Below are 71,407 nucleotides of genomic sequence, written 5' to 3'. Positions count from 1 at the left end.
TGTCATGTCCCCTTTTCAAATAATTAAAAAATAATAATCTTTGCTAAGGCAGGCTAGGCCCAAGAAACTGAAGTTTCGGAAAAAGGGAGTTAATCTTTGGAAACCGTTGGACTAATAAATGAAAATTATTATTAAAATATGTTTCATTAACCTCTCTTGGACGTGAGTTACATTTATGCCCTCTTTTAAGGGGGTTTGGAGGCATTTTGGGCACATTCCAGAACTTGATTTTCGCTCATTCTTTGTTATTCTTCAGAGGCTGCCAAACTTGTGGAGAAGGAGACCCAAGAACGGGAGTTTGCAGGTTTCCAAGGAGACCCAAGAATGGGAGTTTGCAGGTTTCCAGGAAGGCTAAGGACGGGAGTTTGAAGCCATTCCATGTGCATGCTCATACAGAGTTTGCCTTTGTGCTGAACAGTGTAGATTTGGGGGTTTTTGGGTGTGTTTTTTGCATGAGTTTGGTGTTTTCAGTTGAGCATTTCATATCAGTTTTGGTTGCTGCTGTATTTCAGACTTTAAGCTGTTAAAATAGAGCTGAATATATGTATTGGGACGTGATTAAACTTCTGAGATAGTTTATTAGTGTTTTTGTGGTGTTTCCGGGCATTTTTGTGTTAATTTCGGGAGCCCGATGAGCATAGTTTTTGTCTTACATTTTTGAGCTGTTGTGTAAAGGCTATACGGATCTGGAAATGTCAATTTGTAGGCTGTTATGCTGCTGAAAGTTCTGTAAAAATTTTCATTTTCAGATTTATTAATAATTTGTGAAGTTGTGAAGCTTTTAGCACTATTTTCAGCATACCCGATTTGGGGTTTCATTGAGAAATTGGTGGATCTTTGTGATATTAGTTGTTTGATCTTAAAGATCTGATTAAAGATTGGAAATATCATAAAAAATCAGAAAAGGGACATTTCAACTTCATATCCACTTATAGTTGGATAGAATGCAAGTCCCATATTACAACACTAGACATCCAATGTGAAAAATCAACAATGCTCGCACCTTTAGACTGAGGATTTAATACAAGTAGTATAATCATTGTTTACAGTTGTGCAGGAACTGATTGGTGTTTTTCAATTGTCTCGACTGCTGGAAGAACTGTGAAGATGAGATTGTAACTCAATTATATCACATGAAAAATAATGTGTGTAGGATTGACTATTTAGAATCTATTTACACAATTAGAACAATGCATTCAAATTCAGCATATTATAAATAACATGCAGCCTACTAAACAGTTATAAATAACATGCAGCCTACTAAACAGCTCACTTAAGTTGCAGAAGATAACCTCAAGTACCCACTAATTAAATAGAATTCATGGACATTTATAGAAGATGAAAATGCTCCACAACACAATTTTTGTATAGTGAAATTGGCATAATGCTATTAAAAAATATAAAATACAACTTGTAAATATATCACATCGACAAATAAAATATGAAAGAAGGGACTTTCTGTGATGCAAAAACTACAACTATCTCTAGAGTCAGACCTCAGAAAATCACAAAATAGTTTTTGATAGACATTAGTGTGAACCCTTGAACCATCTCATACAATTCACATATATGCTACTCCACTAGAAATGTTAGGAAAATGGTGTCTCAACCTTACATTTACATAAGACTGGTATTAATTATAAGTTTATATTTGAGTATGGATTGGTCTGAAATTTTCTCCAAAGCTTTGGATGGGTGAGATAAGCTTGTTGGTAATTTTATATTTCAAGATCATGTTTAAACTTGAAAATGTTGTGAATGAAAGGTTCAAACTCACTTTTGAAGACCTTAGAGGCTTTGAAACTGTCCAATACTTCGATAGCCAGTTATAGTTTGATAGAGCATGTCTGATGCTTCAAAAGGTTCATCAGTCAGACTCTTGGTTTGAAAGATATGGTCTTTGAAAGTTGGATCTCCCAAAATAAGAAATATAAAAGCATGCTGGACACACAGATAATTTGTAAAAGGGAGTTACATCTATTGGTGTGTAATTCATATAAAGCTTTATAGAGTTACAACTGAATAATGCAGGGGCATCACATGAAACAATAAGTCTTCCGTATCATAAGATGAAGTCTCATTCTTGGATTACTAACGCAGCAGTGACAAGAAGTAAGATTAGCGATCTTTATCATTTTTGGAGCTACAAAATAGGCAGATTTGTGATCGATTGTCAATCACAACTACAGACAATGGCAGGAAGTCAGCCAGACCATGGGTAGTTTAAACAATCATCAACAGTTATAAGTGGATGTTGGAGGTCGAATGGACTCATCTTCTGTCTGGGGATATAAAGATAAGGTTTGTTGATTTAAATGTTTATTGGTTTGCTATATAATATTGGGCATGGTTAATGATATTATTCACATAGATGGGACAGATACACATCTATCTTTCTGTTTAAATTTGTTCAATTTAGTTAATTAATTTTATTATTTAATGTGTTCAATGGGTTTCAGGCACAAGCAATTGATTTAGAAGGAAGAAATAAAACTTTCAAAGATAGACCGTCAAATAAATTAATAGTGAAGAAGATACCATTGAGTGAATAGTGATATCTACCAAGAGACTTGCAGGCTTGAAGGAGATAATACCAGACCACATCATTGAAGCGAAGTCTAGTTGAAGAAACACCAAAATCTACAGGTACAGATTCAAACAAAGATTAGAAACTTTAATATGCAAAACTTTTCTATGGTTGTTTATTTAACCAGTTTTTTCTTTAGAACATGAAGATAAAGCATTGAAACAGTGATTGAATGTGTTTAAAAGAGAGATTTGGATAAAGTTAAAGCAGTAGTTTCAGATTTGAAGAGTAGCAGACAGATCTACAATATTATTATGTAGAATAGAGAGGTTACTACTATAGATTCTCCTTTGACTAAATTTGGAATGTTTTTAGTGTATTGCTTATTTAATGGAAAAAAATCATGCCATTAAGTGCATAGGATGCACATTGTCATGTTAACTGCTAAGTTAAAAAGCATCCATTATACAAGGGGTGAGCAACCATCTATTACAAGAATATTAAAGAAGATCAAAATAGTACAAACTCAGGAGGAACAAAATAGAAACCCACGAATTCTTAATCTAAAGAATGGTACTGAGAGGAAGGACCTTTGTAATACTATGCCTTCGTTGCAGGAAGTGGGTGTGCATCATTTTCTTGAACCAAAAATAACAGAAGTGGAAATCATACAGTTAAGAGACATTGTAAATGGGTCTAAATTATATTCCTCACATGGAAATAAATTTTTAAAATTTCAAATACCCTCTAATTTATGAAGATTGACACTGATTACATGGTTTTTAAATTCCAGCTCCATCGTTCTTCTTTAGTTTGCATTAGAATTAATTACGGAGATCTTTATCAATGTGTAGTTAGAAGTCTATTCCAATAAAGAATGCATAGTTTAGTCATAATTCAGTTAATAAAGTCTTCCTCCACCGTAAGTTTCATAGGGGTGTGCATACAATAAAGAAACAATTTTGCATTATTTAAAACTGCTGCAAGAAGCAATTATGTATTTTTTGATTGCCATCATAGATTTTGAGGAGGATATCTTTCTTATTTATGTATTTTTCCAATAGTGGAAAAAATGTGTAACCCTTTTATCAATATATTATATATGCTACAAGAAAATTGATTTTCTCTGCTGAAAACAGAGCATACTCTGTTATTGAACAGAGTTCATTTTGCCTTCTATGTCTCTTTGGTATTTCTTGTTTTTTTTTCTTTGCATTATTGTTGTTCAGGTTTTACATAATTGTGCACCACAGAGGCAGGAGCAGGCGGGAAAAAATCCAATTTCTATATCATGACATCACTCCAATGCTGAAAGCACATGCGTGGAAATACATATTTGATTTCCACTCATGAATGTTGTTCTTCATTAAATTTTACAGTATACTATATCAAATATTCATTTTGTCATGTCCCCAATTTTTTGGTGACAGTTCGATTTAATTAATTTAATTAATCTGGTTGTCCAAGGACGACTAATTAATTATTTTAATTAAATAAATAAATATTAAAAGATAACTTTATATTTAATAAAGTGACTTGGATTATAAAAATATTTAATAAAGTCACTTGAGGGATAAGATCAAAAATGTTCTAGAAGTCTCTGGAGAGGATGGAGAGAAAAGAATAAATAGGCACCCCGGGGCTCCATTCGAATCAGGCAGTTGATTATCTCTCTTTGATTTTCAGATTGTGATTTAATCACAAGTGCATTGTGGAACCTAGGGTTTTCGCAATTGTCACAGTTGGCCATTGAGAACGATAACTCTCAATTGGTACGCAATTTTGAGGGTGTGAAATATCATCTGAATTATTGCAGATTGGAGGTGACAATCAGTCATTTCATCAGGGCAGAATCTGTGGCTCAAGACCAACAATTTCGGGGGATCTTTCTGAGGGTTGATATTCGAAGATATAATCTAGGATTTACAGGATCAGTTGCAGTATTGAATAGATCTAGGAAAGAAGGCGAGTCTCCAAGTCAATCTTCCAGCGGCACTGCCACAAATCGTTAAAGCAGAACCTGGACGAAAGGCAAATGTCACTTACGAATAAGCACTTATTGACTAGGGACATTTGATTATCAGGGAACGAGTGTCTTATTCAGTTTGAAAGATAGTATTAGACCATTCCTGATCATAGGCAGGCATTTGTCATCTATGTGATCATCGCAACTCTTTAATTCTGCAACATATGAGTATCAACGGCGAGTCTGTAATCAGTACTGGCATCTTGAATAAGGGCACTCGATGCAATCTGGGCACAACGTCATAAGTCGCGATAGATCACCTACAGTTTGGAAGGGGACAAGTTAAGAAACAAGGTTTTGATCAATCCACCCAGGGTCACTGAGGGGCCGGTGAAACAATTACAAGTGCGGGTATCATCATCCAGCAGAAGAACGCAGAAAGGCACGCAGCAGAGATCCAGCGATAACAAGGGTAGTTGGAGCAGTGATCGAGGTGTTGGCAAAGATTACCATCAGAACGAATGTCTACATGTTCGTGGGTCCAGCCGAATGAAAAAGCACAGAGATCGGGATTTCTCTGGAGATAATTTGAATAGTGTTCAATTGATCCGGACTCATTATTAACATCCACGATATCAGTAGTTTGGCTTTCCAATCCAGAATTAATAAGGCAACGAATAAGGCATGGGAAATCATTCTGATTCATGCTTGGCAGCTGGATAAAGTGCCGACTTAGATTGTGGAAGTATTGACCCAAACTGTCAAACTATAATCAGGGAAAACATTTCTTGTTTGGCTGGACGTCCTTTCGATCTCCATAATGATTAATGCGTGGAAGAGTTGCATTGAAAACTCTCTAATGTAGGTACTGGACAAAGTCGCTTGGAGCTATGTCAGAAGCCAGAACCTTAGCATGTTATTATCCAGTTTTCAAATCTTACAATAAGCAATAAGTCAGGGCTATGGTTTGGAAATTGGATTATGGTCAAGCATAGTAACATTTGATTGAAATAAGACTTCCTCCCTGAACATTGAAGGTACGATTACATTTTGCATTTGATATGTCTTGGTGAATTATGTGAGAAATTACTCCATTCATGACCAATCTCATAGGGTATTAGTACAACTCTGATTACGAGAATAGAATTTGACATCAGTTTGTAACTAGTTCGTTAAACAACCTTGGTTGATAACTGTTTGACGAAATGCCTAACCATTGAAGTTTTAAGATTTTGGTGCTTAAAGAGTCAATAATCCTGTCGGGGATATTTCACATTTGAGTAGACAGGTTCTTTTTAATCTCACAATATTTACTTCTAATCATTGACCCTTGGAATGCTTTCAAGTCACAAGGTTTTCACTCAAAATTTTCTATTTCTTTATCAAATATTTTAATGAATTATGGACAATCACATCTTTGCATTCAATACTCTGTTCTTGTACTTATTTTTCCACAAATAACTAGTATTAACCTCTTATTGCTTGCAGGGTAGTACAAAGTTTAAACCTACTAATGGTAGTGAGCCTATTCAAGATTATGGACCTTCAAGATCAATGCACTACATGGAAAAGCTATAGCATGTACTTGTTGAGACTCCAGACCCTTCCATTTCTCTTCCATCGCTTTTACTAAAAACAATTTCATGCTACGTAGACAATAAAGTAGATTCACCTTTCGGTTGTTTGGGAAGTTTGACACAAACTCAGAATCAATTATCAACGTAGCCTCCTCTAATGTTTAAGGGGCTCTAGGTACTTTTGTACTGGACGACTTAACATCATACACTAAGCTTCATTCCAAGACTAAAGTGTTAAATAGTCAAAGTTGACTTATTTTTTCCAAACTTAATTTTCTCCATAGTATGTGATGTCTAAGGGTGGCCCTCCAATACACCTGATGTGTCAAAGTTAACATGCTTTGAAATTCAGTAATCAAATATTATCATACATATGCGTGTTTTAACCCAGCCCCATATTCCTCAGTCCTACAACTTTGTCTTCTGCAGTCATCTAATATCATATCAGGAACATTAAAACTAATTAAATTCTCTATTTTCAATATGAATTCTAAGAAGCGGATCATGTTCAATAATGGTCAACAGGGTCCTGAAGACACCAAGGATCCAAAAGTCATTCCTTTTTTCAGTAAGTTGATGTCTGCAGTGTGAAGATACATTTCAAGGAAGGGCAGCAAGACACAAGCTTGGGACTCCTTGCATTTCTAACATTTGCTTACAGCATTGGTAATGGTGTTCAATTGGAGGTAAACTATATGCATCTTCTTCAGATTCCTTTAACGGCAACAAGTATTGGTGGTCAATAGGCACTGACCTATGAAAACAACTTATCCCATAACATCAAAAATGTTAAGGCTTCGGCAAAGAAAGAAAAGTTGGCTTCTCAAAAATCTCAAATAGGAGAATCATTTGTAGGGTTGAATCAGTGCACTTTGGATGTTAGACAGAGGACAACAAATATTGAGAATTATCACATTTAAGTAGGAGGGAAGCACTAGAAAGGACAAGTAAAGCAATTTTGGTCACCAAATGATAAGGTCAAAAATGTAAAATCGATGAATGGGTTTGCTGAATTCCCATATGTTAGTAGTGTTGGAAGGCTTAGGCATTTGGTGGAGCCTGCAACATTGAAATCAAGTTGTATAACAATTTCATCATTTACTTTTGGTTCTAGTGATTTCATCTCCCAATGGTCTCACTGTACAACAATCTGAATAACCATTCAATGTTTCTATAGAGAGTATTAAAAGCTAATACGGGAGTACAATCCCACTCAACTCTTTTTTACTCTAATTGTTTTTAAGATATTTGAAAATGTAAGCCAATGATTTGATCTCTCTATAGCCTCACCATACAAAAATTTGAATAAGCACTCAATATTTCTGTAGGGAGTAATAAAAGCTAATAAAGTAGTAGAATCCTATTTACATATTGTTTACCAGCTTGCATTTTTCTAATTTGAAAATTCGAAAAATAAAAATGATATAGGATATCAACTACCGTGCATCAGAGGACAAATATGTACATACATTTGTTCTTAATTATACACTTGGATCATGGGAATTGTATTATCATAGCAGCAAAAATCTTGTGGGGGAAGCGGATTAGCATTACTTTTTCTCTATTTTGGCCTTTCAAGCATTCAATTTCATTATATACACGGAGATATAAGAGTTTCATTCTAAGTCTATTATAAACCCTTAAGGTATATAATGGGTGTTTAAAATGTAGAATCTTTTTGTTTGCACGTTGCTTGGAGATGAGAAAGTACATAATTTACTTGTTCCTAAAGTTGCAGGTCAACATGTAAGGATTGACACGTGAGTTGCACAAGAAGAAGTGACTGTTGTGAAATTTAATTATATGATTGTCCCAGAAAATACAGTCTTGGTGCAGAAGGTATTAGTTTTTTTCCACCATTGGATTCGTCTGAATTTCAGATATGGTGTTTATAGACAAGTTATCTACGATGTCACCGAAGCGATTTGAATAATACTAAATAGTTCAAAAGTTAATAGACAACTGAGTGCGGGTCTATGAAAGAAGCCAGCAAGGTCTTGTTTAATAGTTTGGATGATCACAGGTTTTATTAGATGATGTTTTCATATTGTTTGGTGGAAGTCATTGTTAGAAAAAGTAAAAAGGGAGTGTTCATTAATTCTTATGGTAGACAAGGTTCTAGAGTAAAAGAGTTGATCCAAGTTATAGATCTAGGGAAGGTGTATTAATGGTTGGGACAGTCACACAAGCTGTCGTTGTGTGGACAGACATTGTGTTTATTAAGAGGCACTAAAATGTGTTTGAAGGATTAGTGAAAGTGAAGAATGATCCTAATCAAGTTAGGAAAGGGTTTGCTATTGTAGGGTACAAGAGGGTTGAAGTAATCAAAGGTCATAGGAATGCCAAAAGAAATAGTGAATGTTTAAGATGTGATCAACACTTGGATGGTGATCTGAAGCTTAGTTTGTGAATGGTTAAAGGTTGGGAGTTGTGTTAAGGTTAGAAAGACCTAAATATATATGTCTAATCATGAGAGGTCACTTGGAAAAGTATCAAAATATGCTTAGTATCATAGTCCAGGATACTCTGCATCACACCCAAGGTCGCAGTAGGCAAAAAGAAAGGGAAAAAACCACCCAAATGAAAACAAGAGGATTATAGCCTCTTTGAATAAGAAACATGCCTATGTTAAACTTTTTATAGAAATAAAAATATTTACTTGCAGGGAACCCACCAAAAACTTACCATAGATTTACTTGCTTTGATAAGTCGAAAAAGCCTCCTATCCACTCCCAGTTGTCAACCAAAATGATTAGTTGTATGTTTAACCAATGTTGTATGCATAGATCTAATATAGCTTGGAGGTACCAAAGTGTATGGTATTAACTAAATATTGGGTACACAAGAACTGTTTGATGTTTGGTACACATGGGACTTGTCACTAGTAAGCACAACTACTGATGTTGGTGAGGTCTCTTGTGTTTTCTAAGAACACATTGAACTTGGAAAACAATTCTCCATATAATGTGGCACAAAAGACCCTTTTCCCTTGACCATAAGATATGGTAGGATAACTACACTATTTTCATATTTTGCAAAAACGGTAAATTGAAAAGCAAAATACAAACACTTTAGAGCCACATATTTCTGAGAGGTAAACAATAAATGGTTTCATGGACACTATTGGCACTTCTATAATGCCAGAGTAACTCACAAATGATAAATAAATGATAAATACAATAGCAACAAAATAAGAATATAGCTTCTGCAATCCGCTTTCCATGGTTAGAGGTTAGAATACAATTAAGAAGAGTTATCTGCAATACATTCATAACATACCATATAATAATGTCAAACAAAATGTTCTCTAATTAAATATCAAAAACCAGAAAAAACACATAAATAATTAAAGAAGAATGTTATTGCAATATATAAAATTGCAATGTCTCTGCTAGCAAAGCTAATTAAAAATGGGTTATCAATGGAATCATAGCTCTAAATATTTGAATTATTCTCTATAGTTTGTATGCCAACCCAAATAGGTATATGAATATTGAATCATTCTCTGCAATTTATATCCACATTACATAGTAATATTTTAGAAATGATTTCAAATATGATAGCAATATGTAGTGACAAAGAGTGGCTTTAGAGAAACATTATACAGGAGAAAGAATGAGAATGGGAAGTGTTGAGCTGTTTGCCCAAATTTTATAGTGAGAAAAGAAAAATCCCCATAAGACCTCATTACTCTAGCACTAGATAAACTATTAGGAGGCCAAATAGTGCATGGGATACAAATCAATCTATCTTGTCAATAACTAGATAAATTAATGCTCTAGATAAATTGCCTAATCTCAATTGTTCATAATATGTGACAAGTGGATTTTCTTATTGAAAATCTTGTTTTCTTGCCTCAATGACATTTTCCTAATTGGTTATGGTGGGTAATTATTGCATTAACTATGAAGATGACATTATACATTTAGTTATTTAGAAAGATTTCTTGAAAGAAGCTTATTGTTTGTTCAAAAAAATGAGAAGAGATACGTCATGAATCCACAATTTCAGGGAAACTAAATAAATCTACCATGAAGATTCTAATTCATAAGATACAATTTGAATCTAGAGTCAAACAATATTCATAACAAAGAAAAGATTTCCATATCAAGTCTAGAACCACACACTATTTGAACAACAAAAAAAAGAAATTGAAGACATGTAAGTACTGTTGGATACACAATGTATATTAACACTTCATTCAAGAATGTCACGCTAGAAATGGTTTACCTACATGAGTGAAAACACTTTCTTTTGATGGCATAACCAAATCATGAATGGTAGTATTTTCAAAAATTACCTAATCTTTGAAATCAAATCTAGAATACCTTTTCCCAGTCTCCAAAGTGAGAAAATTGATAACAAGTTTACTTCATTGTTGGTAATGGTAGTTAGAAGAACCTAATTTCTTTGGGGAGATAGCTTAAAGTTTGAATCTAGAAATGATAAATTTGAATAAAATATGTATAATCTTAAAAAAAATCCACACCTTTTACCCTTTCATGCATGCTCTTTGACCTATTATGAAATCACTGTAATTGATTCACAAAAAATAGAATAAACCCAATTTCCAAAACTTATGTGGCATCTTTTATGAATGCTGAAATTCGTGATTGGACAATGTAGATAGAATTTTTTGAAAACTACTTAAACCTTCCATAGATTGGAGATCAACCACCCAAAATTCAAATTTCTTGATCCATTATTTACGAGAAGAAATAAAAGTTTAATCAGGCATAGTGTCATGTCGATCCCCATCCTGCGTTGTTTCTTTTTCTTGCTCCCAATCCAACCTATTATGTTAAATGGATGAAATTTTGGGGTCATATATTTCCCGCAAAATATCAAGCTACGTATTTCAAGTTTTGTATGAAGTTTACTTCACACTACCATATCATTTTATTTTATTTTAATTAATTGATGTTGTATTTTAATGTTATCTCTTTATTATTATATAGATTATATTATTTAGAATTTAGCATTTTAAATTTATAAAAGAACAAATAATGTGTGTTTAATTTTTTTGATATGTTATTTATGATCATAGATTATAATATTATTATATTTTCAAATAGTTAACATAAATATTGAAAGAAAACATTTTTGTTGTTTACTAAAAGAAATCATAATTATTTAAATTTCATGCTATTAAGATAGTTGAGTATATTAGCAAGTGAAGATAGAAGTGAAGCAATATTCATTTTTAGGGGAACATGTTCAACAAAAAAAGATTCATTTTTGGTATACTTGGCTATCGCATTTTTACAATCAATTTTGTAAATTAATCTGATTTCTTAGATATAAATAACTATTTCAATAATATAAACTATGATTGAATTTTCTTTGATGGAAACTATTCCTTGTGGTTCTATCTTTAAATTTTGTTATCAATAAAATGTGTAATCACTTGAAAGCCAAGTTTATGGCATGAGATATACATGTAGATGTATTTTTCATGCAATAATTCTATTGACAAACATTAACATAATCTAATGTTGTCATTATTATTATAATCTAATTCTTCATTATAAATAGTAAATTTTTAATTAATTTTTTATTTTAGTTATCAATTTAAAAAAAGAGAGATCATGGTCCAATAAATATCTCTTTATATATAAGCTTATAATGTGGTTATTTACATTAATTTTACTTATCTCTTTCAATTTGTTAAAAAATATTGTACCTTTGGTTCATCATTGCACATACAAAAGTGTCAATTCTAAAGCAACTTGTAAAGTAGCTTTACCATAAAGAAGAGCATCATCAACAAATAAAGTAATGTTTGATGTTTAAGGGAGTACCTGGTATCAAAATTCCTTGCCACAGTCCTAGTTGGCATTTGTAAGATATACATCAACTAAGAACATCTACCATTATGATTAAAAAAATATGAAATAGTGGAACTCCTTGAATATGCACTCATTGCATAGCATTGAAAAACTCATTTGGGGTACCATTAGTGAGAATGGAAAAATAAGCCCCAAATAGACAAGAAAGGATTCTCTTACACAATTTATCTAAATAGATAATTTTTTTTTCCTTATACAATTTATCTAAATAGATAAGAAATAACAATTGGACTCTATTGTAAGCCTTTATTTAATAGCTCCAATGACTAGTTATTAGTGACTAATTATTTAGTAGTTTATTTGATCATTTATTTAGTATATTTTGTTTGGGTAACTAAATATTAGTGACTAAAAATTATTTAATAGTTTATTTGATCATTTATTTAGTGACTCAACCTTGTGATTTTACTAGGTGATCAATTTAGTCACTTATTTAGTCACCTATAGTTATAAATTATAAAGAAATAGTTAAATGTGATCAGTTTTAGTCACTTAAGTAAACATTTTAGTGACATGACTAAAAGCTTTAGTCACATAGTCACATATTTGCCAAAATGTACTAGTGTACTAGTCTAGGATAAATCTTTTGGATTAAGGTTGACTTAATAGTCATTTGTAAATCCTTTAACCGGGCGACATTCCAAGTGAATGATCTAAAGTCCTCTAACAAGGATCACTCCTAACAGGGCGATTGAAATCCTTTAACCAGGTCACATTTAACAGTGTGCATTGTAATCTTTAACAGGGTTGGCTTTTCACAGGGCATCACTTTAGAAGAGTGAGAATGAGTAGCATATTACTGGTGGTTTTTCCCAAATTGGGTTTCCATGTTAAATCACAGTGTCAAATGTGTCATTGAATCTATTACGTTTCATGCTTACATTTCTACAAAGTTGATTTGACAATAACCTACTAGTTTAAGTGATTGTATTATCTAATGCATGCATGCATATTGAAAATGATTTACGGATGTGGGTTCACTAAGTTGTGAAAAGTTTTAATTGTACATCTAGACCTTGGATAATTGATTCACCCACCCCCCTAGTTATTGTAAAGAATACCAACAACTTCCTCCATCCAACCTTCTTATAAAGAACTCAAGAAACATATCCATAGATTTGTTTATAAATTAATAACCAAAAAACATTTCATATAATAATTAATTAATTAAAAAAGGTAGGAGCCTACAACAATAAACTATGTCTGTTATTTGAAAATTCAAGTTAGAATCTATTTGAATTTAATAAAAATAATTAAATATTATAAATTAATACACCATGATTAAAAATGTTCTAAATTTAATAGATTTATTAATACCATCAATTGCAAACTTAATAAATTTATTTTTAATTGTCTACTAATTTATCATTATTTTATAAAATTTTAAAAAATAAATAAATCATTCATAAATAAATACTAAGAGACTCGTTGTTGCAACAACTAGTCTAGTATGGTATAAAGAGGGTAGTCTATTTCCATTCATTTCTTGGTCCCACAATTCTTCCAAATTCAAAGCATGAGAAATGAGGCTACATTTTTATAAATAGATTTATTTTTAACACGTCATTTACATGGCACTTACAAGAAATGGTGAAAGGGTCTACTCAATAAGGAAGTTAGAGGTAGCTCCAACTGCCTTGGTGTATTTGAGTTGTTAGAATGAAAAACATATTCAAGAAAATATTACATTACAATCAAAGATAATCTCATTCTACTTCAAATATTTAAGGAAAACTTGAAAAAAAAAATCAATGCAACATAACTGTAGACAAAATGAAAATAAATCACAATTCATTGTGTGTCTTCTAATTTGAACATATCAGTTTCATGACACTTGCCTGACCTGTGACTAATGGCAAACTATGATTTTTTTTCTTCTTCTAATTTAAAAAATAACTTTATCGCAAGATTAGGAACTTTCCGATAGGGTTGACATTGCTAAAATAAAGTTGAATTTCTATAAATGTGTGTTTACATCATCAAAAAATCATAAAACCGATAAAGTCTTACCACATTTTCTATGAGCAAAGCTTCAATAATAAGTCTACCGGCTTAGCTAAGTCTAGACATCCTATCAATTTAGATACTAAATCATTAAAAATTCACATCCAAATTCTACAAGTGACTAAAATTGACAAGTAAATGAAAATTAATAACACTGTAGACAAATGTGACTTTACTACTATTCTAAATGTTATAAATCATTGAATATTATAAGAAATTTTGTATCTTCAATAAATTAGATCCTTTGTATGTTACTTTACTAGTAAGTAATCTAGAGTGTGATTTATTAACATAAGGAGGTTTTCTAACATCACTTCTCCACTAATCTTAATACATTAGACATTGATGAGCACATTAACAAATTAATAAATGAAATATTTCAATATGAGTTTAGTTAATCTATATACAATGACTCATTATATATTGATATGAAATATATTATTAATTAATAAGCTAGACCACAACTTGTCACTGAAGGATTCGAGCAATACAAATCCACAAAGCTCGAAGAATATTTGCATGTAAAAACCTATCATAGAGAAGAAAAAGACAAGAGGAGGCAAGGGTTTAGCTCTGAAAATATGCAAATTGTATTCTCAGAAATGAAAAAGATGTAAGATAATTACAAATGATCCATCCTTACAGAAGGAGATCGAAATCTGAAAAGGGTAACCTAAAAGGTAAATGCTATTTAATAATTACTAATTAATTATTAAATGAGAATGAAAAAGTTACATAAAGTGAAATCTTAGGAAGGGAGTAAAACACATTTGATAAATGAAATTAAATTAATGCTTTACTCTAACACCCCCCATTAAGAAGAGCAACAATGCAACTACAAACAATGTAGAAAGAACAAGGAAACTACAATGTAATGCTGAAAGTAAACTTGGGTGCTAGTAACAAGGTTTGATGAGGTACCTAATCACAACCAAATCTCTATGAAATAGAAAAAACCCAGTGGGAAAAAATCTACTCTAAAGGAGATAGAAAAGGGATGCACAAATGAAACATCTCAAGAGAATCTCTCAAGACCATAAGTACAGTGAAAGCCTCCATGATAGAAGCTTGAGACTCCATAGCCCCCTCAGAATGGTAGAACTCTTGTGTCAATGAACATACCAATGTGGCTCCAATTTGAAGGAAACAAAGGAAGTGGACAAGGATGATAAAACCCATGTACTTAAGGTGCAGTTGGAAGTCCTAGCTGATGCTCAAAGGAGAAAGCATGAGAATCCTATAATGGAATCTCCAATGGAGGTGGAATAATAGGTGTGTTGAATCTATCATTTGAGAGGAGATGTGTGTCCTCTAATATATCCTTAACAATTGCAGTAGGTGGCTTGATAACTACAACTACAATAGTAGGCAATGTTGAAGAGTAATTATGTGCAAGAGATGGAATCTAAATAGGAGGTAGAGATGTAGAAGTCACAACATTGGTCTTAGGAATGACACATAAGTTCAAGTGACCTGACTTCACCTCAGTGGACTCTTGTGAAAAAGGAGAGTGAGTCTCCAATAGTGGAGATGGTGGACCAAAATGTGAGAAGGAATATAGTTGAGAAGCATGATCAACACTCCCTGTAGCAATAATATTATCTGTCTCACTATCTCTGATGTGCACTAAATCCTATGAAAACTTGACTATCTTCCCTGTCCCACTATGTGTAATCTGATAAATAGAGAGAAGGTCAGAGGACAAAGATGGAACACAAAGTACATCATGAAATGTACCATCATCAATATCAATAGAACCTTTACCACATACAATCATAACAATGTTGTTCCCCATCCAAATGTGTAGAGTAGGAGAAGCCTCAAAAGAAGAGAACACATCCAGAGAAGATGCCATATGGTGTGAAACACCTGAATTCAATAACCATCTAGAAGAATGAGAAATAGTAGTTGCACATAGTACATGAACCTTTCTTGTATCTTTACCATATGAATAAAATGATGACAATGAAGATGATCTATGAGAAGTAGAAGGAATTTCAATGTTGCTCTTCTGAAGGAGAGCTGTCAAATCTGAAACTTGTTTGGCATAGCCATCTAACTTCTTCTCATAGCAATGTGACTCATCATGATTAGGCTTATTTCAATAAGAAAATTTTAGTATTTCTCGCTTTGATTTACCCCCTTTAGGAGGAAGTGGCCTCGATGAATTGTGAGTTATAGAATCAATATGAGATTCTGTAGAATGAGATTTCTGAATCTTCTCCTTCATCCCTAAAGATGGTCAAGCTACCAATGCATAAGTCTGTGAGATTGTGAGAGAATTCAATGCAAAACCAATACTGCTAGTAAAGTATTAAAAGTCTTTGGATCCAAAGATCCCAGTAACTGATAAGAACATAAAAAAACTTAATTTTCCTTTTTCCCTTTCCCCTTTGCATGTAGTAGGATCTAAAAGGTAAATGTTATTTAATACTTACTAATTAATTATTAAATGAGAATGCAAAAGGTGCATAAAGTGAAATCTTAAGAAGGCAGTAGAGCACATTTAATAAATGAAATTAAATTAACACTTTACTCTAACCATCACTTCATTATTAATAAATAATCCTCTTTCTTTGAAGTAGAAAAAAAAAAGAAACCAAGATACTATCATTCAATATTGACAAACAAGACCAAGAATGGCTAGATCATACACTAGAATGACTTTCTTACTAATCTAAATACCATGAATCATAGAATATTAATAGGAAATTTTGTATTTTTAATAAAATAGATCTATTATATATTACTTTATTACTTAAGTAATCTAAATATAATGAGTTATCTACATGTAGGTCTAAGGACTTTTTTAGTGATCAAATACATGAAATAATAATAATAGACAAGTTGGAAATTAATTAATGAAATCTAATAATATAATTCTACTACTACTTAATATTTCTAATAACTCAAATCACAACTTGTTAAATAATGTTAATCATCAGTATTATTACATTATTCAATTAAAACTTAAATACCACAATTCAATATTGACAAATAAGATCTAGATCCACTAATGCCTTTCCTACTAATCTAAATACCATGGACCATTGAATATTCAAGAAAAAAATCTTATTTTTAATAAATTAGATCCACTATATTTTACTTAATTACTAAGTATATCTAAATATTATGAATTATCAATGTATGAATATCTTAATACCACTCCTTTTTGAATATTAAGGCATGCAAAATAATAATAAACACAATGTAATAATATAATTTTACTACTAATTTAAAAATCATAATAATAATAATAAACAAGAGCTCTTTGAGAGTTGGAGTCCCTGCCTTTAGGGAAACAAATTGGACGTAATATTTAAAATTATGATTTTGAAAAGAGAGGTTATAAATTTTAGCAAATTTAATTTAGATTTTTAATTAATATTTTTAATTTTAGTTTTATAGAATAATGTGGCGACTATCCATTGTTAAAAATATACAACTTAATGTAATGCATTGTAAAATCACAAGATTTGAATTAATAGATTTTTAACCAAGAAATTTAATTTTTTTAGAATTTTATTACATAAGTTAAATTTAGAAATTAATTATTTTAAATTTTTTTAATTAATATATACTAAAGCCTATATATATATATAAAGCAATACAACTCTTAATAGCAATAATATATTTTAATAAAAAAATAAATTAAATAATAATTAGATATATATAAAACTAATTTTAAAAATAATTTAAAATATATTAACATTTTTAAAAACTATTTTGAAAACTAAAAATTGTGATATTAATATTGATAAGACATTATTTTTGTTGTGGAAGATAAAAACATGACTTTTTAAGAAATCTAATGAACTTGTGACAAATATGCAAAAGATTAAGTTGTAATTATTTTATAAATCTAATGAACTTGTGACAAATATGCAAAAGATAAAGTTGTAATTAATAATGAACTTGTCACAAATATGGAAAAAATAAGAGTTTTAGTTACTGAATTCATTAATACATATTAGAAAATATTGTATTTTTTGAAGTGGGAAAATAAAATAAACCCCACCAAAAATGCAACGGACCAATTAGAAAAAGATAATAAATCAATATAAATTAATTAAAAAATATAAAGTTTGTGAACTTTAGAACTTAGTATTTTTTTTTGGGTTGCACAAATTAGTAGGGGGTAAACAAAAACATTAGTACCCTGCCTATATATAGGCAGGGACTAATAAAATCGACAACTTTTTATCTTGAATTATTAAATATTAGAGAAACTAAATCCAAAAATATGAATTTATAAGAAACCTAAATATCCTATTTTAAAGACCATATTAATAATAATAATAAAATGGACAACTTTTTGCCTTGAATCATGAAATATTAGAAAGACTGGATCCGAAAATATGACTTTATAAAAAGCCGTTTGATGATAAGGAAGACCTAAAATGGCGAGATCCCTGATCTAAATAAATAATAATAATATATGAGGCCCACTGAGGCAACTTCATTGTTCCTTGAACATTGAGAGCACTAGATATTGAAGAAAGGTAATCTTAAATCCTCCCAGTCGTTTTAGTCCGACGTGGCAGGTCAACATCAGCGTCCGTCGTAACTTGTCGCTTAAAATAAAATCTTCATTGTCGTTGTAATCCGACGTGGCAGGTCAGCGTCAGCTATACAAATGTCCCTTTGAGATTATCGAGATGGAAATGTCGTGGCAATTACAACGAAAGAAAACCGGCAGAAACACGCAATTGAAATAGAAAATGAGTCTCAACGAAGAATAAACTGGAACGTACAACATTAGCAGTTTTTAACTTCTGTACGGTTTCTTTCAGTCCTTTCTGCCATTCTTTTTGTGCTAAGATGGAAGAATTCAAGCCTCCCACAACTAAAATTCTTTTCCAAAGCGATAAGAGTTATCACGTGTTTCTGAGTTTCAGAGGAGAAGATGTGAGAAAAACTCTGGTTGACCATCTCTATGAAGCTCTCTCAGCAGCAGGACTGCATGTGTTTTTAGACAGCCATAAATTGGAGAAGGGGGAAATGATTGGGTTGGGCTTAGAAGCAGCAATCAAGAGCAGTGTCATAAGAGTTCCCATATTTTCCAAAGGCTATGCAGATTCAGCTTGGTGTCTCAAGGAGGCGGCTGCAATGGTGAAAACAGATGGCTTGATAATTCCCCTGTTTTATGATGTGGAGCCAGCTCATGTAAGACATCCTGAAAAGGACTCCAGTCCCTACAAGATCTCATTTTTGAGGCATTACGAGCTCTCAGATCGGTACACACGAGAAGAGATTGACGGGTGGAAGAATGCCCTTCAGCGGATCTGTTCTTGCTCGGGGTGGTTCATGGATATGACTCAAGGGTAAGTGATTTACCTCAGTTTCTTCTAAATTATATAACTAGTTAATCCCTTTTTCTTTTCAATTTGCGAGATTCCAATTTCCTTCTACAATGAAATCTAAGGTACAATGAGAAGTTAGGGGCTCATCATCAGCTTGTACAAAAAAAAGATCTGAATTAATACAGCTGTTTTAGTCGTAAGGCTGTCCCATAGTCCGTTCTTGACCTCACGGACCTTAAAAATCTATCTATCTACTGAATCTGAACTATGGATTAGACACTTTTTGTCCAAAGTCCAATAGAGTTCAGCTGAACTAATTGTTAATTTTGCTTCAGCAAGATTTGTAGCTTATATCCCCATTTTTATTGGATTCGATTGGTCTTCTCCGGTATTTTGAAGATATAAACATATTTCTATTTGGGTAAAGCATTAGGATTTTCTTAGAGGTCACTCATCTTAGTACTATTCTAGTTTGAAGTTGTTTAACTACAAAGTTTTTCCATGTTAAATCCATTCTACTTGCAACTCTATTAGATTTAAGGTCAAGATTATTTCCATTTTACTTGCAACCCTATTAGATATAAGGTCAAGATTTCATGTTTGAAAACTCTAAATACTTTTAATTTTTTTTTTTTTGTAAAATTTGTTTCCATCTTATTTCTTTGGTTCCAAACATTTTCTATATAAGCTTCACTTTATGATATGCATTTAAAAAAAAATTAAAAAAATCTTCTCAATCTCAAAGTCCATTATAAGATGCATTTTGCTTTATTAACCCTTTAAATAAAATTTCATTATAAATCCTTCATATTGTTGGTCACTTTATTTGTTAATTATATATTTGACATAAAATAAATTAGAACAATTTTCAATAATAAACTACATGGACAACCATCAATATAATAAATACGAGGAAGAGACAAGTGCATCTTGCTCAACAACTATTGAATCAAGGCAAAATCCACCATTGTCTTATTGAAAAATGTCAATCCATTTGATTAAATTTTACTAACATCTAATCTAGTTGTCATGCTATTATGAAGATCATTGGAATTCTAAAAAGGTTTCTATAGTGCAATTTTAAGAAACCAAAATAATAAATTTGTGCCTTCAAAAATTTCCTAGATTTTCTTGAACCCTCAACTTCCTTTAGATATTAACATATAATATGCTAGTATTTATCATAAATCACATTGAGAATCCATTAGGCCTAGGTGCCTTATCCATGTGCATTTGAAAGACTATAGATTTCATCTCTTCCCTTCTAATAGAGGCTATCAACATTTGTTTGTCCTTGATGCAACATACAAGTGTGATGTGGCCCAACCAAGTTCACAAAGTGAAAATGTGCAAGGGAAAGGCCATGTTCCCCAATCTCACAAACAACAACTATCCACTCTACAACTCGTACACCCTTCCAATGGCTATGGTGGATGTATTTCACTTATCTAAGATGGATTCAAGAGGTTCTAGGTGGTTTCAGACCCCCAACCCAATCCTAGCACTCAAATCCCTCAAAATTGCCTAGTAGGCCTATTTGCCCCCAACTAGGTCTGCAATGAGAAAGATTTGGAGTTTTCTCCAAACTTTCCAAAGAACTCCTAAAAAAAAAAAAGGTTTTCAGATACCCATTTCGGCCTTCTTCAACATATGTCAAACTCAATATAGGTTGTTTTGGACCAACAATTAGATCCCCAAACTTGGCATCCTTTTAAGGCATAAAATAGGGTGATTTTACAAAGAAAGTATATGCTTCTCATACATCCAAAGCTTTAGGCTTTCAAAAGTCCTCCAAAATGATCCCAATCAAAGGAAAATCAAATCAATTTGACCCCCCAACCTTTGCAAATAAGAAACCCCCAATTTGGCCTCTTACAAACCCTCAAATCTAGGGCTTTCTCAATCTGTGACCTCCCAAGCCAATATCAACCAACTGAAGGTTGATTCACCATGTTAAAGGAATATTTAGATGATATCTACCATAAAATACCCCTCTCCAATGGATAGATCATCGGTTGCTATACTCCAGGCATGCATTTCATGCACCTACAACCACCAAAAACCCATTAGAAGCCTCCGTTCATGCAAACTCCTACCCAATCATGTTAGAATGATTATTTACATTAGAATATAGGTACATTCCATGGGAATTATATTCTTACATCCATGGAATGACCAAATGCTTTCAAAGTGCCCAAAACTTGCCCAAATTGATGTAAAAGTTGCTTGAAATCAACACTTTTGATAAAATGAAAACCTATTTGTCCTAATGCACCAAAAATGGTTTAGATATCATCCCAATAGGTTCAAAACATCAAAACAACAATTATAAACCAATCCAAACAAAAGATCTAATGCAAAATGCTCAAAAAATGGAGCTTCTATTGTATTCCAACTGTCAATTCCGTACAATGCTGATGGAATCCATACAATGCTTTCAATCTGAAGATCCTATGCCTTTACCAAGATTTATAGAATGAAATACAACTTCCCCAACCATATTCCATTGGTTGGAATCCATAACAAAGGTTAAAACACTCAAATACTAGTTTTCCCTCCTAATTCAAAATATAGCCATTAAGACTTTAAATTTGAATTAAAAACCTTATTAAAATGTTTAACTCATACTTAATTTTTTTCTACCACTTAGGAATTATTATAATACCCCCCTAGGACCTATTTGATCCCTCCAACCAATCTAGATCCCTTGTTGGCACTATTGGCCACCCTTACATCATTTTTATGCCTAAATCCTTTATCAAGATCTTTAGGACTTTTCAAGTTAACATTAAATTATTCATTACATTTAAACATTATAGTCTTTAATACATTCCAATCCACTTTCAAGGATACCACAGATCCTTTGCTTTTGTTTGCATCCAAGGTGTGCCTAGATGTTTGCCTAGGTGCTCCTGCACCATACACCCCACCTCGAAAAAGACTCTTGCCACAAGAGTGAAGAGGATTTGTCTTCAAGCCACCCATTCTCCTAGATGGATGTTTGCAACTCTTCTTTAGCAATCCTCCACTTGTGCCACATGCAGTTCCTACATTAAAAATGTTAGAGCAAATAAAAACATCAGATTTAGGACATTTATCATTTGTCCTTTATCTTTCATTTGAGGATCCAAAAGACCCTTGTCTCTGCCCTTCATGGACACTCCATCATTATCCTTGCTGATTATCACTATTGGACACCAAAGAGAACCAATTAATATCCTCTTTTCATACACTATTTGCTGCAAATCAAAACTTTTGTCATCAACAACATGACTCTTCATCATTACCAAGGAACTCTTCTGTTTCATATCATCGCCACTTGTTGTTTCATCTTCTAAGGTGATATACTTCTTCTCACCAACACATACAATCCTTCCATCATCACGATTATCACTTTGTAAAGGTTTAAGGTGAAATTTCAGACCATCTTTATGCATAATGTACACATTTGTCAATCCATGATGTATTAGTATTCCTAGAGGCTTGCCAAGGCCTTCCAAGAATAATATGACAACATGTCATAAGAATCACATCACAAAGAACTCTATCAACATATGATCCTATTGAAAAATCAACAAATGCTTGCTCTTTATCAATAATGTTTTTCTCATCACTCACCCATTAAGCTTTATATGGTCTCTCAATGGGAACTTTTGCAATTTCAATTTGTTTACCATCTCATAAGAAACCAAATTGTCAAATGATCCAGAATCAATGATCATTTTACATACCTTAACATGACTTACACAATTTGTCTTAGAGATGGATATTGGAGCCTTCTTTTGCTGCTGCATTCTTCTCACCATCAATGATTCTCCTTCCTCATATGGTCTAATTTCTATAGCCTTACCTTTGTCTTCCCATTCTTCTTCCCCTCCTTGTGCTAAGTGAGCTCTCTTCTCTACCTTCATGTGATCAGCCTCTTTCTTAGGACACCTAAAGGATTGATGCCCAATGACTCCATAATTAAAACACTTACCAGTGAATGTACCACTACCTCTGCCATAACCAGATCTAGCACTTCCTCTTTGTTTTGAATCAACATTCTTGCTCTTGTCCTCATTAGCTTGTTCCTTCTCATCAATAGATTTGCCTCCTTTACCTTTGTTTGCATTTCCTCTACCACCACTATTCTTTTCTCTTCTCTTCAACTTCTCTTCAGCCCTTATGGCCAACTTGTAACATTCCTCAATAGATCTAGGGGTTGTAAGACTTAATTCATCTTGTATGTTGAATCTAAGCCCTCCAAGTATCTTTCCATTTTCTCTTCTACATCATCAACATGACCCACTCTGATATCCAACTTATGGAATTCTTCAGTGTACCCTTGTACATCCAAGTCTCTTTGCCTAAGACTTTGCATTTTATTGTAAATCTATACCTTGTAGTCACTAGGTAAAAGTTTTTCCTTCATTTTTTTCATCATCGTATACCAAGAAGTAATCTTGGGTCTACCATTCTGCCATCTCTCCGCCTGTACACAATCCCACCAAAGTAAGGCATTCCCTTTCAGTCTAGTCTTAGCAACTCTTACTTTCTCTTTGTCCTCTATGTTCTCAAACTCAAAGTAGTTCTCCATAGTGCTAAACCAGTCAATGATTTCTTCATCATCCATCTTACCTGCATACAAAGGTAAGTCCAATCTTCCTTTTGCATCACCACTCCTTATGGCTTTAACAAACCTAGCCATCCTCTCCTCCTCAGGATCTAACTGTGCCTCTTCTCTCAAAGGGACATCTTCTTCATCCTTCTCTTCAAATTCATCTTCCTCTTCTAGTCTACTTTTTCCTTTCTTTCCCAATATGGTCAATCTACCAATCAAGGCTTTCGTTTCCTTGTCCTTCTCAAGCTTTTCCCTTCTTTCTTGTTCAAGGATTGCTCTTATTCTTCTATTCTATGACATTTGTTCCTTCACAAGCTTTCCAAGTTCAATATTAGTGACCCTCTAAGGGATCCCCTCATCCTCTCTTTTTGACATCTTCTCAAGCACCAAGACCCACTAGAAATGCTCAAAAGGTAAGGGATGCTCAAAGGCTTCAACAAGGATCAAATACAAAAATGACCCCAATAACTCTTTTCTTATTTCAGCCTAGGATGCTACTAGGCTGTGATACTAATTGATGCAATAGACAAGTTTGATGTGGCCCAACCAAGTTCACAAAGTGAAAATGTGCAAGGGAAAGACTATGTTCCCCAAACCCACAAACAACAACTATCCACTCTATAACTCCTACACCCTCCCAATGGATATGGTGGATGTATTTCACTTATCTAAGATGGACTCAAGAGGTTCCAAGTGGTTTCATACCCCCAACACAATCCTAGCACTCAAATCCCTCATAATTGCCTAGTAGGCCTACTTGCCCCCAACTAGGTCTGCAGTGAGAAAGATTTGAAGTTTTCTCCAAACTTTTCCAAAGAACTCCTCAAATAAAATAGGTTTTTAGATACCCATTTTGGACTTCTTCAACATATGTCAAAATTAGTATAGGATGTTTCGAACCAACAACCAGATACCTAAACTTGGCACCCTTTTTAGGCATAAAATAAGGTGATTTTAGAAAGCAAGTGTATCCTGCCCATACATCCAAAGCTTCAAGATTTTAACAGTCCTCCAAAATGATCCCAATCAAAGGAAAATCAAATCAATTTGACTCCTCAACCTTTGCAAATAAGAAACCCCCAATTTGGCCTTTTACAAACCCTCAAATCTAGGGCTTTCTCAATGTGTGACCTCCCAAGCCAATATCAACCAATTAAAGGTTGATTCACCATTTTCAAGGCATATGTAGATGATATCTACCATAAAATACCCCTCTCCAATGGATAGATCTCCGACTACTACACTCTAGGCATGCATTTTATGCACCTACAACCACCAAAAATCCATTAGAAGCCTCCATTCGTGCAAAATCCTATCCAATCATTTTTAGAATGAATATTTATATTAGAATACAGGTTTATTCCATGGGAATCAGATTCTTACATTCATGGAATGACCAAATGCTTCCAAAGTACCCAAAGCTTGCACAAATTGTTGCAAAAGTTGCTTGAAATCAACACTTTTGGTAAAATGAAAATCTATTTGTCTTAATGCACCAGAAATGGTTTATATATCATCCCAATAGGTTCAAAACATCAAAACAGCAATTATAAACTAATCCAAACAAAAGATCTAATGCAAAATGCTCAAAAATAGAGTTTTTATTGCATTCCAATTGCCAAATCCGTACAATGCTGATGGAATCCGTACAATGGTTTCAATTTACTGATCCTATGCCTTTTCCAAGCTATATAGGATGAAATACAACTTCCCCAACCATATTCCATTGGTTGGAATCCATAAAAAAGGTTAAAACATTCAAATATTAGTTTTCCCTCCTAATTCAAAATATAGCCGTTAAGACTTTAAATTTGAATTTAAAACCTTATTAAAATGTTTTGACTCATACTTTATTTGTTTCTACCACTTAAGAATTATTATAATACCCCCCTAGGACCTATTTGATCCCTCTAACCAATCTAGATCCCTTGCTGGCACTATTGGCCACCCTTACATCATTTTTATGCCTAAATCCTTTATCAAGATCTTTAGGACTTTTCAAGTTAACATTAAATTATTCATTACATTTAGCCATTATAGGCTTTAATACATTCCAATCCACTTTCAAGGATACCATAGATCCTTTGCTTTTGTTTGCATCTAAGGTGTGCCTAGATGTTTGCCTAGGCGTTCCTACACCAGTCCTCTTTAGAAACAATTTTAGGAATATGGTACAAGAAAAATCCTAGTTGTGTAAATCTAAGGTCATAACATTTTCCAAATCATTGCTGAAATGATTCACAACTGCTAGTTGGATATTTCTAGTTAGGGATGATGAATTCATATCTTTCAAGTTCTTAATTGAATCAACATAATTATTGGGTTTGCAAAATGGTAGAATTGTGAAATTTTACATTGACTCCATTACCATCAGACAATCTTATTGGAACATGACTTGTGTTAGGATCTCCTAATTAAAAGTTTTGAGGTGTATCATAATCCTCTCCTTTTCTTTGAGGATATTTTATTAAGAATGTTTATTAGTCCCTACCTTATATAAGGCAGGAAACTAATGTTCCTGTTAACCTCCCCACTTGGATCCTCATTAATTTTTGTAGTAATAAACTCATGTCATATTCCATGTTTTCTAAGGTTTCATTTTTAAAATAAATTATGATGTACTAGTTTTGATTTTATGATTGGTCTATTGATAATTTCTTGATAATTTCTTGGGCTTTTTTTGAATTATTGAAAGTAAAAAATTTGAAATTTTAAAGATGGTGTTGGCACTTAATAGGTATTAGAAATAATAATAAATGAATATGATTTAGTTTTCTTGGGTTATATGCTACTTGTCGTGTGTTGCACCTTTCAGTGGAAGATTAATATGTTTATCAATTTTTATTTACATCAACTAGAAATATTTATAGATCGCTTGCTATGTTGTTTTTCTAAGAATATATGCTGAACATTATTAAACCATCTACATTAGCAATATGAAATGTGCCAAAGTAGAGATTTGTAAAATATTATGTTTTCTTGAGAAACAAGTCTCCCAAGCCCACAAATTTGCATAATATACTTCAAATAATTTAATTTTTAAAAAATATTTATTATTTTATTTTAATAATTTACATATTTTAAAAATTATACGAACAATATGAAATTTAGAAATCTTGTGATTTTATTACATAAATAAATTCAAAGAAAATTAATTTGTAAATTTTTTAAACACAATAAGAAAATATCATTGAAAATAATTTATCATTTTATATGTATTAAGTACCACTTTTCTTGTTATCATCACCAAAATTGATTTTTTAGAACATTTCAAAAATATGTTGTAAATTATGTTTGATCATTTAGTTTCTTAATTGAATAGTACATTTCTTGTTAATTCGGAGCCTTAATATTGATATTGTATTATTAATAATATGATTCAAAACTATCCATTTATACATTTGTGGAGACTTTCAATACACAATTCTAAAATATATTTTACACAAAGGCAGGGATTCTAGCTCCTCAAGAACTCTTGTTCTATTATCTAAGTTATTTCTTCATTATTATTTGTTTCCTTGCTACAATGAACACTAGAGTGCATTTGCAATGCAAACATATCTTACATTCCTTGATAAACTACAAAAGAAAATCAATGTGAAATGACATTTATTTCAAATTTGAATTGCATTTCCACAATTGTAATGAGGACCTAAAACTAATCCAACCTTAATAATTAATAAAAGATCAAAGTTAGTTTGAAAGAAAGTTTCAAGTAAAATCTTTGAACAAATGAACCATCCCAACCAACATTTTTAACATGTTTGCATAATCAAAACATCATTATATTTTTGAAACAAGATAAGATCAACTTTTAAATATCTGATAAGTTAACTTCTATTAACACAAATTTTTATATAATGTTTAAACCTCTTACAATAATCTTATTTTAAAAAAGACCTTTATTGCTTTGTGAAGGAAGAATGTGATTAATAATTTAATCTTTATCACCATATATACACATATAACATACTGTTCAATTTTATTTTTTCCAAAATTATTTCATTGTTGCGATGAAAGAACGAGCATGACAACCAACCAGAATGTTTGAGAAAGGGACATAAATAAGATCAGCTCCAGAGGAGCATCAACAGCTGTTCGTAGTATTTAAGGAAAGGAAACTACTGTCCGAGAATTTTTTCACTTATTTCTTAATTGGTTTGTTTTTAAATGGGTTAGTCTCCTCATCTTCGGCAAACTCAGGCTCTTACAAAAACTCTGAGTAGTCCAACTCCGCAACTCCTTGCAGTTCATTGATTTCGAATGAAATAATTTAGAGGCAGGCCGTGTCCATCAACCAGGGTTCATGATTATTCTCTTTTAAGGACAAAGGGGGTGACAAGAAATCTCTCAGTCGCCCTGTTCTTGCTGTTTTTCAAATTCAACTATTTAATACTGAGATGTTGTCTTCGATTGTCAAGACAATTCTTTCATTTTCAACAGATTGTTGGATATATTTTCTTTCGAATTTCAAACCCTCACTATTTAATTCTACAGAGATTTTTCATAACTGAACTAAGAATCGATCTCAAGACCCAATTTGTTTTTCTACTATTTGGTTCTAGATTATTTCTAGTATTAGCATATTTTCCTTTAATGCGCTTTCATAATCTTTGAAACAATGCTCTACGGCTTTCCTATCAATGCTTTACATTCTAGCTTTGCTTCATATCTTTGCAGAGAAGTAAATTGAGTAGTATTTTTGGAACTTCCATTATTGACATACTTACTGTTTAGTTGTGAACATTGAATTGCATATCTTTTTAATTGGTTGTAACAAATTAGGAATATGCAGATTTGAAGCTCGGCTGGTAAAGAGGGTGGTGAATGACGTGATTAAGGCATTGGACAGAGTGCCATTAGAAGTTGCCAAGCACCCTGTGGGACTGGAAAGCGTGACCGAGTTTCTCATCCATAAGTTAAATCTCAATTCTGTGGAAGGTGTGGTTAAAGTTGGAATATGGGGGATCGGTGGCATTGGAAAGACCACAGTTGCAAAGGCCGTGTTCAATAAAGTTTATGGTGATTTCAACGCTGCCTCCTTTCTATTTAATGTCCGTGCCAATGCTGCAGATGGCCTAGGCCTTACAAAATTGCAGAGAAAAGTTCTTAAAGATGTAGCTAAATATGGCGAAGAAGTGGACAGTGTTGATGAAGGCAAGTCTTTGTTGAGAGATCGTTTGGGAGGAAAGCGCATTCTTCTCATTCTTGATGATGTGGATGATGTAGTGCAATTGAGTGCATTGGCTGGGGATTGGCTGGCCCCTGGTAGCAGGGTTATTATTACTTCTAGAGACAAGCACATTCTCAATGTTGCTAGAGTATCATCCGAATGCATCCACCAAATGGGCGGATTGGAGATAAATGAAGGTCTCCAGTTATTTAGTTGGCACACTTTTTTGAGAGCATCTCCAAGTCCAGGCTACGAAGATCTGTCCAAAAGAATAGTAGAAGCTTGCAAAGGGCATCCTCTTTCACTGGAAGTGATTGGATCCTTCTTGTATGATAAGCAGAATGAAACAGGTTGCTGGATAGATGCTCTTCACAACATTACTCTCAACCCAGACATTCACAAAGTGCTCTACATTAGTTACAGTGCTCTTAGTGATGAGGAAAAAGAAATATTTCTGGACATTGCCTGCTTCTTCGTCAGTGAAGACAAAACATGTCCCATGATTTTCTGGAAATCTCAGTACAAGATGGTAGACACTGCTATATCTAATCTTTCGATGAAATTACTCATAAAGATTGATGAAAAAGGTGTATTTGATATGCATGACCATTTAAGAGATATGGGGAGAATCATTGCCGGAAAAGAAAAAGAGGGGACACGTCTATGGGAGGCTGCCCATTTAAATACTATATCCAACAACATCAATTTCTCTCGCCTTCGACTCAATGGATATAGTCTGCAAAGGCTTGAAATGTTATGCAGACCTGGCCTTCGCTATCTTCACTTGCAGAAGCTGCATATTGAAAATACGATAGAAGACATGATAGGCATGCTTCCTCCAAGTTTGATATGGTTAAGATTGGAAAGCTGTTTCTTTGCAAATAGGATGAAGAGAGCAAAAAAGAAGTCACATGGTGCCAGATTTGTTGGTAGCATTTGGCCATTGAAGATTATGCTACTAGATTATGATTGTTGCTTTGACGGCATTTCTACCTTCTCTCTTCTTGGTAACCTGTCACAGCTGCAACACTTGGACTTCTCTGGTTGTCACAAGCTAAATGATCTCCCTGATACCATTGGCAACCTGTTACAACTGGAGTACATGGACTTATCTGTCTGTAAAAAGTTAAATAAGCTCCCTGATACTATTGGTAGTCTGTCGCAGCTGCAGCATCTGAACATGTCTGACTGTCAAAAGTTAAATAACCTTCCCGATACCATTGGAAACCTGTCACAGCTACGCTTCTTGAACTTGAATTTCTGTTACAGGTTAAATAATCTGCCTCCTACAATTGGTAACTTGTCACAGCTTCAGCACTTGGGCTTGAGAAAGTGTGAAAGCTTAAATAATCTCCCTGAGACCATTGGCAACCTATCAGAGCTGAAGTACTTCGATGTGGGAGGATGTGCTAACCTAGTTAACCTACCAGACAGCATTGACAACCTGTCACAGCTGCAGCATTTGGATTTGTCCGGTTGTCGAAAGTTAAATTCGATTCCTAATACCATTGGCAACCAATTACAATTACAACATTTGAATTTGAATTTTTGTTACAATTTAAATAACCTTCCAGATGCCATTTGCAATCTGTCCCGGTTGCAGCAGTTGGATTTATTTGGTTGTCAAAAACTAAACAATCTCCCTGATCACATTGGCAAACTGTCCGAGCTGAGACATTTAGGTTTGAGAGACTGTGCAAGTTTAAAGAAACTTCCTGATACTGTTGGCAACCTTTTGCAGCTGCAGCACTTGGTTTTGGGAGGGTGTGAAAGCTTAAATAATCTCCCCACTACTATCGGCAACCTGTCACAGCTGCAGCACTTGGATATGGGAAAGTGCACAAACTTAATTAACCTCCCTGATAGTATTGGCAAACTATCACAGCTGCAACTCTTGGACTTGAGCTTTTGTTATGTCTTAAATAAGCTCCCTGATACCATTGGCAGCTTGTCACAGCTGCATCACTTGGACTTGTCTGTTTGTCAAAAGATAAATAAGGTTCCTGATACCATTGGTAACTTGTCTCATCTGCAGCATTTGGACTTGGGAAAGTGTATAAATTTAATTAACATCCCTGATACCATTGGCAACTTGTCACAGCTGCGGAACTTGGATTTGTCTGGTTGTAAGAAATTAAATCACCTTCCCATAAATGTTGGCAACCTGCCACACCTGCAGTATTTGAGGTTGTATGAATGTGAAAACTTAAAGAACGTCTCTGATACCATTGGCAGTGGTTATGGCTACATTCTTCGAGATTGAGTATGTATAAACTTAAATAATCTTTCTGACACCATTCCTAACCTGTCACAGCTGCAGTAACACTTGGATTTGGAAGGGTGCACCAGCTTACAAAGTCTTACAGAAACCACTAGCAACTTTTCAGAGTCAAAAAACAGAAGGAAACTTTTGGGCTGCCGGAGTGTTCATGACTCTATTGTAAACCACCCAAAACTCTGATTGGGACTGAGACTGTTTCTTGGATCAGTCGGAGTAAAACTTAGGATTATCTGTTTGCTGTCAGTGTGCTCTACTACTGAGCCATCAGCAGCCTATTCGGCGACTAGTCCATCTTTGGTTTGGCTTGACTCGTTTTCCAACAACAACTATGTCCTCAGCTGTAGCTCTAATGGAGCTTCTTGTTTTGCCGGGACAGAAATTGAGACAATCCCTGTCCTTTTTTATGGTAGGTAAATGTTAAATTTTCAGTGCTTAATGTTGAATGCTGAATGTGATTTAATTGAATGTAATTTATATTTCGCTCTTTTTGTGCAGGAATGCAAAACAATGCATTTTCTGCAAAATTTATGATTCAGAATATCTTGGATTTCTACACTTGTTAATCTATAGTAATATGATTCTTATAGATATTTTAGTACAATCTTGAGCATTAGTGGAGTTCAATTGTTCTTTGGCTCACAGTGATATTTATTGGTACCTCAACTTCTAAATTGTAATCTTGTCTGGTAGTATTTAATAGGGAGTTGCTGCCTTTTTCCAACCAACTAGTCATCTTTCCCACTGATCTTTTTCCAATATTAAAGTTGCAACTTTCTTTTTATGTTACATTGTATCTTACCTTTTCCTCAATTCTGTTGTATATGAACCAACAGCTGTTATTTTGGTATGCATATTTATAGACTTTATGAGAAATTGCAGAACAGAAGGTTGCGAAATGAGTAACCTTTAAATTTTTCAAAAGTCCGAGGCTTGAGAGTGTACATCTCGGTGCCTTTCTCTGTGTAAAACTCATCAAATAAAATTTATGTATGTCTGAGTATTTTGTGCTTGATTGGGAGAAGTCTATGATTATTCAAAAACGGATTAATGGGGCCTCTTCTTAAGTAAAAGCTAAAGAATAATTTAAAAGTTCTTTATTTGACTTTAAATTTGGGCTCGAAAACTGATAACATCAATTGATGTATCATATTGCATTTCTTTTATAGGATTTCAATTTGGCAAAGAAAATTCAATAACATCAAATGATTTTTAATCTTAAATTAAATAAACCGCCGATTGCATGAATCAATTTCGCTTTTAGGATTTAGAATGACGGAAACACGTTTAAAAATGAGGATTTACACAGTCACACATAAAGATTCTTCCTTTAGCATGGTATTTGGGACTTTAAATTTTGCCAAAATTTAAAGTTCCATCACCTCACATGCAGAATGTATTTCGTAATGGTTATGTTAAAGATCCATTTGCACGAGAATTTGGACTTTCGCAACAAACTTGCTTCACACCTTTCATTTTCTTCTATTCATTTTAAAATAGTTTAGATTGTAAAATGTTAGTGTTCAAAATTTGAGTTTTTGGGAGAGGAGGAAGGGAATTTGGGGATGGCAGGGTTGGGCTTGTGAAGCAACTTTGATATCTGATTATTTATATGGTTCGATCTAATATTGATTCATGCTTTCATAACCAGGGACCATATTGTGATTATATCTCAGATTATATAAAGTAATTCTGATTATCTTCAGATATATAAAGTATTCTGATTATTCAGCATCAGGGTCTGTTAATCAATCTGATTAAAATGAATGACTAGCAAACAACATAAATTATGAATGTTTTCTACAAGGGTATGCCAATCTGTAAGATTATAACAGAATCTAGACGATCTAATACACATCTTTCTGATTCTAGGTTCATTTAAAAAGATTCAAGTCTCAACAGAACTATGGGTAGCCATCAATTTTCTAGCAATTGAAATATAATCTTTGTTGAATGTGTAGCATCAGTCAGATACTATGATATCTGATTATTGCTCAAGCAAGTTGGAGGTAATAAGCTACTGTATGGTTGGGCTTGTGAAGCTGATTTTGCCATCTCCTATCATCTCCCAAATGGAGCCAATACTTATCCTCCAATCTTGCATACTTGGATCTAATGGTCTCCTTGGCCCTATCCATGCCCTCACATATGTTTCCCATAGAGGGCTTCTCCCCATCAACAACTCATAGGAGAACTACAACAAGTTGCATATAATGTTAAAAAAAGTAAAGCCACAAATTAAATAAAAATAAACAAAATCACAGGGTTGCAAAACAAATAAAAATGTGCATATAAATTAAAAGTTAAACTTAATTATTGAACAAATAAATACTAAATGTTAAATTGTAATAAATTTAACTCCAAAATTTCTTGAGAAGGGGTCCAAAAACTTGCCTCATCAAAAATACAATTTGCCACATCTATCCCGGCAATGGCCTTAGCATAGGATGAGGATGTCCACTCTACCCCAACCAACATGTGCCTCAAATTGCCCTTTGATGTCAACAAGGATTTTAGTGTGAGGAAATTTGAGGCAAACCTCGTGATACCAAGATTAGCCAACTCCTTTTATCTCATGTATTGCTTTATTAATCTTAGGACCAATGCACGATTGTTGATAAACTTGCAGATTTCTCAACCCTTTCAATGCATGATTTGACCCATTCAAGCTTACCAATATCCTCCAACATGGAGGCCAAAGTGTATAAATTTAATTAACATCCTTGATACCATTGGCAACTTGTCATAGCTGCGAAACTTGGATTTGTCTAGTTGTAAGAAATTAAATCACCTTCCCATAAATGTTGGCAACCTACCACACCTGCAATATTTGAGGATGTATGAATGTAAAAACTTAAAGCACATCTCTAATACCATTGGCAGTGGTTATGGCTGCATTCTTTGAGATTGAATAGGTAATAAATTAAATAAGCTCTTTGACACCATTCCTAACCTGTCACAGCTGCAGTAAAACTTGGATTTAGAAGGGCACACCAGCTTGCAAAGTCTTGTAGAAACCACTAGCATGCTCTACTGATCCATCAAACTATTTGGCGACTAGTCAATCTTGGTCTTGTTTTGTGGTAGGTAAATGTTAAATTTCCAGTGCCTAATGTTGAATGCTAAAAGTGATTTTATGGAATGTGTTTTATGTCTCACTCTATTTGTGCAGGAATGCAAAACAATGCATTCTATGCAAAATTTTGAACTTAGAATATCTTGGATTTTTATACTTGTTAATCTGTAGTAATATGATTCTTATAGATATTCTCATACAACTTTGAGCATTAATATAGTTTAATTGTTCTATGACTCACATTAGTATTTTTTAGTACTTCAACTTTTGAATTGTACTCTTGTCTAGTAGAACTTAATAGGGAGTTTCTACCTTTTGTTTCTGACTTTTAGAGGAGATGTGAGAAAAACTCTAACTGATCATCTCTATGAAGCTCTCTCAACACTTCCTTGATGTCCCATCCATTGACTCTTGCCTACATTCTTCGAGTCTAGAATCTTGAGCCTCAACCCCACACTCAGGTTGGGTGGATTCAATAGTGGAATGACGTTGTTCTCCATATTATGAGATTTCTTCGCATTTGCAATAGACAATTGGCCATATACCACAGAAGATCTTATGAAACGACAACTAAAGATCTACGTACGACCTTAGAGACCCTTGCCATGAATCTGTTTGATACAGATCTTCAAGTTTAGCTTGCCAATCTTTGACACTAGAAACAAGTTGTAGACAACTATGTTGCTAGAGGGGCTCAGATCAAATCCTGTCTCCATTGGTTGGAAGCTGGTAGTTAGGCTTCCAAAGAGTTGTTCAATGTGGTGTGGGCTCGCCATTCTACCATTGGCATCAAATGCATAAGAGATGATTAATAGGTTCTTTCTGACCTGCCTAGCATCCTTCAGGCTTTTATGCGCCATTATGAGAAGGTTTTCACTACTTAGGGGCCTCTGTTGCGTGTGACCAAGCTTAACAAGCCTGCCTTGCTGCTACTCCCATTAGGTTTGCTCTAGAGCAATATGTCTTTTGTGAGAAAAATATCACGCTTTCCAACCTCAAGCTATCATATCCATGGCTGATGATAAGGCCCCTGGTTATGATAGTTTCCTATGTGAATTGTACAAAATCCTATGGGATGATATTGGCCCTGATCTACATTAGGTGTATGATGAAGCTTACATTTCTAATTCCCTAGGCAACATTACTAACAAGGGTAATATTAAATTCATACCTAAAATTGGTGATCCTAAGGAAATCTACAACTAGAGGCCCATCACATTGTTGAATGTCTCATACAAGATCATTGCCAAAGCTCTCTCCCTTAAAATCCAACATCTACTCCCTTAGATTTTTTGTCCTCAATAGACTGACTTCATTAAGTCTAGATACATCCTAGACAATATTATTGTTGTTTGGGAAGGTATGGAGTGGGCTTGGAAGTCCAAACATCAGGGCTTATTCCTGATGAGCCTATAAAATGTCATATCTATATCCATTTTTTATAAAACTTTAACCCATAGTTTTAATATATTTCCAAGTCATTTCCATACATTAACTTGGTTTATGAAGTATTAACTATGATTAATGATTTATTGATTAACAAATTGCATGTGTAGCTGGTTGATGCTAGATTATGATGATTTATTGTGATAAATGATTAACATTGAATAATAATATTCTTGAGGTGGTTAACATGTTGTTTGTGAGTTATTTGGGTTGTTCATGCAGCTGGAAAGAAGGAGAAGAAAGTTGACACTTGTCAATATTCAACAAGTGCAGGAAATGAAGAAAAAGTTAATAGCCAGTTCTAGAAAAATAGGCATATCTTGCTCAATTCTTAATGAAATTAAGAATGGCTTACGATTTTGGAAAGTTAAGAAGAAGGAGCATAAACCGTTTTGAGCATTTGAGTTGGTTCGAAGGAGTTAACGAGCAATACGGATTAGAAGTTGGTTGAGGAAAAAGTAGCACGTTTTCAGGCAGCATAAAACCACTTTCAGAAAAATGACCATAACTTCCACATTACTTAATGAAATTTAGATTTTCAAAATCATATAGAAAGAGGAAAAGGAGGAGCATAACATGGTAAAGGGGTTTTAACTAATTACCAATAATGAAAGAGAACCATGCATTTGAAGTGGACTGCTGAAAATGTGGAACTGAAATTCAACCCACTTTGTCATTACTTTTGTAATAAGATTCTTCCTTATTTAAAAGGATGATGGGGAAGCTTGTTAAGTTGTGAGAGAGATGTAGAGAGGTAGAGGTAGAGGTAGAGATGTAAACAGTTTAGGTAATAAATAGTTCCTGCAACAACTACTGTGCAGTTTCATGCAGCCATTACTGTGTATTTAGTTTGTTTCCAGCATTGTTATTTTGCAACGATAGAATGGCTTAGAGATTTTTACGGTGCATATACTTTGCAGACTTGTTTCAAGTATACGTCCTCGGGTTGACAATTTAAATGAACCCTCTCTATTAGAAAGATAACTACTCATTATTTTGGATGTATAATCTGTGAGTTGTGTTTCTAAAACCAAGTTATTAATCTAATTGGGAGGCCGACAATTCCTTAAGATTATTTTTCCAAAGCTTATGGCCAGATTGAATGGCCTTTCATTTTGGCCATGCTTCAAGCACTAAGATTTGGTCCAATCTTTCTGCAATCAATCCAATTGCCCTTTGGTGATGCTTCTACTTGTATTACCATTAATGGTCGATAATCTAAAGCCTTTGGGCTCTATAGATCAATTCATCAAGACTACCCTTTAGCACCCTCTCTTTATGTGTTGGTAGCTAAAGGATTTGGCTATCTTCTTGCTAATACTATCTCTTAGGGTCTAGTGTGTGGCATTTCTCTTCCGAATTCCACCACGCAACTCATGAATGGCCATTTTACTGATGATTCCTTTCTTACTCTTTTGGAGGATGAAGACAATATTGCCAACACCTTACAATGCTTGGATACATTTTGTCTTGCCTCTGGGTATGCTATTCAATGGCACAAAACCCTTTGCTATAGGAAGTCCTTCCTACTAGACCCTCAATGGATGCAACACTATGGGTGGAAATGGGTTCAACATGGTGAAAATTTTAAATTCCTGGGCATTTCTTTTTCTTTTTAATCCTCCCTCATGGAGCTGTGGAATGCTATTCTGGCACGGATTGAGAAGAAATTGGACTATTGGATCACCAAGCCTCTCTCCCTTGCAAGAGAATTTTAGATTTTCTCTAAAGTGTTGCCTGCTACACATGTCTATTAGTCCTCATGTTGGGCCCCTTCCAAAGCTTCATACCTCAAGCTCAAGCGCCTCCTAAGGGATTTCCTCTAGGCCTCTGATGCTTTGCATCATGGATTTCATAGAGTTGACTAGGATTTCTAGTGGTCTTGGGTTGCTTTCCACTCACAAGCAAGGGATTTCCCTTTGTGCTAAGTGGGTCATTCAAGCGTTGACTGGCAATGAGGCCTAGAAAATCCTATTGTGGCATTGCATTTCCTTAGGCTTTTTAGTCCACCAACCTGCTTGGAAGGGGATTGGCTTTCAGACCCTTCTTGTGACCTCTGAACCTATGCAGATTCAAGACACTTTTGTTGCTAAAAGCATTTGGAATGCCTAGAAAGCCATCAAGTCATGGCTTTGCTGGGTTGGTAATGGGTTCATAGATGAGCTCTCTATGAACCAGTAAAACCTGTAGTGGTCTCCCTTGTTTTTTTTTCAAGGTGTTCCAGTAGCTAAAATTCAAGGAGCCAATGCATTGCTCTTATTCTGAAGGGGCATCAAGACACCCAAAGATTTATTTTCCTAGGTTACTATGAGCCTTCGCTCATGGGTAGAACTATAGGTGCAATTCGACTTATCCATTCAAATTGATAGACTGTTGATCTTCTTGTTTTTGCGGTGCTTGCCCCATATGTTACACAAGATTGGTATTCATTCATCTCGCCCATGGTGGAAAGATTGGAAGTAGTATCATGCCACTCCTATGGCCAGTTACAAACCCAACTTGGGCTACCGATGGTTGGTTCCCCATCTTCCAATGGTTGATACTCTCAACCAGCGATGACATTTGTAGTCTTCTCATAAGAATTAGAGTCTTAGATTTGCTACACTGTGACATTCCATCATGGAGCATAAGATTTCTCACTTTTCTTGGTGTTTCCTTTTCTAGGGGTTGCCTTTGGGCCCTCGGCTCTAGCATATGGGAGTCACAGATACTAGATGCCCCTTCTATGGCCAACCCAAAAGTTTCCTGCATATTTTTTGGTTCTACAGCAGAGCCATACTTTATTGACTCTGGATCCATGATTTTTTCAAGCCTTTTCATCTGGAGGCCTTTACATGGCATATGGTTGTGCTAGGAGATTCATCTAGGCTGCCTTTTAAGTATCCCAGATGTTGGTCTAATTTTTCACAATGCATGAATTTTGGAAAATTTTTAGTGAAAAATCATTTGAGTCTTTGTGTCTTGCAAATTAGGGTTTTGTTCCTTGTATTTTTCAAACCCTTAGATTGCCCTAGTTCATAGCCTGGTCTCTGTGTCTTTGAAATTTTATTAAATTCTCAAGGTTTGTCTTCAGAGAATTTCTCAGAAACCCTAGTGCCATGTCTTATTTTACCCTAGTTTTGAAAAACCCTCAAAATACTTTTCAGAAAATGTTTTTAAAGATATATCATTCTACCCTAAGGTCGGGCTTACGTGAGCATGGTTTTATTTAAAGCTCGTTTTAAAAATTCATTGACCATATTCTTTTTGACTTGATTATTTTATTCAGAAAAGCCCAATGTGATATGAATTTTGTGTAACTGTTGATCTCGTTCAGATCAACGGGTCCCGCATTTCCGCAGTGTTGAGATGCAAGGCTTTTAAATAAAGTGGGCAAGCAATTTTTGGACACGTAGCAAGGTCGGGTCGGGAAGCCTTAGTATATGCTACAGTATGCCAAGTTGTAAAGTGATTGCTAACATATATTGCCAATTGTGTCATCAAGGAGGTTTCTCTGCCAGAAATGATCAAAGTTTTGTCAATCGTAGATCCTTCAAAGATCAAGGGCTAGCGCAAGCTCGCAATAAAGAACTGCTCGAAAAAAAAGGAATGCGAGAATGCACCTTTGTGCCATGTGTCATAGTGGGGCTAGGATTGGGAAAGAAAACTGAGTCATGCGATGTTGTATGCCACATGTGCTTAGCTAGAAGTACTTTTGTTACGTGCACGAAAAGTTTTTGAAGTTAACGTAGTAGTCAGATAGGTCAAAGAATGAGAATTTAAAGTAATCATTTCATTGGCCCAAGTAGATGAAGCGAGCATAAAGTGCAAAAATGTTCTTACATCATTGATCTTGTCTTGATCAACGAAGGGCGCTTGCCCACATTGAGAACTTGAATGAACTTTAAATAAAGCGGGTATGCACCATGCAGACATGTGTCCATGGTGACGTCATTATTCCCAGCTTAGAAGGATTAAAGGATATAAGTAGTGTCACTATTGATCTTTCGAAGATCAACGGCTGGTGCAATCCCGCAATATGGAGATGCTTGTTCAATAAGGAAAGCAGGAATGCGCTAGCTTGACACGTGGAAAGAATGACGTCAAATACTCATTCACTCAGAAGGTGATATGGGACCCACTTGCTTGGAGGTTGTCAGAAGGCACAAACTCACATGGAGACTTCCTATTGGTTAGAACGGTTGACTGGGCCTTAGTCAACTATAAATTTGTGTAGTTGTTGATCTTGTCTTGATCAACGATTGGCACTTACCTGCTATTTCAAGATGCAAGAAATTTAAGGAATGCGAGTAAGCGGTAATGCAACATGTGGCCCCGCTCCTAGGGACATAAAGCTTATTACTTTTTTGAATTAAAGCCGTATGATTTGGTGAAATTGATGGATGAGATTTGAAATTCTGATGCAACTTGAGGAAAAATGGCTACTGGAAGTTAATTTGGTTCAAAGCTTGTTCGTGTGATTTCAATGCTCGAATATAATTCATGATCTTGCCATTTATTGAACCACTGAATTGCAAAAGGCTATTAGAATACAAAATTTTTTGGAGCTAGGGCACAAAATTTCATAGAGAAATCCAACGAATTGCAGCATAGAATTTCACAGAGCAAAGCAGAATTTCGCAGGTAAGTACTTTCAAATCTCCTGAGTAGTAAGAATTTGGTGAGATAGACTTTTAAAAAATCTCAAAATGTCTCCACGTAAAGAATTTACTGGACAAACTGATTATCTGAAGTGCTCTGTGCATGATGACTTTCTAGAACAATTTCCTTTATTTGTACATGAAATAACAAAGGGGAGGGAGTTGATTCCTAAACACCCTAGGATAGCCATAGCAGAGGGTTTCTATGACAAGGCTAACTGGGTATGAGATGCCCAGGTATTGATAGCTTTCTGTTTAGCTTTGATCAATTCATTTTCTAAATTTTGAATTTGACACAAATATTGATAATTTTGTTTACCAACTTCTTTGAACCCTTTTAACAAATTTGAATTTGACTCTTTAACATTCATCAGTTCTTCTTCCAAACTATCTTTTTCCTTCTTTACTCTTTTTCCAACTTTCCCCATTGAAACACAAGAATTTAACACACTTTACTCTGTCTTTTAGAAAATTCTAAATACCTTTTTGCTTCAAAAATTAAACCTTCAAACAACTTGAAACAATCCCTTTAGACAACTAGACTTATCACTTCTTAGTTAACACCTTTTTATGACTATGATCTTCCTTTCTTTTAAAGACAATACAATAATTTCTCAAATGCCATTAAGTAATTACAAGAATTCAAATCATACCTTTTTTGCCAACTTGCCCTCTTTCTTGCTTAACACTTCCTGTGTGGTCTTCTTCAGAACAATTATCTTTCTCACAAACAATCCTCCACCATTTAGCAACACCAACACACTTGCTCTTTTATCACAATCTGAAATTCTATCCAACCTTCTATCCAACTAGGCTCTGATACCAATTGTAGAAACACACTATAGCTCTGATACCAATTGTAGAAACATAGGACAACTCTAATACCTGTTTGATGAAACACACAATAGATCTAATGCTAATCTGAAAGATGTAACACAGAACAACAATGTGCTCCCACACAATAAACTATATTATATTTCATTCTCTGTTATGTCCATGTCAATTACATTACATGTTGCCTTTATTTATAGAGGTCTTAACTTATTTCTTGAAACATCTACATTAGCTAACATAGGAGAAATAAACTTTTCTAGAACTATCTACAACTTCCAAAACTTTACCTAACCCTATACGACTTCTAGAACTTTACCTAACCCTATACGACTTCCAAAACTTTACCTAACCCTATTTGGTAATCCTCTTGAAATTTTTAGAATCCTCTATTATTCATTTACAATTCATTTGAGTTAAAATTACACATTCGAACAAATTTTGCTTTTAGGATTTAGAATGACGAAAACACGTTTATAAATGAGGATTTACATAGTCACACATAAAGATTCTTCCTTTAGCATGGTATTTGGGACTTTAAATTTTGCCAAAATTTAAAGTTCCATCACCTCACATGCAAAATGTATTCCATAATGGTTATGTTAAAGATCCATTTGCACGAGAATTTGGACTTTCGCAACAAACTTGCATCAATAGAGCTGGATACTAGAGAAACCCTGGGTATTGGTTATGCTCACACCTTTCATTTTCTTCTATTCATTTTAAAATAGCTTAGATTGTAAAATGTTAGTGTTCAAAATTTGAGTTTTTGGGAGAGGAGGAAGAGAATTTGGGGATGGCAGGGTTGGGCTTGTGAAGCAACTTTGATATTTGATTATTTATAGGGTTCGATCTAATATTGATTCATGCTTTCATAACCAAGGACCATATTGTGATTATATAAAGTAATTTTGATTATCTCTAGATATATAAAGTATTCTGATTATTTAGCATCAAGGTCTGTTAATCAATCTGATTAAAATGAATGACTAGCAAACAACATGATAAATAAATTATGAATGTTTTCTACAAGGGTATGCCAATCTGTAAGATTATAACAGAATCTAGAAGATCTAATACACAGCTTTCTGATTCTAGGTTCATTTAAAAAGATTCAAGTCTCAATAGAACTATGGGTAGCCATCAATTTTCTAGCAATTGAAATAAAATCTTTGTTGAATGTGTAGCATCAGTTGGATACTTTGATATTTGATTATTGCTCAAGCAAGTTGGAGGTAATAAGCTACTGCATGGTTGGGCTTGTGAAACTGATTTTGCCATCTCCTATCAATTATCTCCCAAATGGAGTCAATACTTATCCTTCAATCTTGCATACTTGGATCTAATGGCCTCCTTGGACCTATCCATGCCCTCACATATGTTTCCCATAGAGGGCTTCTCCCAATCAACAACTCACAGGAGAACTACAATGGGCTGCATATAATGTTAAAAAAAGTAAAGCCACAAATTAAATAAAAATAAACAAAATCACAGGGTTGCAAAACAAATAAAATTGTGCATATAAATTAAAAGTTAAACTTAATTATTGAACAAATGAATACTAAATGTTAAATTGAAATAAATTTAACTCCAAAATTTCTTGAGAAGGGGTCCAAAAAATTGCCTCATCAAAAATACAATTTGCCACATCTATCCCGGCAATGGCCGTAGCATAGGATGAGGATGTCCACTCTACCCCAACCAACATGTGCCTCAAATTGCCCTTTGATGTCAACAAGGATTTTAGTGTGAGGAAATTTGAGGCAAACCTCGTGATACCAGGACTAGCCAACTCCTTTCACCTCTTGTATTGCTTCATTAATCTTAGGACCAATGCATGATTGTTGATAAACTTGCAGATTTCTCAACCCTTTCAATGCATGATTTGACCCATTCAAGTTTACCAATATCCTCCAACATGGAGGCCAAAGTGTATAAATTTAATTAACATCCTTGATACCATTAGCAACTTGTCACAGCTGCGAAGCTTGGATTTGTTTGGTTGTAAGAAATTAAATCACCTTCCCATAAATGTTGGCAACCTACCACACCTGCAATATTTGAGGATGTATGAATGTGAAAACTTAAAGCACATCTCTAATACCATTGGCAGTGGTTATGGCTGCATTCTTTGAGATTTAATAGGTAATAAATTAAATAAGCTCTTTGACACCATTCCTAACCTGTAACAGCTGCATTAACACTTGGATTTAGAAGGGCACACCAGCTTGCAAAGTCTTGTAGAAACCACTAGCGTGCTCTACTAATTCATCAAACTATTTGGCGACTAGTCAATCTTGGTCTTGTTTTGTGGTAGGTAAATGTTAAATTTTCAGTGCCTAATGTTGAATGCTAAAAGTGATTTTATGGAATGTGTTTTATGTCTCACTCTATTTGTGCAAGAATGCAAAACAATGCATTCTATGCAAAATTTTGAACTTAGAATATCTTGGATTTTTATACTTGTTAATCTGTAGTAATATGATTCTTATAGATATCCTCATACAACTTTGAGCATTAATATAGTTTAATTTTTCTATGACTCACATTAGTATTTTTTGGTACTTCAACTTTTGAATTGTACTCTTGTCTGGTAGAACTTAATAGGGAGTTTCTGCCTTTGTTTACGTGTTTCTGAGTTTTAGAGGAGATGTGAGAAAAACTCTAACTGATCATCTCTATGAAGCTCTCTCAACACTTGCTTGATGTCCCATCCATTGACTCTTGCCCACATTCTTTGAGTCTAGAATCTTGAGCCTCGACCCCACACTCAGGTTGGGTGGATTCAATAGTGGAATGAAGTTGTTCTCCATATTGTGAGATTTCTTCACATTTGGAATAGATAGTTGGCCATATACCATAGAAGATCTTATAAAGCGACAACTAAAGATCTACATATGACCTTAGAGACCCTCACCATGAATTCGTTTGATACAGATCTTCAAGTTCAGCTTGCCAATCTTTGACACTAGAAACAAGTTGTAGACAACTATGTTGCTAGAAGGGCTCAGATCAAATCTTGTTTCCATTGGTTGGAAGCTGGCAATTAGGCTTCCAAAGAGTTGTTCAATGTGGTGTGGGCTCACCATTCTACGGTTGGCATCAAACGCATAAGAGATGATCAACAGGTTCTTTCTGACCTGCCTAGCATCCTTCAAGCTTTTATGTGCCATTATGAGAAGGTTTTCATTGCTCAGGGGCCCTCTGCTACATGTGACCAAGCTTAACAAGCCTACCTTGCTGCTACTCCCATTAGGTTTTCTCTAGAGCAATATGTCTTTTGTGAGAAAAATCTCACACTTGCCAACCTCAAGCTGTCATATCCATGGCTGAGGATAAGGCCCCTGGCTGTGATAGTTTCCTATGTGAATTCTACAAAATCCTATGGGATGATATTGGCCCTAATCTACATTAGGTGTATGATGAAGCTTACATTTCTAATTCCCTAGGCAACATTACTAACAAGGGTAATATTAAATTCATACCTAAAGTTGGTGATCCTGAGGAAATCTACAACTAGAGGCCCATCACTTTGTTGAATGTCTCATACAAGATCATTGCCAAAGCTCTCTCCCTTAAAATCCAACATCTACTCCCTTAGATTGTTTGTCCTCAATAGACTGACTTCATTAAGTCTAGATACATCCTAGACAATATTATTTTTGTTTGGGAAGGTATGGAGTGGGCTTGGAAGTCCAAACATCAGGGCTTATTTCTTAAGATTATTTTTCCAAAGCTTATGACCAGATTGAATGGCCTTTCATTTTGGCCATGCTTCAAGCACTAAGATTTGGTCCAGTCTTTCTACAATCAATCCAATTGACCTTTGGTGATGCTTCTACTTGTATTACCATTAATGGTCGATAATCTAAAGCCTTTGGGCTCTATAGATCAATTCATCAAGACTACCCTTTAGCACTCTCTCTTTATGTGTTGGCAGCTAAAGGATTTGGCTATCTTCTTGCTAACACTATCTCTCAGGGTTTGGTGTGTGGCATTTCTCTTTCAAATTCCACCACGCAACTCGTGAATGGCCATTTTACTGATGATTCCTTTCTTACTCTTTTGGAGGATGAAGACAATATTACCAACACCTTACAATGCTTGGATACATTTTGTCTTGCCTTTGGGTATGCTATTCAATGGCACAAAACCCTTTGCTATAGGCAGTCCTTCCTTCCAGGCCCTCAATGGATGCAACACTATGGGTGGAAATGGGTTCAACATGGTGAAATTTTTAAGTTCCTAGGCCTTTTTCTTTTTAATCCTCCCTCATGGAGCTATTGAATGCTATTCTGGCATAGATTGAGAAGAAATTGGACTATTGGATCACCAAGCCTCTCTCCCTTGCAAGAAAATTTTAAATTTTCTCTAAAGTGTTGGCTGCTACACATGTCTATTAGTCCTCGTGTTGGGCCCCTTCCAAATCTTCATACCTCAAGCTCAAGCGCCTCCTAAGGGATTTCCTCTAGGCCTCTGATGCTTTGCATCATGGATTTCATAGAGTTGACTAGGATTTCTAGTGGTCTTGGGTTGCTTTCCAGTCACAAGGAAGGGATTTCCCTTTGTGCTAAGTGGGTCATTCAGGCACTGACTAGCGATGAGGCCTAGAAAATCCTATTGTGGCATTGCATTTCCTTAGGGTTTTTAGTCCACCAACCTGCTTGGAAGGGGATTGGCTTTTAGACCCTTCTTGTGACCTCTGAACTTGTGTAGATTCAGGACACTTTTGTTGCTAAAAGAATTTGGAAAGCCTAGAAAGCCATCAAGTCATGGCTTTGCTGGGTTGGTAATGGGTTCATAGATGAGCTCTCTATGAAACAGTAAAACCTGTAGTGGTCTCCCTTGTTTTTTTTTCAAGGTGTTCCAGTAGCTAAAATTCAAGGAGCCAATGCATTGCTCTTATTCTGAAGGGGCATCAAGACACCCAAAGATTTATTTTCCTAGGTTACTATGAGCCTTCGCTCATGGGTAGACCTATAGGTGCAATCTGACTTATTCATTCAGATCAATAAACTGTTGATCTTCTTGTTTCTGCGATGCCTGCCCCATCTGTTACACAAGATTGGTATTCATTCATCTCGCCCATGGTGGAAAGATTGGAAGTAGTATCATGCCACTCCTATGGCTAGTTACAAACCCAACTTGGGCTACCAATGGTTGGTTCCCCATCTTCCAATGGTTGATACTCTCAACCAACGATGGCATTTGCAGTCTTTCCATAAGACTTAGAGTCTTAGATTTGCTACGCTGTGACATTCCATCATGGAGCCTAAGATTTCTCACTTTGCTTGGTGTTTCCTTGTCCAAGGGTTGCCTTTGGCCCCTCGGCTCTGGCATATGGGAGTCACAGATCCTAGATGCCCCTTCTGTGGCCAACCCAAAAGTTTCCTACATATTTTTTGGTTCTACAGCAAAGCCAGACATTATTGTCTCTGGATCCATGATTTTTTCAAGCCTTTTCATGTGGAGGCCTTTACATGGTATATGGTTGTGCTAGGAGATTCATCCAGGTTACCTTTTAAGTATTCCCAGATGTTGGTCTGATTTTTCACAATGCAAAAATTTTGGGAAATTTTTAGTGAAAAATCATTTGAGTCTTTGTGTCTTGCAAATTAGGGTTTTGTTCCTTGTATTTTTCAAACCCTTAGATTGCCCTAGTCCATAGCCTGGTCTCTGTGTCTTTGAAATTCTATTAAATTCTCAAGGTTTGTCTTTAGAGAATTTCTCAGAAACCCTAGTGCCATGTCTTATTTTACCCTAGTTTTGAAAAACCCTCGAAATACTTTTCAAAAAATGTTTTTTAAGATATATCATTCTACCCTAAGGTCAAGTTTACGTGAGCATGGTTTTATTTAAAGCTCGTTTTAAAAATTCATTGACCATATTCTTTTTGACTTGATTAATTTATTTAGAAAATCCCAATGTGATACAAATTTTGTGTAACTGTTGATCTCGTTCAGATCAATCGGTCCTGCATTCCCGCAATGTTGAGATACAAGGCTTTTAAATAAAGTGGGCAAGCAATTTTTGGACACGTAGCAAGGTGGGGTCGGGAAGCCTTAGTATATGCTACGATATGCCAAGTTGTAAAGTGATTGCTGACATATATTGCCAGTTGTGCCGTCAAGGAGGTTTCTTTGCCAAAAATGATCAAAGTTTTGTCAACCGTAGATCCTTCAAAGATCAAGGGCTAGTGCAAGCTTGCAATAAAGAACTGCTCGATAAACAAGGAATGCGAGAATGCGCCTTCATGGAAAGTCTCAGAAGTTAATGGAATAGTCAGATAGGTCAAAACATGAGAGTTTAAAGCAGTCATTTCATTGGCCCAAGTAGATGAAGTGACCATAAAGTGCAAAAATTTTCTTACACCATTGATCTTGTCTTGATCAATGAAGGGCGCTTGCTCGCATTGAAGACTTGAATGAACTTTAAATAAAGTGGGTATGCGCCATGTGGACACATGTCCATGGTGACATCATTATTCCCAGCTCAGAAGGATTAAAGGATATAAGTAGTGTCATTGTTGATCTTTCAAAGATCAACGGTTGGTGCAATCCTGCAATATGGAGATGCTCGTTCAATAAGGAAAGCAGGAATGTGCCAGCTTGACACATGGAAAGAATGACATCAAGTACTCATTCGCTCAGAAGGTGATATGGGACTCGCTTGCATGGAGGTTGTCAGAAGGCACAGACTCACATGGAGACATCCTATTGGTTAGAACAGCTAACTAGGCCTTAGTCAACTGTAAATTTGTGTAGTCGTTGATCTTGTCTTGATCAACGATTGGCACTTACCCGCTATTTTAAGATGCAAGAAATTTAAGGAATGCGGGTAAGCGGTAATGCGACAAGTGGCCCCACTCCTAAGGGCATAAAGCTTATTACTTTTTTGAATTAAAGCCGTCCGATCCAGTAAAATCGATTGATGAGATTTGAAATTCTGATACAACTTGAGGAAAAATGACTACTGGAAGTTAATTTGGTTCAAAGCTCATTTGTGTGATTTCAATGCTTGAATATAATTCATGATCTTTCCATTTATTGAACCACCGAATTGCAAAAGGCTATCAGAATACAGAAAATTATGGAGCTGGGGCACAAAATTTCATAGAGAAATCCGACGAATTACAGCACAAAATTTCACAGAGCAAAGAAGAATTTCGCGGGTAAGTACTTTCAAATCTCCTAAGTAGTAAGAATTTGGTGAGATAGATTTTTAAAAAATCTCAAAATGCCTCCATGTAAAGAATTTATTGGACAAACTGATTATCTGAAGCACTCTGTGCATGATGACTTTCTGGAACAATTTCCTTTATCTATACATGAAATAACAAAGGGGAGGGAGTTGATTCCTAAACACCCTAGGATAGCTATAACAAAGGGTTTCTATGACAAGGCTAACTGGGTACGAGATGCCTAGTATCCACGAGAGGTCTAGAGTTGTTTAGAAAATGGTTCTCAGAGAAAAATTGGACACTCCTATGAGCAATGCGTGGGGAATTTGACATTGGTAAATTAACAATCCCCAAAGTTTTCTTTGATAGTGATTTGTTGATAGATTTGGCCAAGAAATATGATCCAATTACGGGGTGGGTAAAGAACCATGCTAGAGTATGTCTTTTTAGGGTTTTCCCTGAATTAATTAGAGAGGTTTTCAATCTTAACTCTAACCATGCTATGCATGAAACTATTGATATGGATAATTTTCAAGCAAGGTACGATGCACAAAGGGTTTACATAAGAATAGGGCCACTGTAGGAGCATGCTGCTAAAGTTGGTACTTTGCCTGTAATTATAGCCAACACCCCCAAACAATTACTAAGGAGGCATTTTAACCTTAGGGCTCAGGCATTGTATTTTTCTCTTTGCAAGATTTTTGGAATGGATGAAGTCGAGAAAATCCCAAGCTCAATTGCTCTCATAATGGCTCAAACTCTTCAATTTGGGATGAGCACTATTCTAGATTTTGTTACTTTCTTTGCAAAGGAGATTCACAATGGTTTGGTGGGGATAGCACGGGGGAAAGTAGATAAACCTTTCTGTTGGTATTCCTTACTCATGTATGTATGTTTGTATAAGGGATTTACCTTTTTCTCCAAGGAAATGGAATTGGAAATGACTAGAGATGGAGAGAGGAATCTAGTACAATTGTGGAGTGTGGATATGACCTCAAAAGCTAGAGATGCCAGTTATGTGAGGTTTGATAGATACTTTGTATCAAAGCTTAGGTTACTCTTGAGAGGAGACAACCCTAGGATTCTACAAGCACTACTAGAATTGGTTAGACCCAAGGACCATGCAAAAGGGCTATTGGTCAGTCATAATTGGGGGGATATAATCCCTTACACTGTTTCAACAGTAATAAGAGTATATGAATTTTTGGGAAAGCCCCATGTTCTACCTTTCCATCTGCCTTTGAAAAAAGGGATAGCAGAATTGTTATGGCAGATAGGCACTATTGATGAAAGAGATCTACCAAAGAAGGGTGCATTCTTTCCAATTGTTATTGTAGTGCATGATTTTGTTTTTGTGAAGAAAGGATGGAAGCATCTCATCTTATTCCTGGATAGATACAACATGGCAGAGTCCCATGCCAGATTTATTGATCCTGAAGGTTTCTATGATCTCTTAAGAGAGAGGACAAAGGCTGCTCGTATGGTACACTAGGTATACTATCTTGAGGATGTTATTAGAAATATTTTTTCTTTACAAGAGTAGGAATTGAGAAAAGAAAAATGGATAGTATTCAGTAAGACTTTAGAATTCATTAATGCTTTTGACTCCAGTTATGACCCCTTGAAAGATGAGAAATATTTGGGAGCCAAAATGCAAGCATTAACGAATAATTTTGCTATAGTAATCCAAACCATGAATGAGAAGAAAGCCACATATGTTGAGGCATATCCAAACAAGGCTACAGAGGTACAAAGAAGGATAAGCAGTAGAAATGTGGTGGCTCTTGGCTAGCATAATTTGCAGAGAAGGGCAGGTTATGTGATGGTTCAAAGTGTGCAACATGCACCCCTTCATCAGAGGCCAAGACCAGAAAGTCCATCTATAGCCAGTGCTCCAAAAAGGAAAAAATTGGAGCAGGGATCTTCTTCTTCTCAAGTAGAACAATACTCCCCAAGCTAGTCCCCAATCCGGATCGATGATGGAGCATCTTTAAGGGAGCAACTTAGACAAATGGGTGGAGAAGGGGATGTAATTGTTACTTCTACAGACTTGGAGATTGGAGAACCACAAGAACCTCCTACACCTTCCTTAGATTTAACTGTTACTGATTACCAAGGTAAGGAAATTGACCCTATAGTTGCCCAAGCCTCTGAGAGGTTTATTAATGATGAGAATTTTGTGAAGTCTGGAGCATTTGCACAATTTTTGTGGAGGCTAAACATAGGCAATTTTGAGAAAACTTGTGAAAAAATAAAGGCAGAACAACTTGGTAAATCAGATTCTGCTATTAAGTAGGAGGTAAAGTCTAAATTTTTGAATGATTTTTCTCAATTTACACCTGAGGTCGGAAGACAAATAGTTAAGCAGTCAGGAGTCCTTATATTACCAGAATGGGATATAGTGAATGCCATAGTTTTTGATTCGGTAAGAAAACAAAAGGATGTCCAATTTAAGACTAAGAAAGAGGTACTACAAGCTCATGGAGGAGTCAATTTTAGTGATGACCATCAAGCTCTTGTAATTTGGTCTATTGAGGAAAGGCATAAGAAAAGGGATAAGACTAGGATGCAAAAAATTTCTACTACAGAGCATACTGGTGCATTGACAGTATTCAGGGCTAGTGAGGTTGGTAGTAAACAGATAATTGGAATGGCCTTAGAAATGTTGAAATATGGTAGTGTTGTATCTGGTCAGGAAGAAGAAAGATTTTCCCAACTCAATGCTAGGTTTGAAGAAGTTTTGAAAGCAAATGAGGAGAGGGGTATGCAAATACAATCATTAGAAAATAAAGTAACTCAAATGGAGAAGATTCTTGGGAAAAGAAAATTAGGAGAGGCTAATAAACCCAAGATTACATACCCCACACGGCCACCTGTTGAGCCTTTTTAATCAACACCAATTATTGAAATACTTGATACCCCAGAAAGGCCTCAGTTCTATACTGCAGATGATTTTGAAGAGGAGAAAAATAAGTTATATGCAATGCATGTAGAACTTAATAATCAATATGAAGAAAAATTGAGGTAGGGTATCATGTATTTAATAGACAGGATAGAATGGCCCACATTTTTTGATCAATTAGTGAGGATTTCAGCTATTAGGGATGAATTGAAGCAAAATGAAGCTATATTCAGACCCATTGTACATAAATGGATAGAGAGAAATGAAGATATCACTGCTATGTGTATATCTGTTATTCAACTAACATATCATCAGATAGAAAAAATCTTTGATTTATTAAATAAGTTGAAGGTTTTGATGATAAGCAAGATTCTTTCCAAAAAAGATTAACTATTTGTTTTTCCAAGTATTTTGCAGAAAAATTTGATTTATTCCCTTGTGCTTTAAAAACAATTGACAAAATAAAGGAAAAAGAAGAATGGAAGAAGGAGTTGGATGAAGTCTTTTGTGAAAGAATAAATAAAGTTATAAATGAGACATGCCACTTGTTGTGGGCAATGAAAAATGAGGAATTGGTTAAAATACAGTTGTTTTATAATACTGTCAGGAAAGAATTTTTTGTTTTAGAAGAAAATGCAATTTCTTTAGTAGCTATACAAAGAGATGTTCTGAATTTTGATTGGCTGGAGGACACCATCTACAATGAGTGGAAAGAAAAGTTTATGTCTATAGAATAGATAGAAGGAGATGATGAGGTGGAGGGTGATGATGAAGAAGAGGGTACAAAAGTAGAAGCCACCTTTGCCGTTGATGATAAAGACAAAGAAAATCCCCAAGTAGCAGGAGATGACTCATCATTGTCACATTTGATGGCACCTATCTTCAGGAACTAGAATGCTAAAGGAATTCGATCATACTATTTTTGCCTTTCCAAAGGGAATAATAGAAGCAGACCCACAAAATAATTTTCAATGTACCAGTCTTTCTGTTATTCACAGTTTTGTCTTGTTGTGATAGGTGTATGTAAAAATATTTTGAAGGACACTTGTCAATCACATTTTCCCTTTGCTTGTTGCAACTCATCCCTATATAAATGAGTTTTCAAGGCAATGTGATGGTCTGAAAAACTTGTATAATTTTTGTTTTCTCTCAAGAAAAGTACAGATAGTCGGTCCAATAGTATGTAGTTGTTTTGAGTTTGCTTCTAATTGTACTCTCTGATGACACATTGAAATGACAGAAATAGCAATCTGTTCTGGGCTTTCAATTGATTTCTATTGTTCATTGTATTAGTCATTTGAAAGGATAATACAAAGGGGTATTTACACTATATTTGTGTCATCAATTTTTGTCTCCATTTTATGGGTTTGTCTAATTTGAAGTCATTTAAAATAAGGTTTAACTTGGCTGAATGCAATTTGGATGGGTTGTATGCTGATATCACTGTTGCATTTAATTCAAGGAATTATAGAAATGCTTTAATGAATCAGTAGGGTTTATGAGTTTATAGAAAGGATACTTCATAAGAATGGAAATGGGTGATTAAAATTGATTAATTCATTTACAAGTTATTTGAATTGGCTCTCCCACCAATAGTTAATTTTCTACCCAATGGATAAAGCACTAGTCACATAAGTCAAAAGTGCGCAAGGGTGAATTCTGCTACTGCATATCAAATCTTTTAAAAAAAAAATCAAAACCATTTCATTCCATTTCGTTTAAAGTTACAAATTCTGGTTACCACTCATTTGCATATAGTTTTCTGAGTCTTAGATAGTCACTAATTCTAGGAATACTTGTAAACTATAGGAGATTTATAACCAGATCCGCTTATAGGGGATGCATATAGATTTGAGCAGCTTTTAGAGAAAATTGATAAACTGTGTATGTGCCTAAGGGTAAAAGATGAGAATCAAAATGAAACTAAGATAATTTCATACCACAGTTTGCATTAGAATCATCCCTAGGTATACCCACCTTGGTTTGGCAGAGCCTAAAGAGTAGAAAACCATTTTTGGTTTTGTTGAAGTTGGATCAAAATGGTTTATTCATGTTACAATTGCTACTAGGAATTGGCTAATCCTTAGATTGTGTGAGTAATTTCACTGTGATATTGAGCATTTTGTTGCTCAGTAGTTTCAAACCCCAACACCAAATATGGCATGCTTTTAGAATGAAGATTTTATTTACTATTTGGAAGGACCACAATGTTGTTTTATTCTCTCATAGCTTTCACAATATACATGTTTCTATGTACTCTAAAACACATATTTTCTTTAATGTCCAGATCCAGATCCAAGTATAGATAGATAAGGTCACGCTAGAGGTGGCCCATTTTCAAGAGCTTTTAGCACATTGAGGAAATACCCCTTGTATAGTTGTCTGTGTGCCACCAAATGCCTTGTCTAGTGATCACACTCCTTCTCATGGTTGTTGTAGAGGTCAGAGCAATATTGCCCACTACTTGCACTCATAGGTCACAGTCTTATCGTCCCTCTCCTAGTGGCAGTTTCAGTGGTCGACACTGCTTAGCCTCACCTCCACCAAGGTTTGGCCCGAGTTGATCCCCTATGGCTCCTCCTCCTGCCCTTGATGTGGCCTGGCTATTTGCACCTCAAGATCCCAAATGGGCCTTCCCTCGGCTGGACCTTGCTATCTCTTTGCCCAAGACAAAGGGAGAAAAAGAAACTGATGATGATGTTATTGCTCCTAATGACAGTTGGGTTCCCCTTGAGCCACTTGCCAAGCCCAAGGACTTCTGGGGTTCTGATGATAAAGACCCACCCTTAGATGGCACTAGTCTTGTAGCTTGGGGGCTTTATGTATTTTGTTAATGTTTTTATTTGATGAATAGTTGTCTTTTCTGGCCTATTGCCAAGTGAACTCATGGGGTGATCTTGTATCCCCTGGCCCCTTTTTTGGTGGATATGTATATTTAATTAATAGAGAAGGTCTATTCATCAAATAAACATGGATAAAATATGCATGTATAGATTATAAAACATTAAAATGATAATATTTAATAGAATTATTATTCTAATTTTATATTATTTTAAGAAGTTAGAGTCAAAACTCTCCTAGAATTCAAAATAATAGTCTCTTACACATCCCCTATTCCCAAAATATTTCTAGGACATGGACATTTAGGGAAAAAAACAAAAGAGTGTCCCTGGATGATATAAAAATTTAGAAATTTTCCTCATTAGTAGAGAGACAAAAAAAATCTCAAAAAGAGATACATCTTGTTTAAGCTAATGTCGTGTCTATTGAATATATGTTTGAGATCAATAGAAACATAAATTGATTGAGATATAAGATCAGGGGGTTCAATTGTTTTTCAATGGTGGGAGGTTTTGACATCTGGAGAAAGAAGCAAAAGAAGAGAAATAATAAATTATAGTATTGAGCCAAGTGATTCAAATTTTGCTTCTAGATAGGAAGAATGATGCACTGGTGAATATTACTTATGAATTAGTAAATGAACATGTTTAAACTAGAATTTTGTCTCCTTTAGGTGCAAGTCTCATTTTGATTTTCATATGTGCATCCTCGTTTCTTGGTTGCCTTCAACTTATTATAGATGTAGAGGAGTTGAATGGAGGCCAATAGTGAAAATTGGCTTAAATAAGAATACACCTATGATCTAAATATAAATAGATGATTGTATATTATTAAGTTCATGCGCTTGGTTAGATATTGTTAATTATTTAAAGGTCTAATTTTGGGAAATTGGGGTAAATCAGGTGGTTATAATTCTAAATGAGTTCTAGCCAAAGTGTTTGTCAAAAAATGGATGGTAAATGGTAGTCAACATTCCTTGAAAAGTAGAACACAAAGAACAAAGGAGATGCAAAGGGGTATGTGCAGGATCATGGTGTGCCAAACTATACCCTTAAGTGGGAGTGTAAAATCACCAAATCAAGTTTATGTGAACTTGATGTGCAATTTTTAACTAGTTATGATTACATTAAAAAGTTGTAACAATAGAATCTATAGGAAATTAAATGTAGTTTCTAAATTACTAGGTCTTATCTGAATATAATTTAATCTAATCAGGTCCAAAATTCATATTTTAATGTAGTAGTACAAAAAATTTAGGACAAAAGTAAGAAGTAGGTGTATATCTGACCACCTTAATCACAATCAAATAATATTATTTTTTATATATGATTCTTGATATAAGAAGTAGACTTATGCTTGGATGTGACACATATTTTTGGTATTTTTATTCCAAGAAAAAAATTAATTATGAATTATCTATTACAATGCTTTTATAAAAAAAATGCTCATGTGTGACCACCTTAACTAGTTGAAAACATTTGAAAATTTAACCTTTTTTTTACTATAATAGACGAAGCTTAGAATTTGACACATCTTTTGGATTTGAAAAATATTGTATGGTTTGAAAGTTATAGTTATTTTTCAATCAGTATGTCAATCAACACTTTGTAGCTAACTCCATTAGAAAATAAGAAAAAATCACTTACTAAACTCATAATTTGATAGCCATTATATCGATAGAAAGCTAAGAACATTCTTGAGAAACCCTTTTCATTTCATCAAATTCAGGTGGAAAAAAATCATGAGCTACATGCTCAAAGTTAGAAACTCATAAAAATAGGGTAAAAACACATTTTTTGGGACTTTTTTGGCATTGATCATGAAGGCTTGGTATATAAAGCACTACCAAGCCTAAATGAGACACTCAATTTTCCTTATAAAAAAACTTAATTTTAAAAATATATATTAAATTTTAATTTTTTTAAATAAAAAAATTCTATTTTTTCAATAATATTACATATGACCTATTTTGAGGACCCTTAATTTGTATTTCTAATAAGGTATATTGGTTCAAAAAGATAAAAAAGGGTCATGGTCCCTTTAGACCCATTCAAACACATTATATATGTCCTTAGGGGCCCTTGGATTGAATGGATCAAAACCCATTCAATCACATTATCTATGTCCTTAGGAGTCTTAGGATTCTTAAGCATACATAATGTTATCAAATAGGTTAAAAGGGATCATATATTACACTATGACCCATTTGAGCATATTACTTATGTTGTTAGGGAGTGTAAAACCTCTAAGCACACATAATGTGATCACATGGGTCACAAGGGGTCATTTGGTACACTATGACACCTTTTTACCCATTGAAAGACATTATCTATGTACTTAATGGTCCAAAGGAGTTATGAGGTACCCATGACCCCTTTTGACCTATTAAAACATATGAGATATGTCTATAGGGGTCCTAGAACCCCTGGGTCGCAGGACCCCTAGGGACATATATTGTCATCGAATGAATTGAAAGGGGTCATAGATTATGTCATATGACATATGCCACTAGGGGTACTAGGACCCCTAGGGACATATGTTCTCATTGAATGGGTTGAAAGGGGTCATAAGTTACCCTATGATCCCTTTCAACCCATTCAAATATATGAGATATGTGTGCAGGGGTCCTAAGAACCCCAAGGAAATATGTTTTCATTGTGTGGGTCCCCTTTCAACCCACTCAAACATAGGAGATATGTCCATAGGGATCCTAGGACCCCTAGGGACATATGTTGTCATCAAATGGGTTGAAAGAGATCATAGGTCAACATATGACTCCTTTGGACCCATTTGAACATGTCAGATATGTCCCTAAGAGTCCTAGGATCCCTATAGACATATGTTGTCATCAAATGGATCAAAAGGAGTAATAAGGTATCCTAGGGGTACCAAGGACCCATAGACACACATATAATTTGATCAAATGGGTCAAACGGGGTCATAGGTTAACCTTTGACATATTTTGACCCATTTAAACATATTAGATATGTCCCTAGGGGTCCTAGGACCCCTAGAGACATATGATTTCATAAAATGGGTTGAAAGGGGTCATAGGTTTCCCTATGATCCCTTTTGACCCATTCAAACATATAAGATATGTCTCTAGGGGTTCCAAGACCCCTAGAGACATATGTTGTCATCGAATGGGTTGAAAAGGATCATAACATAACCTATGACCCCTTTCAACCCATTCAAACATATGAGATATGTTCCTAGGAGTCCTAGGCTCCCTAGGGACATGTTGTCATCGAATTTACCAAAAGTGATTATAGGTTATCATATGACTCCTTTCAATGCTTTCAAACATAAGAAATATGGCCCTGTGGCTCATAGGGCCCCTAGGGAAATATGTTGTCATTGAATGGGTTGAAAAGGGTCATAGGTTTCCCTATGACACTTTCAACTCTTTTGAACATGTGAGATATGCCCCTATGGAACCTAGGACCCATAGGGACATATGTTGTCATTGAATGGGTCAAAAGGGGTCACAAGTTGCCCTATGACCCCTTTCAACCCTTTTTAATATATGAGATGTGTCTTTAAGGGTCCTAGGACCACTAGGGACATATGTTGTCATCTAATGGGTCAAAAGGGGTCATAGGTTTCCCTATGACCCTTTTTGACCCTTTTTAACATGTGAGATATGGCTCTAGTGGTCCTAGGACCCTTAGGGATACATGTTGTCATCAAATGGGTCAAAAGGGGTCATAAGTTTCTCTATGACCCCTTTCGACCCATTCAAACATATGAGATATGTCCATAGGGGTCCTAGAACCCTTAGGGACATATGTTTTCATCATATGAATCAAAAGAGGTCATAAGTTTCTCTATGATCCCTTTTGACCCATTCAAACAGATGAGATATATCCCTAGGGGTCGTAGGGATATATTTTGTCATTGTGTGGGTTGAAAGACATCATACATTTTCCTATGACTCCTTTGGACCCATTTGAACATATAAGGTATGTCCCTAGGGGGTCCTAGGACCCTAGGGATATACATTGTCATCAAATAGGTCAAAAGGTGTCATAGGGTACCTAATGACCCCTTTTCAATCCAATTGAACATATGAGATGTGTCCCTAGGGATTCTATGCTCTCTAGGGGCATATGATGTTATTAAATGGGCTGAAAGGGATCATAGGTTACCCTATGGCTCCTTTTGTTTCTTTCAAACATAAGAAATATGTCCCTATAGGCCCTAGGACCCTAGGGACATATGTTGGCATCGAATGGGCTTTCAAACCTTTCAAACATGTGAGATATGACATATGTTGTAATCAAATGGGTTAAAAGGGGTCATAGGGCTTTTTGACCCATTTGAACAAATGAACTATGTCCTTAGAGCTCCTAGGACCTCTAGAGACATGTCTCATCATGGAATGGGTTAAAATGGATCATAAATTACACTATGACCCCTTTCACCCCATTTAATCACATTATACATGTCCCTAGGAGTCCTAAGACCCCTAAGATTGTATGTTATCATGGAATGGGTCGAAAGGGGTCATAAGATACCCTATGACCCCTTTTGACACATTAGAACAAATGAGATATGTCATTATATAATTATTATAATATATACTATATAATTACTAAAATATATACTATAAAATAATATATATTGTAATATATATACTATAATTAGATATATAACATAATTATATATACATACTATATAATAACGATATATAGTATATTAAATTTATATTATATAATTACTATATATGCTCAAATATATATTATATACAATTATATATAATATCCTATATCCTATATCCTATAAAGTATATGCTATAAACTCATAATATTAAATATTTGTAACAATTTGTAATTAAAAGATAAATTTATTTATGATGCAGGAGCATCCAGAGGTATAAGGGCAATCTTGTGTCACCCAAAAAAAAATATACTTAGACTTAGTTTATGTTTCATGTGTTTTCATTTTTGGATACCCATTTGGGTCAAATAAAGGTTCCAACTCTCACAGTTCCATTATCAGTGTCCGTGTAAATCCTGAAAAAATAGGAGTATGTAATTGAGCCATCATTTTGGTGAACTAGGAGGTGTAAATTGGCTAGATGAATGTAATTGTAATTTAGAGCATTCCAAAAAAAGAATCAGGTCAAAAGGCCCCATGGTTTGAAAGTTATTGTAATTTTTTGAGTTGTGGAGACCTCCTAAGAATGCTTCAAAGTTAGGTTAGGGGCATTAAATGACCTCAAAAAGGGCCAAAAAATGGGGGACGAGCTGGTCCATAGGGCTATAGAGCGCTTCGAGAGCTTTTCAAAAATGTAAACGGTTCGTCAATCGGAGCTACGGTTCAAAAGTTATGCCTCCCGAAAGTTCGGTTACTATTTTTGGATTCTTCTAGATTTGCGTCGACTTCTAACGCAGCTTCTGGAACCTTCTATTTGGTCGGTGGATGCCTACTAGCACTTTCTAGAATGTACTCCTAGTCCTTAACCCTCCGGGGTCTATTTAAGGAGATTTTTAGCATTGTAAAAGGCAGTTCGGAGTGGAGTTTGAGAGGAGGTACTGAAAGGAGAAATTATCTCCACATTTAGGCTATTGTAAGCCCTTAGGGCATGTTTTGAAGTTTATTTTCTATGTACTAAATGTACTAGCTTATTTTTCAGTTAATACAATTTCCCTTTTCTATTGTGCCCATTCTGTTCTTGGGTTGTGTCCCCGTCAATTTATTTGTCTCATTTTATAACAACCAAAAAGGTGTAAAGTTGACCAATTGAATTTTAATCGCGTGGATCAAGTAGGAGAGAATCTCAGCCTCTCACTAAGTTTGAATCCAAACCCTCCAATTTCCATGGGATTCGTCTAGTATGAGCAACAAAGGATCAGGTATCCAATATATAGGGTATCTAATTTGCTAAGGTAATGATTTTTTTCATTTGGTATTAGGATTGGGGGGGAAAATTCAACACAATTTCTAAAGTGCTTTTGGACATTTTTGGACATTTTTTTTTCACATCGCCACTTTTTGGGCCACCATGATCTTGCACATATCCAAAGTAGAATAGGAGCAAAGCAATGAAGTAGAGAAAATGCCAAGTCAAACAAGAAGAACCTATATAGTATATGTTAAAAACTCATAATATTAAATATTTACAACAATCTTCAAATAAACGGAGATTTAAAAGATAAATTTATTTATTTGACTCATTCAATAACAACCAAAAAGGCATAAAGTTGACCAATTGAATTTTAATCACATGGATTAAGAAGGAGAGAATCTCAACCGCTCACTAAGTTTGAATCCAAACCCTCCAATTTCCATGGGATTCCTCTAGTATGAGCAACAAAGGATCAAATATCCAATATATAGGGTATTTGATTTGCTAAGGTAATGATTTTTTTCCTTTGGTATTAGGATTGGGGGGAAAAAGTCAACATGGTTTCTAAAGCACTTTTGGACATTTTTAGAGTTATTTTTTATTCACATCACCACTTTTTGGCACACCATGATACTAGACATACCCAAAGTAGAATAGGAGCAAAGAAATGAAGCAAAGAAAATGCCAAGTCAAACAAGAAGAAACTAACAAAAATGGTACTATGAAAGAAGCCCTAAAACATCTCAATTGATGAGAGAGTATGCTAAGTTGGGATTATCCTCATTCTCATTCTTTTTTATCATTAAGGGCATTCTATTGAAAATTATTGTTGTTTATGATATATAAAATAATCATTTGAACATTCATATATTGCTTGATACTTCATTCCAATATCTTTCATAATGTCATATAATTCTTGGTATAAGAGAGATAGAATATTTTATGGTGGTAACAAAAACTCACCTATTAGTCTACAATTTTATTTTATTTTGTTAATATAGATAATATTAATGTTACATGTTTCACCCTCTATTATCTATGATGAAATAAAAACAAAATAGATAACAAAATATGTCATATATGACATACCTTAACATGCATGAGATTGATATGTTGGATAAACCATTTATAACCTTCAAGTTTACCAACAAAAATATAGAAAAGATAAGATATATTTGGGAGCCTTTGTAAAGGGGCACATATGCCTTCTCATATAGAGGTAAATCATAAGCAACATCATAATAATCTTGATCATCATGATCAATTGTTTCTGTACTAAACATGCCTTCCTCTTTCTCATTCTCTCTCATTCTTTTTGCAAGGAAAAAATTACTACCACCTCTTGCATTATCCTTATTTTGATCAATTGAAGATTCCTCTTCACTAAACTTGACATAAAATGCTAGTAGACACATCATTCTCCTTATACTTCTCTTGATACAAACACCATTATTCTTATTGAGTTGACCATAGATGCAAACACCATTGTTCATAGTAAATTGACCACAAACAATATTGTCCTTAATGATTCGATTACAATTTTTTTTCACCTTGAGAATTTGAAAGCATGTGAGTTCAACCTTGGGATATTATAATTGTCTTGAACTTGGTGCACAACTGTTGTCCAACAACACTAGTGGAAGAGATCTAGTAGTCATTCAGGCCTACTTTGTACATCTAGATCCCCTAAATTGTATGTTGAATTATGCCCTTTTTTTGGTGTACCTCTGCAAGTGACTCAAGATTTTAAAGATAAGTTTTGGACATTTGGGTATTTACAGATCTCTTTGTAGAGGTCGTGGAAAGAAAAATGTTCAAAAAGTATCATTTTAAAACATTTGTCTAATACCTATTATGTTCACCTCCCAATAATCACTCACCAAAAAACACCATAAGCACCAATACTTGGGGTAAAATATCCTAGAATTCATTATGAAATGTCCCAATAGTGGTGAACCAATGGGTCAACCACCAACCAAAAAAGATGAAAAATGATTGAGCATTAGTACATGTGTGATTGGCTATTGAGAGGTATCTATGTCATGTACTCTATCACGATCATTGGAAGTTTCTCCCCCTATTTCCATCTAGGTGATTTCAGATGATGCAATCTATGTATTACTATTAAATGCTATGGGAAGAGACCTAGTAGCTACCAAGGGTCCAATGATCGTAGGGGTTCGTGATAGATACCCCTAATTATCTCTTTTAAAAATGCTTAAAAATGATGCCACGTGTACTAATAACTAATAACACATGTACTGATAGTTGATCATTTTTTAGCTTTCTTGTTTGTTGTTTGGTCCATTTGTGCCAAAAGTATTATTATTTTTGTGAGTCGCTAGTATGGTTGAACATAACGGGTAGTGGGTAAGTGTTTTAAAATATATTTTTTTACTGGTTCATACTCCATGGCTCTACAGAGAGATCCATAAATGGCCAAACACTAAAAACTTAGTTTTAAGGTCTTGAGTCACTTGTGGTACACCAAAAAAATGGCATAATTTGACTTATGATTTAAGAAATCTAGGTGTTTGAAGTTAGCCTAAACAACTACTGAATCTCTTCCCCATTACATACTAGAAAACACTGGAAAGAAAGAAGCAAACTTTGGGGGAAAAGTTTAAGTGATGCCTCCCATTTTCCCCCCCCCTTGCTCTCTACTCATTTAGAGCTATTCCCAATGTTTTATTGTCACCTTTTCTACCTGTACTATGGACGACAAGTGTATTACGCCATATCTTTTTCAAATTTCTATTATCAGTCCATTGTTTGAAGAGACAACCATCAATGAGGACATCATCAATGCTTATTAGTCCTCGTCATTAAGGTAGGAGACTATAGGTTTCACTTTCTCTTTCAACATTAAATTTTTCTTTAGAATTATTCAAATATTGCTAAACCTATAGTTTGGAGAAACTTTCATATTGAATAGATATTAAAGATTTTAATTTCTTTAATGTTAGAATTCTTTAGAATAACTGAGAGGGGGGGGGTGAATTAGTTATTCAAGGTCCAAATGTCCTATTAATACTTTTTCACTACTTTTTATGAATCCATACACTTTTCATCCATCCAAACTTTTAAATCAACCATATTAGCAAGTTACAGTAAATCAACATGCAAAGATAAAACATGCAAGATCAACACATGACACAATGATTTGCGTGGAAACCCAATTTGGGAAAAAACCACTAGTAACATGCTACTTGATTCTCACTCTTCTAAAGTGATGCCCTATTAAAGGCTTACAACACACTGTTAAATGTGACCTTGTTAGAGGATTTCACCAAACTGTTAGGAATGGGCCTGGTTAAAGGACTTTAGAAAATTCACTTGGAATGTCACCCTGTTAAAGGATTTATCTCATGGCTATTAAAACAACCTAAATCCATAGGATTTAAACTTTACTGTTACAATTGCTAGAAAGTAACGATAATGATCTTTTGATCTGATATAACTTACAACATACTTTGTAGATTTCAGATCACACTTTCAATTCAATCCTAATGCTTGGCTTCAAACACTTCAGCTCTGACTGCTTGACTTCTTCTCAAGCTTTGTCTCCTTGAGTCTTCTAACTCATTGTACCAATGCATCCATATCAGGGGTCTTCTTACTGAAACATAGTCTCTATGCTCTCTTATCTCCTTAGCATCTCCTTCAACATTTCCTACTTTCATGCTTGACTGCCTCTCTTTTTTTATTAACTTATGACTCCTTAAATAGAAATATGATTTGCCTTTGCCGCTCATTTCTCCCTTTCCAATTTTAGGGTTTCGAATGGATTAGGTAGGATACAATGTATCTACCTCATATCTTGTTCTTATCTTCAAACTTCGTCAGTTGTATTCTTAAAAATGTTTTACATGGTGTTTTGTGCCACCAGCTCATCATTCTTATCTTCCATTTTAATTCACAAACTTCTAGATAACAACCTTGTCGGCTTAGATCTGGCGAATCTTCGATTTTCAAAATAATGCAACAACTCGGCATTATTGATTTATTGGTGTTCGATATTTCTATGTTACTCGGCACTATTGGTTTTACTGGTGCCCGACATCTCTGTGTTACTTGGCACCTAACTCTGCTCGGCACTCGATATCACTCAGCACTTGAACTGGTTCGGCACTTGAAGTTTACTCGACACTTGAACTTGCTCGGCACTTGAAGTTTACTTGGCACTTACTAGGAATTTGCTCGGCACATACTAGCTTGCTCGGATCCTTCTCTCTAATGAACTTAGTTGAGCTTTACAAATGTCTTAGCTAAAACCTTACATCTTTGATATGTTTCAGTGTGCCAATTCTCTGTGTCTTATAGTATGTCATCAACACACTTTTTCATCAATGGCTTAGCTGATCCTTGTACTTCATTACAACATCATAACTTCAACCCTTCTCTAGGTGTTCTAGTTACATCTTTTTGATTGCCTCCTCCTTGACAATCAACTAATTGATAGTATTTGGATCACTAAAGCAATTGTCATTCCTGCAAGTAGCAAGTTTGACATCAATGACAAAACAATGATTGAGAATATTCTTTACCATTTCTATATATCATTCCAACAACTTTTCTCATGATCATTTCAATCATTTCCAACAATCTCCCTCTTTGGCATTGATGGCAAACCAAACTGATCAATTGATCAACTTAGTTACCACCAAGATTGTATATGTTGTCTGCTATATTTCTTTGCTGCTGCGTATTTTACTACTGATCTCATATATCTCCCTCTTTCATATATATTGATCAAGTTTCTGCACATTTCTCCCTCTTTGACATAAATGCCAAAGATGTAGTATCTTTATTATGCAAAATATGAGCTTTGGCTTCTTGTTGTTTTCTCCCTCTGTCACCATGCTTGTGACTGATTTGGAGTTTCTGCTCCTGCTGTCATCCTCTGCATCACTCTTCTAATATTTCAATGATTTATTGCTGGTGATGCAGGGCGGTTTCTTTGTTGCTTTAAACTGCTTGAGTTAGGGGTATTACCCCCAACTTGCCTCTAAGATATTCATAAGCATCCTTTGGCAATGGTTTGGTGAAGATATCTGTAGTTTGTTCCATTGTGTGAATGTATTCCAACTTTACTTGTTTGTCTTCTACCAGTTCTCTAACATAATGATACTTGATTGCAATGTGCTTGGTTTTTGCATGCATTACTGGATTTTTAGATATGTTTATAGCACTTGTGTTATCACAATACAATATCACAAGTTTTGTTACCTCTTCTTTCATTCCTTCTAATAGATGTGTGAGCCACACAATGTTTGTGCAATTGACTGCTGCTGCCACATATTTTGATTCTGTAGTGGACTGAGATGTGCATATTTGTTTCTTGCTAGTCCAGGTAACTAGCTTTTTTCCTAGAAATAATGCACCTCCACTTGTGCTTTTTCTATCATCAATGTTTCCTCCCCAATCTGCATCTGTATATGCATTGAGCTCAAATTTTCCATTCTTTTGGTAGTATAGACCAAAGTTATTAGTTCCTTTAAGATATCTCATTATCTTTTTTACTGCTATGAGATGATTTTCTTTAGGATTAGTAGAGAATTTGGCCACTATTCCAACTGCTAATGCTATGTCTGGTCTACTATGTACAACATATTGTAGTTTTACAATCATGGATCTATACATTGTTTGATTGACTTCGGTTGATTCATCATTTTTAGACAGCTTATTTTCTGTTGCCATTGGTGTGCTGGCCGGTTTGGACTCCTCTAATCTGAATGTTTTAAGAATCTCTTTGATGTATTTTGATTGTGTCACAAATATACCATGTTTGAGTTGATGTACTTGCAATCCAACAAAGAATTTGATTTCTCCAAACATAGACATCTCAAATTCATGTTTCATTTTGTCAGCAAAGCCTTTGCAAAACACTTCCTTTCCACCAAACACTATGTCATCCACAAAGATTTCAGATACAATAATGTCTTTACCTTCTTCTACTTTGATGTACATGTTGCTGTTATCATCAGTTCTTTCAAATCCAATTTGTACTAGATACTTGTGAAGTCTCTCATACCATGCTCTAGGTGCTTGTTTCAAACCATAGAGTGCTTTATGTAGCTTACACACCATATCCCTGTTGTTTTCATCAACAAATCCTTCTGGTTGTTCAATGTAGACTTCTTCTTCTAGTATACCATTTAAGAAAGAAAATTTTACATACATCTGATAGACTTTAAAATATTTATATGCAGCATATGCAAGTAAAGTTCTTACTCCTTCCATTCTAGCAATAGGGGAAAATGTTTCCCCATAGTCTATTCCTTCTTCTTGAGCATAACCCTTGCATACTAGTCTAGCTTTGTTTCTAGTAATCTCACCATTCTCATCTAGCTTGTTTCTGAATACCCACTTGGTGCCAATCACATTCTTGTCAGTTGGTCTGGGAACCAAACTCCAGGTTTTGTTTTTCTTTATTTGATCAATTTCTTCTTCCATAGCTTTACACCAATTATCATCTTGTAATGCACCATATACTGTCTTGGGTTCAGATTTGCTAATTAGACATGATTCATGTCTTAGTCTGTTCCTTGTCATTGGTCTTGCATCTTTGTCACCAATTGTGATGTCTTTTTACATATTTGGATAATCTTGGCTCTATCCTTGTTTCCATGTTTGATCTTTCAGATTTAGAATCACTATGCACTTCGTTGTCAGGTTGTTCTTCATCATGTGTACTGTCTTCAGAATTAGATTGTGCATTTTCTTCATTCTGCAACTCGGCTTCTGAATGCAACTCGGCATTCATTGGTTGTGACTCGGTTGAAACTGATACTTGTTGTTGATTTTCAATTTGATTGACATCATCCTCATCAATAGTCATTCCTTCATAAGAATACACAAAGGTTTTGTACTCTTCCATTTTCTTTAGTACTTTAGCTTGGACTTCTGTGTGCTCATCAAAATTTACATTTGCACTTTCCACAATTTTATTAGTGTTAATATTCAAACACTTGTATGCCTTACTTCTAGTGGAATAACCAAGGAATATGCCTTCATTGATTTTTGCATCAAATTTTCCATTTCTATAATCTTTAAGGATAAAACATTTACAACCAAACACTTTGAAATGTTTTACATTGGGTGAGTGGCCATACCATAATTCAAAAGGTGTAGTATTTGTACCTTTCTTGACTTGTACTTGGTTTAGTGTATGTACAACTACACTTACAACTTCTCTCTAGTATTTTAGAGCAACAGTCTTTTTCATCATTAGTGTTCTGGCACAGTCAATCACATATCTGTTTCTTCTTTCAGCAATTCCATTTTGTGGGGAGTTCTAGGAGCTGACGTTTGTCTTTTGATTCCTTTATCATTATAGAATATCTCGAATTCATTTGATGTGAATTCAACACCTCTGTCTGATCTTAGGCATTTCAAGCTTTTTCTTGTTTCCTTTTCAACTCTAGCCACATACCAGTTAAACATTTGAAAAGCATCAGATTTTTATTTTAAAAACATAACAGTCATCATCCTAGAATAGTCATCAACAAACAACATTGTGTATTTATCTCCTCTATAGCTTTGTACTTCCATTGGACCACATAAGTCAGTATGAACTAATTCAAGTACTTCTTTATATGTATAGTTTTTGCTTTTGAAACTTGACTTAGTCATCTTTCCTAGCTAGCATTGTTTGCACATGATATTATCAAGCTTCTTCAATTTTGGTAAACCTCTGACTTTCTTCATTTTACTGATGTTGACCAGATTATCAAAGTTGACATGACATAATCTTCTATGCCACAACCATTCATCATCAAATTTTGCAATAAAACAAGAAACATCATCCATATCAAGGTAAAACAGATTACTCCTTGTTTGATCTCCTTTTCCTATTAGTTTACCATCAGTATCATAGATTTTTGCAGTTTTGTTTCCAAATTCCACTTTGCATCCTATATTGCCTGACTGTGAGACACTCAGCAAATTGTAGTTTAATCCTTCAACATAGTATGCATTATCACATGAAATTTGTTCTGTGAGCTTAATGGAACCTTTTCCTTTGATTTGACATGGAGCATCATTACCAAATCTAACACTATTTCCATCATACTGAGTAAAGTTAACAAACTTACTTTTGTCTCCTGTCATGTGATGTGAGCATCCACTGTCTATGATCCACCTGTCATTCTTGTTCATATATGTTACCAATGATGTGGGCTCTTCTTCATCAGATTGATCCTTCATGGCTACATAAACAACTTCATCATCATTATCATCAGAATTTTCTTCAACAATGTAACACTTCTTACCTTTTTCTTTGTAATCTCTCTTGTCATCATCTCTTCGGAATTTGTTTTTGTTGCCTTCCTTGTAATCCTTTTTCTGTGGACAGCTTGTAGCAATATGACCTACTTCATTGCAATTAAAAAAAATGATAGGCATCTTACCTTTGAATTTTCCTTTACCTCTGTGAAATCTTCTAGCAAGCAATGCTTCCAATTGTTCTACGTCTTCCTCATCAGTGCTACTGTCATTGGATACATACTTTATTTTTCTTCCTTTCTTTGATTTCACCTATTCAGCATCTTTTAGTGATAACTTAGCCTTATAGGCAGATTCAACATTCTCTGGTCTGTAGTTGTCAAAATTAGATAACTCAAATGCAGTGAGTCTACCTATTATTCCTTCAAAACTTAGATTGTTTCTTGGTAGACATCTTAGCTCTTGTATTGCTGATACTCTAATAGCATAGATAGGAAGCAAGGTTCTTAAGAACTTACTATTAACAATATCTTCATCCAATTGACCATTCAAGCATCTTATTGCACTTACCACTTCCTTTATTCTTGCACCATACTGAGCAGCGTTCTCATTTTTCTCCATTTTCATGTCATCAAACTTTCCTTTGAGACTTTCTCTTTTTTCTCTTTGTACATTCTGATCTCCTCCATAGATATCTGATAGGGCTTTCCACATTTTGAATGCAATATCACATCCTTTGATATCATCAAATTCAGCATAGTTGAGTGCAGAGGCAATTTCTAGCATTGTTTGATTGTGTTCTTGCTTGTTTTTCATATCTTCTGTAGTAGGAGCACCTGTTGGATCTACATGTTTAGTGACAATTGAATTTTGGGCATAATCTCCTATGGATCCAAGATGTAGCTTCATGAAGCTTTGCCATGCAACAAAGTTGTCTTTATTGAGCTTGGGAACTTCTTTCTTAGGCATTTTGATCTTTTCTGCTTATAGTTCCTTTAAATTGAGTCAGCAGTAAGGCTCTGATACCAATTGTTAGAATTCTTTAGAATAACTGAGAGGGGGGGTGAATTAGTTATTCAAGGTCCAAATGTACTATTAATACTTTTTCACTACTTTTTATGAATCCATACACTTTTCATCCATCCAAACTTTTAAATCAACCATATTAGCAAGTTACAGTAAATCAACATGCAAAGATAAAACATGCAAGATCAACACATGACACAATGATTTACGTGGAAACCCAATTTGGGAAAAAACCACTAGTAACATGCTACTTGATTCTCACTCTTCTAAAGTGATGCCATGTTAAAAGCCTACCCTGTTAAAGGCTTACAACACATTGTTAAATGTCACCTTGTTAGAGGATTTCACCAAACTGTTCAGAATGGGCCTGGTTAAAGGACTTTAGAACATTCACTTGGAATGTCACCCTGTTAAAGGATTTATCTCATGGCTATTAAACCAACCTAAATCCATAGGATTTAAACTTTACTGTTACAATTGCTAGAAAGTAACAATAATGATCTTTTGACCTGATATAACTTACAACATACTTTGCAGATTTCAGATCACACTTTCAATTCAATCCTAATGCTTGGCTTCAAACACTTCAGCTCTGACTGCTTGACTTCTTCTCAAGCTTCGTCTCCTTGAGTCTTCTAACTCATTGTACCAATGCATCCATATCAAGGGTCTTCTTACTGGAATAGAGTCTCTATGCTCTCTTATCTCCTTAGCATCTCCTTCAACATTTCGTGCTTTCATGCTTGACTGCCTCTCTTTTTTTTATTAACTTATGAATCCTTAAATAGAAATTTGATTTGCCTTTGCCACTCATTTTTCCCTTTCCAATTTTAGGGTTTCGAATGGATTAGGTAGGATACAATGTATCTACCTCATATCTTGTTCTTATCTTCAAACTTCATCAGTTGTATTCTTAAAAATGTTTTACATGGTGTTCTGTGCCACCAGCTCATCATTCTTATCTTCCATTTTAATTTACAAACTTCTAGATAACGACCTTGTCGGCTTAGATCTGGCGAATCTTCAATTTTCAAAATAATGCAGCAACTCGGCATTATTGATTTATTGGTGTTCGACATTTTTGTGTTACTCGACACTATTGATTTTACTGGTGCTCGGCATCTCTGTGTTACTCGGCACCTATCTCTGCTCGGCACTCGATATCACTCGGCACTTGAACTTGCTCGACACTTGAACTGGCTTGGCACTTGAAGTTTACTCGGCCCTTGAACTTGCTCGGCACTTGAAGTTTACTCGGCACTTGAACTTGCTCGGCACTTGAAGTTCACTCGGCACTTACTAGGAATTTGTTCGACACATACTAGCTTGCTCGGCTCCTTCTCTCTAATGAACTTAGTTGAGCTTTACAAATGTCTTAGCTAAAACTTTACATCTTTGATATGTTTCAGTGTGCCAATTCTCTATGTCTTATAGTATGTCATTAACACACTTTTTCATCAATGGCTTAGCTGATCCTTGTACTTCATTACAACATCATAACTTCAACCTTTCTCTAGGTGTTCTAGTTACATCTTTTTGATTGCCTCCTCCTTGACAATCAACTAATTGATAGTATTTGGATCACTAAAGCAATTGTCATTCCTGCAAGTAGCAAGTTTGACATCAATGACAAAACAATGATTGAGAAAATTCTTTACCGTTTCCATATATCATTCCAACAACTTTTCTCATGATCATTTCAATCATTTCCAACATTTAATTCTATTGGCTAACTACAACTTTCTTAGTAGTGTTTTTCATTTCTTCAACAAAATATTATGTAAAATATAGAGAAATCTTGTAAGCTTGAACAAATGTCATTTGACATGCAGTCCACATGACTATTTGTATTGGCAACAATTCAACATAGTAGATGGCATATAAAATAGAGCACTAGTTACCATAAGGTAGAAGAACACCTAGACACCTAGTTTTCATGATAGTAAGTTATCGTCCCTGTATTTAAGTAGTCCCCAATTTCCAATTGTGCATTTTCTAAGCCCCCAATTTCCATTTCAGCATTTTCAAAACCCCCAATTTTTTATCCTATCATTATAGCCCCTTCATTTACCCCAAATTAGAGCATCTTAGCTCCAAGGCCTTCAATT

General features: G+C 34.8%; 1 protein-coding gene across 2 annotated transcripts; it reads left to right on the top strand.

Moving 5' to 3' along the window:
- The first annotated feature begins 18,611 nt into the window (after window positions 1–18,611).
- LOC149536174 (disease resistance protein L6-like) lies at window positions 18,612–31,884 on the top strand. Of its 2 annotated transcripts, XR_016357210.1 has the most exons (3): window positions 18,612–19,247; window positions 28,625–31,689; window positions 31,779–31,884. XR_016357210.1 is itself a non-coding variant. In XM_089805227.1 (2 exons), the coding sequence occupies exons 1-2, from the start codon at window positions 18,745–18,747 to the stop codon at window positions 31,263–31,265; spliced, it is 3,144 nt and encodes a 1,047-aa protein (XP_089661353.1). In that variant the 5' UTR covers window positions 18,612–18,744; the 3' UTR covers window positions 31,266–31,884. The 2 variants fall into 2 exon arrangements, 1 of the variants encoding a protein (XP_089661353.1); XM_089805227.1 differs by having other exon boundaries at window positions 28,625–31,884.
- The last annotated feature ends 39,523 nt before the right edge of the window (window positions 31,885–71,407 follow it).

The sequence above is a fragment of the Cupressus sempervirens genome, chromosome 10, assembly GCF_028749045.1.
Source record: "Cupressus sempervirens isolate cs-2001-9-10 chromosome 10, ASM2874904v1, whole genome shotgun sequence".
NCBI lineage: Eukaryota > Viridiplantae > Streptophyta > Pinopsida > Cupressales > Cupressaceae > Cupressus > Cupressus sempervirens.
This window is presented reverse-complemented; position numbering and strand designations above follow the sequence as displayed.

Bases quoted from the DNA above. Each gene is read 5' to 3' on its own strand.
- LOC149536174 (XM_089805227.1), top strand. From the start codon at position 18,745: ATGGAAGAATTCAAGCCTCCCACAACTAAAATTCTTTTCCAAAGCGAT. The intron at 19,248-28,624 runs GTAAGTGATTTA...AGGAATATGCAG, and splicing joins TTCATGGATATGACTCAAGG to ATTTGAAGCTCGGCTGGTAA.